The sequence below is a fragment of the Panicum virgatum genome, chromosome 6K, assembly GCF_016808335.1.
Source record: "Panicum virgatum strain AP13 chromosome 6K, P.virgatum_v5, whole genome shotgun sequence".
Lineage (NCBI taxonomy): Eukaryota > Viridiplantae > Streptophyta > Magnoliopsida > Poales > Poaceae > Panicum > Panicum virgatum.
This window is the reverse complement of record NC_053141.1, coordinates 40,413,016-40,473,963: the sequence shown is the minus strand read 5'-3', so window position 1 is coordinate 40,473,963 and position 60,948 is coordinate 40,413,016. Positions and strand designations below refer to the sequence as shown.

The 60,948-nt window shown below is 51.4% G+C and overlaps 5 protein-coding genes, 2 long non-coding RNA genes and 1 pseudogene across 10 annotated transcripts; 3 read left to right on the top strand and 5 right to left on the bottom strand.

The window, feature by feature from the left end:
* Window positions 1-591: 591 nt before the first annotated feature.
* LOC120712647 lies at window positions 592-4,966 on the bottom strand. 3 transcript variants are annotated; one of them, XR_005690970.1, is made up of 4 exons: window positions 4,375-4,966; window positions 2,380-4,284; window positions 1,674-1,774; window positions 592-823 (listed from the first exon to the last, which is right to left on the bottom strand). It is a non-coding gene; the product is annotated as an uncharacterized LOC120712647 (long non-coding RNA). The 3 variants fall into 3 exon arrangements; XR_005690971.1 differs by having other exon boundaries at window positions 592-1,774; window positions 2,380-3,909; window positions 4,156-4,284; window positions 4,375-4,965; XR_005690969.1 differs by having other exon boundaries at window positions 592-1,774.
* A 5,263-nt stretch (window positions 4,967-10,229) lies between these two features.
* On the top strand, window positions 10,230-12,413 carry LOC120712646 (patatin-like protein 2). Its single transcript, XM_039998485.1, has 4 exons — window positions 10,230-10,819; window positions 10,916-11,096; window positions 11,206-11,367; window positions 11,679-12,413. The coding sequence occupies exons 1-4, from the start codon at window positions 10,422-10,424 to the stop codon at window positions 12,222-12,224; spliced, it is 1,287 nt and encodes a 428-aa protein (XP_039854419.1). The 5' UTR covers window positions 10,230-10,421; the 3' UTR covers window positions 12,225-12,413.
* An 8,160-nt stretch (window positions 12,414-20,573) lies between these two features.
* Window positions 20,574-25,621, top strand: LOC120712644 (patatin-like protein 2). Its single transcript, XM_039998483.1, has 4 exons — window positions 20,574-21,129; window positions 21,299-21,476; window positions 24,463-24,624; window positions 24,888-25,621. The coding sequence occupies exons 1-4, from the start codon at window positions 20,717-20,719 to the stop codon at window positions 25,452-25,454; spliced, it is 1,320 nt and encodes a 439-aa protein (XP_039854417.1). The 5' UTR covers window positions 20,574-20,716; the 3' UTR covers window positions 25,455-25,621.
* Window positions 21,809-24,227, bottom strand: LOC120712645. 2 transcript variants are annotated; one of them, XR_005690967.1, is made up of 3 exons: window positions 23,890-24,227; window positions 22,818-22,990; window positions 21,809-22,133 (listed from the first exon to the last, which is right to left on the bottom strand). It is a non-coding gene; the product is annotated as an uncharacterized LOC120712645 (long non-coding RNA). The 2 variants fall into 2 exon arrangements; XR_005690968.1 differs by lacking the exon at window positions 23,890-24,227 and adding an exon at window positions 23,067-23,882.
* A 5,110-nt stretch (window positions 25,622-30,731) lies between the features above and the next one.
* On the bottom strand, window positions 30,732-32,015 carry LOC120712643 (protein MIZU-KUSSEI 1-like). The gene has a single exon (XM_039998482.1). The coding sequence runs from the start codon at window positions 31,665-31,667 to the stop codon at window positions 30,894-30,896; it is 774 nt and encodes a 257-aa protein (XP_039854416.1). The 5' UTR covers window positions 31,668-32,015; the 3' UTR covers window positions 30,732-30,893.
* A 689-nt stretch (window positions 32,016-32,704) lies between these two features.
* LOC120712640 (phosphoglycerate mutase-like protein 4) lies at window positions 32,705-36,132 on the top strand. Its single transcript, XM_039998480.1, has 6 exons — window positions 32,705-33,041; window positions 34,041-34,091; window positions 34,165-34,275; window positions 34,415-34,546; window positions 35,448-35,523; window positions 35,730-36,132. The coding sequence occupies exons 1-6, from the start codon at window positions 32,754-32,756 to the stop codon at window positions 35,960-35,962; spliced, it is 891 nt and encodes a 296-aa protein (XP_039854414.1). The 5' UTR covers window positions 32,705-32,753; the 3' UTR covers window positions 35,963-36,132.
* A 588-nt stretch (window positions 36,133-36,720) lies between these two features.
* LOC120712641 (uncharacterized oxidoreductase YoxD-like) lies at window positions 36,721-39,815 on the bottom strand. The gene is made up of 5 exons (XM_039998481.1): window positions 39,291-39,815; window positions 38,896-39,173; window positions 38,699-38,792; window positions 38,471-38,582; window positions 36,721-37,267 (listed from the first exon to the last, which is right to left on the bottom strand). The coding sequence occupies exons 1-5, from the start codon at window positions 39,427-39,429 to the stop codon at window positions 37,099-37,101; spliced, it is 792 nt and encodes a 263-aa protein (XP_039854415.1). The 5' UTR covers window positions 39,430-39,815; the 3' UTR covers window positions 36,721-37,098.
* Window positions 39,816-46,521: 6,706 nt separating this feature from the next.
* Window positions 46,522-53,134, bottom strand: LOC120713490 (annotated as a pseudogene).
* Between the last annotated feature and the right edge of the window lie 7,814 nt (window positions 53,135-60,948).

The window sequence follows — 60,948 nt, the reverse complement described above, 5'->3', positions numbered from 1 at the left end:
TCGATTCCCGGCGATGGAGGGCTGGAGCTTGGCAAGGACGAGTCGGGGAGGAAGCTACGGTGATGAAGGAGCTTTGGTTGCGGTCGATTTGAGGGAGATGGTCCGGAGGCGCAGATCGATGGAAGGGGCGGATGCTCTGTTCTTGGTTTCTGGAGGTTGAAGAAGAGCTGAGCGAGAGAGTGAGAGGAATGGGAGGAAGCGCAGGAGAGAAGGAATGGCAGGTGGCGAGGTCGGAAGGAGAGCGTGAAGGACTTGACGACGTCGCTGGCGGCCGGGCAACGCGGCAAGCTTCGCTGATGGCCAGCGCACGGTGTTAGCGGGCGGCGTTCGTGGCGAACTTGGACACGGCGACGATGCACGGGAGAGAGAGCAGGGAACACGTGGCTTGATATTTCTGACTCCATTTGAATTTTCAAATTGTGATTAGCACTCCTAATTGAGGGGTGTTACACCTTCGACTTTCAAGACATTTGTCAATGTCAGCAATCGTTACAGTGAACTACATGTTGGCATCAAAGTTCACGCACGAGAGGACTACCAGCAGAGATGGGAACGAAAAATCAAATAACAAACTGTTTTGACAGTTGGATCTCAACATAAATTAATTAAACTCTATTCTAGTTACATATATTTCTCTAGCATATAAGTAAACTCTTTTATGAAATCACAGCTCAAATTATTGTCCAAACATAGCTCAGGAAAACAAACCAAAATCGCTTTACAAAATTTCTTATATGAACTCACAAATCAGCAAACAAAAGATACCCTCTTACTACATTAGACAGCTCTCCTGCTTCACTCCTCGCGATCAATAGATCCTGAACTAGATACAAGAAATAAAACGAACAATAATCTGTCAAAGAAGAAAATAAGGAGCCAGCTGCAAATATTTACTGAAAATGATAGCATTTTATGAATAAAAGTATTTTGCACACACCATGTATTATTCATCTTTGAAATTGATTTGATCAACTCTGAAACTTAACACTATCAGACTGAACACAGATCATAAGACATCAAATGCTAGGAGAAACACAAGTAAAAAAAAGTCAACAAAAGATGTGCCTACACAACTTAAGCTGTTAATCCAATATTGCGAGCTGTACCCAATTGCGATCTGAACTCGAATATAGATATTACTACTTTGTGCAGTTGTACTTCGTATGAGCTCAATGAATTGCCTACTCTATAGATAATCATAGATATTACTACTTTACTCCAACACACGTGTTCAGAGAACTATAATCAGGAACCTCACATAAATTTTAGAATTAGAAAAAAAACAAAAGATATAGTACTCTTCATTCAGTGATTTTTTCTAAGCATCACTTTTATAAATATCAAAAGTTCAAAACAATACTCATGTTAAGATTCGGCAATGGTAATCACGGTCCCTTTAAACACTCATGTTAAGATTCAGTCATTTTCTTCTGGAAGCATTTTTTGTTCATACTTGACGTCTTGACCACACTTGGCAAATAGCAATGCAATTTAAACAGAACTTGGCCACATGATCTAAAACACTGCAACAACTACAATTTTTTCCTAGCTATTAACTACTACATATGCATTCAAAGTTAGCAAAATTATTCTTCTCACGATCCACATGTATCCACAGGTAAACTTATATGATCATATGTTAAGGTGAACTTATATGATCATGTTCAAGTAACCTTGTAGTCAAGGGCATACATCTCCAATTCGGTCATATTGCAGAAACTAAAGTTTGTGTCACTACACCCAAGTACCGCAACAGTTGGGGTGTTTGCCCAGCCTGCAAAGTAAAACAATTATACCAACATCAAACCAGTTATGCAAATAATTAGTCCTCCCAGAAGGAGAGTACATGAATATATGTGTAAACACTATGGATATGTTGTACTAATTCATCAATATGGCACCATGGCACAACCAGCAATTGGTCAAAATAAGTACTGCAACATTTCTGGGGGGCAAACAGTTCCAGGCACCGATTTTGCCATTAAAGACTTCTGTTCACTCGGTTAAAGAATTAGAATAATCTGACTCTACCAATATAGATGCATTCAATTGGTCAAGGAATTAGAACAATCTAATCTAATAAATGGTGAGATCATGCTCTAAAATTTTTTAGAGATGTCATATTACATAGGTTCTTATGAATTGACTTGAGGCATAAATTATAATTGTACTCAGGTACTCACAAATGGTATGTATATGCTAGCTCAATGCAATTAAGAAAGTCTAATTCCGAATGGTTTGGTTCTGCAGATTATACAGCACATCAATTAAACCTACAAGCTGTGAATTGTCATGGCTCTTCAAAGTGGTTCAGATAGATGAGAATCACATAGTACATGCTTTGTTTTTCAAAGGAACAGAAGCCTATACTATTATTACCTGTTGCAGAGGCGAACGGTAGAGCGACAAACCACTGCATGAGCTCTGATCTGCCAAGCACAAATATTATTTATAAGCATATACATGTAGTGGATATCTTAGGAGAAGCAATGGCTCACGGACAAAGCAGAGCACTGCACCATCGCAAATCTGTAAGTGTGCAATAACAATATCCAGTTCAGAATGATTCAGTATATCACTGATTCACGCGTTCAGTTATAAAGGTAAAAATACTCACGTTAATCCAAGAAGATAAAAAAAGGTGCATCTGAATTACACAACCGCAAACCAAAGACAGCTGAATATAGCACAAAGGCTAGATGAGTTTTCAGCTTACAGACAGTGAAATTCAAACCTTGGCAAAATTGTTCCACCAACGGTCTGTGCGTTGCATGGGTTTCAAAAATTTCAATACGATAATAGGAGAGAAAAAACATGATTATTGTTGGGGATTGGACCGTCGGGAATGTGCCCGGAGGTTAATCCCAGCCTCGAAAACATCTCCTAACCTGTCTGCAGGGCTCCGGTGTTGGGTAACAAGCGCGCACGAAGGGTGCTCGGTGCCAACAAAGACACCGGGGACCGAGAAGCTCACCTTCGGGACCGAAGGTGAGGGTCGAACACTCAGGAGCACAAGCCTGAGGTCCGCAACCTGTGAAGCTTCGAAGGAGTCACCTTCGGGAGACTGAAGGAGACAGTCGATCGCACCGTCGGCAGGCCGGAGGTGACAAGTGGCTACTCAGAAGCACAAGCTTAAAGATCAAGACCTTCGCCGCCGACAAACGAAGGATCCCATCTTCGGGCGGCCGAAGGTGACGGCTGATCGCTTGAAGACGGAGCATTCAGGGGTGCGACCTCCGAAGTACCCCGAAGGACTCGAAGCCCTTCGGCGGGTGTAGGCGTGCGTGTAAAATGTGAATATGTGAGAAGGTCGGATTTGTACACCTCTCACCTTGTAATTTTACCTCGGAACCGGCTGTATGTGAGCTGTAAATGAGTTGGAAGGGGGCAATTTGGGGAAATCTGGCCGAGGGCTAGGGGTATAAATAGCCCCCTCTCTCCACAGTGTAAATGGTTGAATTTTCTGGTTATTACTGGAGAATTGCCTACCTTCATTGTCATTTTCGTACTGTTCACGCTCTTTGTTTGGGCATCTAAAAAGCTAAGATCCCAACAATTATCATCAGTCATTTACAATCTTCATAATCTTGAAAAACATATTGTTTTAAGCTGGTTAATCAAGCAGGCACAAGAAAAGAAAAGCTGTACATGCAACTAATTATTTGTTGGTTCATCCGTACGTTAATATGTGCTAGGCATACATCTGCAATAAGAATAAGATAGCTCTACTTTACCTGTCAATTGGAGGAGGAAAAAGAGAACACCCCTAGAACCATATTGCCGGCATCACTGCACAATGTGAGCACAACTACCACTGTCACCCGGTTTTGCGCCACCACACCCTCTGAAACCATCAACTGGCCGGAACATCCCTTCGACCTCAGCCGTCATCCCTGCCCGCTTGTATGCCTTCATCATAGAGTTCCATGAGAAGACATCCCGGTAGGGGTGGTAAAGGGCCCAACATTTTGAACTAGAAAATCTAAGTATCGGGTCCTAAAAGGGCCGGGCTCTAAACATATGTATTTTTGAACTAAAAATTTTAAGGGCTTTATTGGACTGTGAAGAGGCCATTAGGGCCATGACCCATTACCACCCCTACATCCCGGTGGGGAATTCCATCGAACACCCTGCGTAGTGCAGCAAGGTGATCACCTATGTAGGAGTACATGGTGATCAGGAAGTGGACGGTGTGCCCGAACTTCTCATGGGGCGCGTGCCCCGCTGTAGCCACCCCCATGCCCCCTTGACCTTCATTTCGTTGCCGCCGGCATCAATTTTAAGCTGTCAAACAAAATTAATAGGAGGAGGACAATAACATGAGGATAAAATCAACTGTATCAAAGAAGGTTACTGAAACAAAAAAGCTCTCACATTTTATCTTGTAACTGCGTGGACCTGCTGCGGCGTCCGGGCGGCCCCTAGACCTGCGACGGCGGTGGCCTCCTGCACTCGCACCCCAGCGGCGGCCTCATGCACCTGCCGCGGCGGGTCCCTGAACCGCAGCGAGGGCGGCGTGGGCACCAGGGTCGGGTCGTGGGAGAGGGCTTAGGGATGCGGCGGGGGGGAGGATGACCTCGCGACGTGGTTGATGAAGTTGCAGGCGACCGGACGGGTTTGAGTGGAGCAGATCGGGACGGAGCAGTTCGCGGCGGTTGGAGTTGCAGGCGGCCGGGCAGGTTTGGGCGGAGCAGTTCGGGCCGGAGCAGATCATGGCGCGACAGCGGAGGAGGCAGGGCGCCGGGACGGAGGAGGCAGGCTGCGCGGGGGCGGGGACGGCGCGGCGGACGACGGTCGGGACGGCGCGGAGCTGGGGATCGGAGGAGGACAGGGATCGGGAGCGGACTGTGGCGGCGGCGGCGGCGGCGGCGTGCGGGGAGCGCGTTGGGCGGGCGAGATCGGATCGGAGGAGGACAGGGATCGGGCGCGGACTGCAGCGGCGTGCGCGAGAGCTGGCGTGCGGGAGGAGGGGCGGGCGGGCGAGATTGAATCGGAGGACAGGGATCGCATGTGAGTTCAAACAGATGAATCACAACCGTCGGAGGCTTAACCAAAGTTGGGAGGTAAGGATGTACACCAAATAAACATCACCCTTAATCCCTCTTTAGTAGTAGAGATGAAGTGAGTGGCTAATGACTGAAAAGCCCTCCCCCTCCCTCCTACGCTCAACCTGAGAATACGAGGTACTCCGGGGTAATTAGTAATTTCAGACATGTCCCTGAGTCCTTGTGAAGAGCACCCTTAGGGCTCGTTCGGTAGGGAACGGTGGCATGGAACATTTCTAGCCGGATTGCTTGTCTAATTTGTACATGGAAATGCTAAGAATAGGGCGTCCGACGGATCGGACGCCCGCTTCTGCTGTCTCCTCCCTCTACCGCTGGGCGCTCGCAGCGAGCCCCGCGCGGGCGGCATCGTGCAGTGTCGAGATGGTGTGGTGGCGCCGGAGAGGAGCGACGGTGCGTGGTAGTGCCACAACGTGAGGTCAACGGTGGCGAGCTCCATGTGGCTACAGCTGGCGGTGGCGGCCATAGCGCATGCGTGGCCATGGAGTGCAGTGGTAGAAGGCGAGGTGGAGAAGCTTGACAGCGCGCATGCTGCAAGAGTATATTTCCAGTATTTCGGATGTTTCAGAAAAATATTGCAAATATTTTATATGAATGTTGTAAAAGTAGATCTAGATGTTGCACATGTTTTACACACATATTGTAAGTGTTTTATCTAGATGTTGCATCTTTAATGAGAGATTTTCCATGCAACATGAAACAGATGTTACTGCGGATTTTTTTCCCTCATCATCAACAGATGGTTAATAACTTTTTTCAACATAATATTTTTTGATGTTGCAAAAGGTGATTGTCTATGTTGCATACGTTTATTTTATATGTTGCAGATGTTATTTTTCATGTTGTGATGCATCAATGGAGCGTCTGATGGAAAAACTCATATCGGACGTCCGGGTGGTAGCGCCGATTTATATAACCTTTGATTAGGTGGAACGATTCCTGTGTGGATTTCTAAGCAACCGAACGGGCCCTTAGGGGCGCAGTGGTTTATTTTATATGTATTGAGTATTTATTGACACATATATATGGGATAAGGCTTGAGCTGGTTCTGGTTTAGCTAGCCTACCTTGCCGGTCAAAGAACAGTACGTGCCTAAGAATTCAACATTGCTCCATCATATTTTCGGCAACCTCCACAAGTATATACATTGCTTGGAAAAGAACTGCATCCACAAACTAAGACCATTTCAGCCGGTTGAATTGAACACTCTCGATACACGCTGCAAAGAAAATGTTGCATTGTAAGTTGCTTGCTCCATATAGCAATGACACCCATCCAAACTCACTGTTATTGCATAGCTTCAACATTGTCCACAGAATGAGTCCTGTTTATCGACCTGTTACCATACTCAACTTTTTTTTGTTTAATTTATGATAGCTATCGTATTCAAAGTAAGATAGCGTAAATGGGCCGCGCGCCATCGATCAATTCGTACTAGCTGCTAAACACGCCCACGCTACTGATAAATATAGACCGGTACTGTTACATACTATGCCAAACATCGATCCTGCTGGCAGTTAATTGGGCTACAGCTAGTCGCCATGACTTTTGGAAAGCTGCTCAGGTTTTCTCCATCCTTGTTTTGAAGTGGGTGGTACACGCACGACACTTAGCTCGTGGCAAAATAAACCAAGTCCAAGACACGTGGGAAGTCAGTTTCCGCACAAGGAAATGTGTACGCATGATAGAGAGGTCAGAGAAGTTATCTGAACCCAGGAACAGCCATTAGAAATACTAAGCAAGTTCCACTGGTACGATGGTACAAGAGATGTTCTACGGGTGATGCATGCACGCATGCCTTTGTCATGTTTGGGACTACTCCCGTAGTCCCGTCCTTTTGTCTGAGGAGGAAAGCTGCGCAGAGTTTATGTGGCTACCCTGTTTACGACCAACGTTTTGCACGCAGTGCATGGATTATTCAGCTTTCTACACCCTTTCTATGTTTTCTGAATGCTGCCTTTTGAAATGTTAGTTGCTAATCCCTGCATGGTGATATAGAGCTTAGCTTAGCTTGTGATACTCTCTCATATCATGTTTTGGATCAGGGTTATCCTTACCTTTTTGATAAGAAATGCCATCTTGGTAGTAGAGGGGTGGTAATGGGTCATGGCCCTAGTGGTCACTACACAGCCCAACTTAGGCCTTAAATTTTTTAGCTTAAAATTGTATAGAATTAGGGTCTGGTCCTTTTAGAGTCCGGTCCTTTGATTATCTAGGCCAAATTTGACTACCCTTTACCACCCCCTAGAATGCTTGCTTGCAAAGATGCCAATGAATGTTCCCCGAACCGCACTAGGTAGATTAGTGTGAAAAAAAAGACAAGCTTTCCGTGCAAAACAATGTGTCGCCGGCGGCGAGCATTATTTGGGCTGCTAATCACGCATCATCATATGGTCCCTTCACCGGGGGGTTATTCTAACTAAAGATAATGTAGTTAGACGAAATTGGCATGGGAATGAGAAATGTTGTTATTGTAGTAATAATGAAACTATACAACATCTCTTTTTTGAGTGTCATATGGCTAGATTAATTTGGAGAATAATTCATACCACCTTTGGCCTTAAAAAACCTAGAAATGTTATTCATATGTTTGGGACTTGGCTACAGGGGATTAGGTGGGAGGAAAAGAGTTTAAGTGCTGTTTGTTGGGCCATGTGGCTAAGTAGAAACAATATTGTTTTTGATAAAGTGAACCCACAATCTAATTTGCAGATCCTTTTCAGGGTGACATACTGGATAAGATTTTGAGCTTTGCTTCAGAAAGAGGAGGACAAGATTACTATATTAGAGAATTGTCGAGTTTTGGAGTCCATAGCTATGGAGATCTTCGCAAGAAATGGGTGGCGGTTTAGTAATAGGTTTTGTTTATAATAACTGTTTGCTAAATTTAGCTTTTTCCCCTCCATATACTTAGTTCTCTTTTGTAATAATTGCCGGATATTTCACACTGTGTTGTAGAGGCCGGAATATTGAAATATTCCTTTATCTAAAAATCACGCATCGTCAAATATTAAAATCTGGCAGACAGCAAGCACGCACACGCGTGATGGCCAAACTAACCCCAATATAGAACAAGAGCATTGACAATGGCTGCTTTTTTGCATAAGGTCGTGCTCATGATTACTGAAGCGTAGGTAGAACCAAGATACGAGGCGAAACCTTGTAGCAAATTCCTGAAAAATAAGAAGTCAACAGAAGGGAAAATGGCTAGGGCCTGTGTGCAGAAGTCGATCAAGCAGCATGGGTGCGCGTACACGACACTTGAGTAGTGTGTATGTTCTTCTTTCTCTTGTTTGAGCTGGCCTCCAGTTACCTGCAGGAGTCCATGCATGATCTCAGAAAAAAAAAAGAAAAGAAAGTGCAAAAGCTAGCTATACATATATGACCAGAGCCAGAGCAATGAAAAATCAGCGGTCAGAGTTCATAACTCCAAACTGTACCCCAAGACCGGAGCAAAATCCGACAGACGGATACCGTCATCTGAAGCAACTAGTTCGTCGTCCCCATTCGCAGGGAGGAGCATGATGGCACCAAGAGACTTTCCAGCCGCTTTCGCGGCGTGGATTTCCTCCCTCGCCGGTCGCCGCTCTCGGCGGCGCGCCTGCCCGTACGTCCACGCGTGTATTCCGGCTCGCCGCCGGCCGGCGGCGAGGGGCGGCCACACGCGGCGGCCAAGTGGCCAACCATGCGGTAGCGTGGCGGCCGCAGCAGCCTCGGCGCCCACATCTGACTCGCATTCTCGCACGTCGCAAGCGAAACAAAAAAAGGTCTCCGGCCCATCCCGGCGAAGCGGCGGAACCGGGCCGGACTCCCAGTCCCAGGTTACGAAATTCGTGCTCGGCGCCTCGGACGGACCCGGCTGCTGCTGCTAGCCCTGGGCAAAAAAAACCGAGAACCGAGGACCGAACCGAAAAAACCGAGAACCGGAGCCGAACCGAACCGAAACCGAGAATTTCGGTTCTTCTTCGGTTCCTGATTCTCAGGAACCGAAATACTCGGCTCGTTTCGGTTCCTGGGCTCGGTTAACCGAAGAACCGGCCTCATCCACATTCAGCCCATCAATTCTATCTGGCCCAAGGCCCAACAAGCAAACAAAACCCTAATCCCCAACCCCAGCCCAGTCCCGCACGGCCGCACCCCTCACTGGCCTCCTGCCTCCCGACCCACGCCCCGTCGCCCCGTCCGCCCTCCGCCCCTCCGCCCACCCCGCAGCCGCCGCCCGCCCTGCAGCCGCCGCCCGGTGCCCGGGGCCGCTGGCCCCCGCCCTCGCCGCCGCGCGGCCGCCGTTGCCCCCCGGCAGCGCCCTCCTCCCCTCCCTGGCGCGCGCCATCGCTCCATCTTCCACCTCTACCGCTACCGGAGGTGTGGCCATGCGGGGGCAGCGGCGCGGCCGCCGGGGCGAGCGGGAGATGGGCGGATGGCGGCGCCGCTCTTCCTCCCTCCCGTCGCGCGGCGCCCCCGGCTCCTTTCCTCCCTCCCGGCGCTCCCCGCCCCCATCTCCCTCCCTCCGGACCCTCCCTCCCTCAGTCCCTCCCGGTGCGGCGGCGCCACGCCCGGCCGGCGGCCGCCATCTCCCTCCTCCCTCCCTCCCGGTGCGGCGGCGCCACGCCCGGCCGCCATTTCCATCCGTTCCTCCCGGCGGCCACGATCTGCGTGAGGGCGCGGATCGACGACGACCTCCACCGGCGAGTGCGTGCGGCGGCTGATTTTTTTTTCATTTTTCCTTCTTTTTCCTTTGCCCCGGTAAATCTCGGTTCTTTCGGTCAAAACCGGAACCGAACCAAAGGAACCGAAACCGAAATTCGTCGGTTCCTACATCTAAAAAGAACCGATCGGTTTCAGTTTTTTAGGAACCGAACTTTCAAAAGAACCGAGGAACCGAACCGATCGGTTCGGTTAAAACCGAACGCCCAGCCCTAGCTGCTGCTCTGCTTGCCTTCGCATCGACCCGTTCAACCTTTGACCCGTTGACACGCCCGCCCGTACCCTCCCATTCCCATCCCATCTCATCAGCTCCGTGCCGTTCCATCGCCGGGGCACACGGCGCCGCACGAGCGCGCGCGCGACCATTTCTTATCGGGAGGCACCGTCACGTCCACCGTGCTGATCCGTTCTCCCCCACCCCGCCGCCCCCTGCAGTATAAGTATCAGCAGCTCGAGGGCATCAACCCAAAGCACTCAGCTCCACACGGACGCAGAGACCAACACCAACTCCAGCGAGCGCAACACAGCAGCCAGGGACAAGCCGACGAACGGGGCTCTCGTGCACAACTAGTCTTTGTTTAGCCCTAGTACTACCAGCTCTCTCGAGCCTCGAGATCGCAGGTTGCCTGCCTTTGATCGATCGAGGCCGTGGCCATGGCGCCCGTGAACGCCGCGGAGCCCGGCGCCAGCGGCGGCCTGACCCTGAACCCGGCGGCGGCGCGGCGGGCGCCCACGTCCGCGCCGTGCGCGACGCCCAGGTCGCCGCCGCCGGCGTACGGGAGCATCGTCACCGTGCTCAGCATCGACGGCGGCGGCGTGCGCGGGATCATCCCGGGCACCATCCTCGCCTTCCTCGAGGCCAAGCTGCAGGAGCTGGACGGGCCGGGCGCGAGGGTCGCGGACTACTTCGACGTCGTCGCCGGGACGAGCACCGGCGGGCTCGTCACCGCCATGCTCACGGCGCCCGACAAGGAGGGCCGCCCGCTCTTCGCCGCCAAGGAGATCAACGACTTCTACCTGAAGCACAGCCCCAAGATCTTCCCGGCCAAAAGGTGACTGAGGATTACGTTAGTTTGCTTTAATTTGCAGCCATGGCGGACGTGCAAAATGATCTGATCTGACTGCTGTGTCTCGTGCGCGTCGTGCAGCGGCGGCCTTCTGGGTCTCGTCAAGAGCGTCGCTCTGGGGCCCAAGTACGACGGCAAGTACCTCCGCTCCATCGTCCGGGAGCTCCTCGGCGACACCAAGGTCAGCCAGGCGCTCCAGAACATCGTCATCCCGACCTTCGACATCAAGCTCCTCCAGCCAACCATCTTCTCCAGATACGACGTACGAGCACGCACAACTTTTTTTAAATAAATACATATAAGAGCTGCGTATCTTTGTATTAGGAAGAAAAGAAAATAGTTCACAACGTAACTGCTGTGACTGCACGCAGGCCGTGAAGGATGTCTCCAAGGACGCTCTGCTCTCCGACGTGTGCATCGGCACCTCCGCCGCGCCGACCTACCTCCCGGGGCACCAGTTCGAGACCAAGGACAAGGACGGCAAGCCCAGGGCCTTCAACCTCATCGATGGCGGCGTCGCCGCAAACAATCCGGTGAGTGGCCCGGCTGACCATGCTATGTGCTAATATAACGGCAACAACCTGCAGCAGATCAACACAAAGAACACGTAGCTACACACGAATGAACCAAGCCTAAATCAAGGCAAAATGGTCGTTGTCATTGTGCAGTGAATTGAAGCCCACCTCGTTGCACCACAAATGGATCAGCAGCCATTGAACCTAGACTGACTTATTCAATTTGCTCGTAGACAAAAAACAAAACAAAACTATGCATGCCTGCTGACTTTCTATGAAAATTGTGACGCTGATGATGTGCACAAAAACTTGACAAATTAAATCTGCAGACGCTGCTGGCGATGACCCACGTGAGCAAGCAGATCCTGCTGGGCAACCAGGACTTCTTCCCCATCAAGCCGGCGGACTACGGCAAGTTCCTGGTGCTGTCGCTGGGCACCGGCTCCGCCAAGGTGGAGGAGAAGTTCGACGCCGTGGAGTCCAGCAAGTGGGGGCTCCTGGGGTGGCTCTACAACAAGGGCACGACGCCGATCATCGACAGCTTCAGCCAGGCCAGCGCGGACCTCGTCGACATCCACGCCTCCGTGCTCTTCCAGGCGCTGCGCTCCGACGACAGGTACCTCCGGATCCAGGACGACGAGCTCAAGGGCGACACCTCCTCCGTCGACGTCTCCACCAAGGAGAACCTGAACCGCCTCGTCGACGTCGGCAACGCGCTGCTGAAGAAGCCCGTGGGCAAGATGAACGTCGAGACAGGCAGGAACGAGCCCGACGGGAGCAGGGGGACCAACGAGCAGGAGCTCACCCGTTTCGCCGAGATGCTGGTGGAGGAGCGCCGGGCCAGGCTCCAGAAGAAAGGCAACAGATCGGAGTAAACATGGATATGATAGGCCGGGGTACTTGTGTCAACTTAGTTGTGTGAGTAGGCAATATAAACATGAATAGTACATGCAGCCTAAGCATGCTCTGTAATAATTCATTCATTTATTCATGTTCTTTGTAGAGACTTTCAATAGGTGTCTGCAAATGCAATACATGTAATACGCAATAAACTTAATTATGCATTAATTAAATTATGTTATTTTCTGCCTGCAAAATTTTATTTTATTTTTCTTAGACGCCACTTATCTTCATTTTATATTTTGAAATGGGAGGTGGGGAAAAAGCCCGCGTAAGGGTTTATGTTGTTATTTTTTGTAATTACAATTTTGTGTTTCTATAAACAGTTGTGCACATATTTTTTCTATAATGTCAGCTGTGAGTAATTTAACAATACCATTAGAGGTAGTTTAATTATCTTTTACAAAAGTGGTGCATAACTTATTAATCTGGTACAGGTATTTTGGTTGATTTCTTTTCATGATAGTGGTGGGTAACTGATTATTTCTTTTTTCTTCAATTAATATGATAATTATTTCTTTATATATTTTAATGTTTCCATAGCTTCCATTATCACTATCAGAAACGCTGTGTTTACCATGTGCCCCGCTCTTTGCCGTGAGCAAATTCTCGGGCACACAACAAATGCTCCTTTTACCGAGTGTCATCCAAATAACACACAGCAAAATACAGGCACACTGCAAAAGGGGCTTTGCCATGTGCCTTTGGCACACGGCAAAGTAGCTGAATCCGGTAGTGTATAAAGAATTAGCCTAAACTCTAGTAACCAGCTATTCCGCCATTGTTGAAGGTAATAAAACCCTCTGCCTTTATTGCATGCATCTACATGCATTTTTGAGATAAAAGTTGCAACACAAATATATAATAAACTTTTATATATAGAATATAAAGAATATAATGGCAGCCGCTTAATTTGACTAAGAGATGTTACCCGTTCGATAACAATGGAGGATGGGTCGATGGAAGGATGCATGGGAGAATATTACACTAAGGTCTAAGGATATGTCACAAAACATAATAATGTTGAAGTGGGATATGAGCCACTAATATGAAAATACATATGAAGGGACGTTTCAAATACTATTTTATTTTCTTCTTTTAGATGTGGTTATCTTGAAAACATCTATTATCTATATGAAACTCTCTGCTGGGAGCAAGCCTTAGGAAGCTCAAGGTTTACTTGTTAATTAATGCATGTGCCTATTAAATGTTCAGTCCAATACTGCAGGGTCAAAGCTCCTGGAAATTCAAAAGTACACGACAGACTCAGACTAACACACCCATGGCTGTACCCTTTGCCCACAAGAAATCTCAGCCGCCAACGCACCGAGCCAATATATTTTTGTGTCGACGTGTATGAGTTTGAGTCTTTGAGATAAGGATCCGAGCTGGTTTTCATTTAGCTGGAAGCTTCTTAATTAGGTCTAGAACCGCTAATCACAACCAAATATCAAATTTTGTTCGTCAGTCATTTGTACTGTTATAATATTTCTAAAAACTTTGCATCCACAAACTATTGAAATTTGTCACTCAAATCTAGGAATAGATCGGCTATACTCCAATAGGGCAGATCCAGGGGTTGGGCCGGGTGGGCCCCGGTCCACCATAAGATTTGGCCCAAAGAGCTTTAGACTCTCCATTTTTCATATGTGATTTTATTTATTACTACCAGAAAAATAGCTATTAATTATTTTTTTATATATAGCAATTATAATTGAATCGAGAATATAAAAGGTGAGAAAATAATATCTTTATTAGATTAGATTAGATTGACTTGTTTATTAAAATATTTAAAATTTGTTCTATTCGCCACAATAACAAAAATGTTGCAGCGTAAACAGCCATTTCCCTAATGGCATTGATACACATATAAAGAAAAGGCAACTCATCACTAAGGTTGTCCGCAGTGGGTACTCCAACCCGCTATGTATAGAACATGGAGTAGCCTTTAGCGCAAAAAACTACCGCAGCGGCATACTCCAAACGGTACTGAATCCTTCAGTATGGGCCTCCGCTCGCCAAATCCAGTGTGCGTCGAGGACGAACTGGACGCGCCGATGTGGCGCGAGGCCCGCGACCCGCGCGCCATCCCAACCGAGCGGAGGGAGCTGCGAGCTCCAAGAATGCCCGCCGCGGCCGCCGGGAGAGGGGATGGAGGGACGAGGGCCGGCACGGCGATGGAGGAGGGCCGCTCCGCCCCGCCGTACGCCGCCCCTCCGCTCTGCCCCGCCGCGGCCACCGCAGGGGAGGTGGCCGCCCCTCAGCCCCGCCGCACGCCGCCCCTCCGGTCTGCCCCGCCGCGGCCGCTGGAGGCAAGCCGGTGAGCGGCGTGGCCGGAGACATGCATGGGGGCGACGGCGGGCCTCCTCCGCCCCGTGGGCCGCTCGCCGTCGCCGAGGGTGCACGGCGTGGCTGGAGATCCCCACTTGCATGCCGGCCAGCAGCTCGTCGACGGGGGAGGGAGGAGGAGGGAGGGGCGGCGCCCAGTAGGGGAGGAGGCCTGAGCGGAGCCGGCCGCCACCCCGCGCGGGCTTCCCCGGCGAGCCGCGCCGAGATCTGGCCGAGAGAGGAGGGGAGGGGATCCGGCCGCCGCCATGGGGCGTGCCGTGACGACGAGGCCCGCCAGCCGCCCCTAGCCTATGAGGATGGATGGGGCGGGCACTGGCCCTGCCGAGCTCGAGGCCGCCATGGACGGGCCGAATCAGAGGCGCCACGAGCTCGCCGCTGCGCGTCCTTGCGCCCGGGAGCTCTCCACCAGGAGGGGGCGGGGCCCTGCTCCGCCGCGAGGCCGCCGCCCTGCTCGCCATGCCACCGCGGCCGCCCCTGCTCGCCAGCGGAGGGAGCTCCATGGGGAGCCCGCCGGTGCCATGGCTACGGGCCCGAGCTTGGTCCGCACGCCGGGCCGCGCGAAGGCCACCCCGCCGCGGGCCTCCACCGCTGCCGCCCCTGCTCGAGCTCGCGCCGTCCCGCCATGAGGCCGGCGCAGGTGGCCGGGGACGAGGCGGCCCGCGGGGGCCGCGCCAAGCTCTGCCTACGGCGCCGCAGGGGACCGAGGCCGAGCTCCGCCCGCCCCGCGCCAGGGAGCTGCCGCCAGTGGTGAGGGAGGAGGGAGGTCGCCGCCGCTCCTTGGCCCAACGCAGGGGACGCCGGTGGTGAGAGAGGAGTGTGTGTGGTGGCCGGTGGGAGAGAAAGGGGTTGGGTGGATAAAAAAATCTGTCTCGTGGGTCCCATGTTGTTTAGTTGGTATAGAGAGGAGATATAGAGAATAGATGAGTGCGGAGAAACTAAATATAGAGTAGAGAATCTCGATGACCAGGATGGAATATTTCGTTTAGAGAGTGAATTTGGAGTACCACGAGTGCGGATAGTCTAAGGGCACCACCCGCCATGATTACAGAGAGCAACTCTCTACAGCATGTTCCATGCCATCTATAGGCAATACTGTAATACTATAGTAAACCATCTCAATAGTATCTATGTAGTGTCTATAGCTGCTTTTAATGCTTGCATGTTCATGTATGGCTGACACACCTCATTTTTTGCTATAGCATCTTGTAGATATAGTTCGTCTCTCTCTCATTTAATCGTTTCCACGTAGGATAGATGCTGATATAAATTCTCTTATAGAGAGCAGCTTTCGACCTGATAGACGTGCCCTAACTAGTTGTTCTAGATACCTAAAGATATTCCATATATAGTATCCCGGTCAGTTGATAAAAAAATAATTAGTATGGTTATCCTACTCTCAACGACGGCGTCATCCATCATTAATTTATACAAGCTATCACCTTCACGCTATTGATTATGGACTATGCAAACCTTGGTCTTGTTGGTGGAAAGCTACAAATCCATTTTTTTTGTTTTGAAGTGTAATATACACGACATCCTGACAAATTAACAAGTCACATCAGCATTTATTTTCCACTGATGATGCCTAGAGAAGTCAAGGATGTGCTCTCTCAACTGAGGTGCTGTTTTCCTATGGGTTTTTTAGCCCCTATCACATCAAAAGAAATCTTATCAAATAAAATTTATTTATAAATATTTGTTGATAGATGAGTGCTAATTCGTGAGACGAATTTAATGAGCCTAATTAATCCATGATTGCTACAGTAATGCTACAGTACTATCCGCTAATTATGGATTAATATACCTTATTAGATTTGTCTCGCAGTTTAGCCCAAAGATTCTGCAATTAGTTTTATAATTAGATTTCATTTAATATTTTTAAATACTAAGATTCTTTTTGATGTGATATGCTCTAAAATTTAGCTCCTCAAACCAAATTTAAGAGAGATTCTACGGATGATGTATCTTGGTCTGAAGGAAAAGCTAGCTGCATGCGTATCTGACTGATGACGATCACAATCAACGTTTAATATGGGTGATGATATATTTCAGATGCCTGATTTTTATCTTATTTTCAGGCGACGATCCATAGCCACTGGATCTACATCTGATGGCTTGGACGCAGTTACCACTTGCAAACTCTTCGATCAAGAAGATGAGACCTGCGACCACATTCTTTTCCGGTGCGCTCCTACTCATTGAAGGTTTGGTGGCCGCTCCTGAACAGCCTAGGAATCAGAGGTACATCTGCAGCTGCCGGCATGACCCTACTACAATGGAGGTCTTCGCTGCATGGACGGCTGCCAGTGCATGCCACGCCCCGGAGCGCAAAGGTTTCGACACTCTCTTCGCTTTGGTAACTCGGCACCACTGGAAGGAACGCAACGCTCGTGTGTTACGCTGAGCTACAGCCGAACGCTCTGCTAATAAGCTCCATTCGATAAGAAGGCGAATCTTGGATCACTACCGGAAACTTCGATTTTGCCGTGTGCAAATTCACGGGCACACGGCAAACTATTTGCCGAGTGTGCTCAAGAAAACACACGGCAAAGTCATGGTTTGCCGTGTGCTTTTTTTTAGCACACGGCAAAGAAATTTCGAACATCTTGTGCAGGAAACATGACCATGAACGTGTGTCCGAATGATTTTAAAATTCTAAAAAAATAAATGAAGTCTAAAAATTATGAGATTTGGCAATATCTCATGATATCATGTGTGGAGACTATGGTAAAAATTTGAGTGGATTTCAAAATTTTATCATGTACGATGCTTACAAATGGAAATATCTGCGAAGAATAATGAGAGAGTAGAGAAGGATGCAGTAAGGTTTGGAGTGAAATTTACGATCGAATTTGGATTTGACTTCAAAAATTTTTCTATTACCAATATACAATTTAAATTACATCACTTAAAATTTTGGTTATTTTTCGAAGCCGTTTAATAATTATATTTTATTTTTGCAATTAAATAATTAATTTGAATTTGAGCTTGAAACACATTAGATTATATATTTTTTCTCATAGAATCATCAAATACGAATTGTTGAGTCACTTTGGCAAGGTAAAAATTGTGACAAAGTTATGCAAACATAAAATATTAGAACAAATTGAATGGTACAAAAATTGAAGTTAAAATAAAGTGCTTCGAATGCTTTGCCGTGTGCCAGATCAAGGACACACGGCAAAGCAAGTGTTTGCCGTGTGCCAGATCAAGGCACACGGTGAACAACCAAACTTTGCTGTGTGCCCTAGATCTAGCACACGGCAAAGTTAAATTTAAATTTCGTAAATGACCTTAGATAGAAAAACTACCAAAATAAAAGTTATAGATCTCAAAAATTTATGAAACTTTGTAGTTGACAACTTTTTAATTTGAATTCGTTTAGGGCCTCAAACAAACAATGTACTCTCGGTTTAGTATAATATGTGGGGAAAAATGGAGTATAGACACAAGTGACTGTGTGGTGTAGTGGTAGAGAAGGTTACACGTGAGGGAGAGGTCGTGAGTTCGAATCTTGCCGGCTGCGTGGTGTGCGAAAAATGTTACAACTTGCAATTTAGATGGAATCGGTGTGTGGCTGGCCGGTGGGGTCCTCCCAAATTAAATCTTTTTTGTTTTCTATTTTTAAAATCGGTTTTCTGAAAACTTCTTTGCCGAGTGTTTTTTAGCACTCGGCAAACTATTTGCCGTGTGCCCGATAAATGGCACACGACAAAAAACCTCTTTACCGACGCATGTTTGTCGTGTGCCCACACGGCAAAGGCTTTGCCGTGTGAAAAAGGCCTTTGCCGTGTGTTTTTGGCACACGGCAAACAGACAACCTCCCGTAGTGGATATCGCAACTGGAGCTGCAAAACTAGGTTGTTTGTTTAGTTTGTAATAGGTCCTTTATCTCTTTCTCTCTTTTTTTTTATGAAACAGGAGGGGCAATAGCCCTACTACTGGTATCTCTTTCTTTTCTGACCCAGGCGCTTGCCTAAGCAAGATCTTGGCATGCTCGCTCGTGTTGCCTAACAAACTCTTTTTCTTCTTATTGTAAAGATACACAACTCTGCTGCGTATTCGAGAAAAAAATAGTTAACATCGTTAGCTGCATGATTGATACTTAATTTTCCCGCGGTCTATGTTAATCCATGACGAGCTTGGGGTAATTAATCTTTCGGTGTAAAACAAAAATCCTTGAGAACACAGTAATGATCGACTCGGTGAACGTAATGCCCTGTACCAGCCGTAAACCCGTTCAATACTCACGCGGTGGGTGTGGATGGAAATGTTGGTGTCACTCCATTTCAAAATACAATCCATTTGGCGGCGGTTTCAAAACTCAAGTTTGACTGCTTACAATCTATCTCACGCACGCCTCTATGTTTCTAGCAAGAAAATTACGCTCACAGGACAGAATGTTTGGCGTGGTAAAAACACGGTGGAGTGTTCTGCGAACAACGCAAGGAAAAAAGACTAGAGCAGTAGGAAAACGTCGGAGGCGTGTGGGATGGATCGTATGGTGATTGAGAAAAAAACAAAAACAGAAGATAGCCTCGACCAGTGGAAAAATTCAACTGTCAGAACTAGCTCGAAACCGTAACGTGTAACCCTCAAGAACCAGACAGTCCGACAGAGATGGAGACGGAGCTAGGGGAGCTTCCTCAGCAGGTCACCAGGTGTCCAGGTCAAGCGGCTTGGTTGGTACACACCCGGGTAACATGCGCCATCTGTAAGACTGTTACCGCCGTCTGCCGTTCACAGCGCGGGACTTCCGTCCGGCCGCTTTCCCCGGCGGCGCGGATACGTCCAAGTCCACGTCCACCCTACTACCAACCACCGCAAATGGCGGCGCCCGGCGCGCGGCTAGCTACTATACGTAGCACCCACGCCGCCGGCGACCGGCCGCGCGGCTAGCTACTATACGTAGCACCCACGCCGCCGGCGACCGGCCGCGCGGCCCCGCAAGCGACAAGCCCGCGAGCCCGGCCGGCAAGTGCCCGCGACGGCGACAGGACCCTGCAGGCTCGCTAGCTCGCGTGTTCATGCCCCGGCCCCGCGCGCGTGCTCCTGCTTGATCCAGTCAAACTCCCGTCCGTGCCTTTCCTGTTCGGCAGTTCCGTCGCTGGGTACACGACACGATCGAGTACACGGGCACGACCGCGACTCCGATGGCATGGCACCGCCGGTCGACGGAAATGCCATTTTTTTTAGCAGCTCCGTGTTGTCCCGTTCCTTAGCACTCCAACTCCAACCCCCCCCCCCCCCCCCCCCCAAGTTTACAAGTACAGGCGCTCGTGCACCAGGCCCGTATTTGGGCACGTGCAGGCCGTGCGATCGCACAGGGCCCCCGAATTCGAAGGGCCCCCAAAATATTAAGTATATATTAGATATAGTCATGTAAACACTTTAATTTAGTTGATTGTTTGACCCAATTGTGGCAAAACATGGCCCAAATTGCTCCTAAAAAATAAATCGCCGTAGGCGTATCACTTGCGACTTTTTTTACATGGGTGCTATTTGGGGTCACGTGTGTGATCTCAAATGTACCTGTCACAGCACCCCAACCTCTTCAAGATTTCGTGTTTTGGGCATAAAATCGGCATAATAAACCAGACCCCTCAATGCTTTGTTGCTAGAACAAACTTTTTTTCGGAAAAAAAATTTTTGTTGCCCAAACAATAACAATTGTTCCAGCAACAACAAAAATTCCGGAACAAAAAATAGTTATTGGGTCTTATGTGATGATTTAACTATCAGTCACACGTGTGACTTCTAACATGTGTGCTTTCACACAGCACATTACGCTCGTGTGACTTCTAACATTTATGCTTTCACACAGCATATCGCGCTTGCCGACTGGTATCGCTTGGTATTCATGATCCTTCATTAGGCCACCAGGGCCTCAGTCCATTGTTTCGCACAGGGCCCCCGAATTTACCGGTACGGCCCTGTCGTGCACGGACGAAGCGCAACAGCCAGGGACAAGCGGACAAACGGGTCCTTTTGTAAACCCTGAAGCGCGAGCGATCGAGAGCATCGATCTCCTCGACCTCGAACGAAGGAGCTGATCCCGAGTCTTTGTTTAGCTCCGTGCTTTGTGTTTGTGATTGATCGAGGCCGTGGGCGGGCACGCATGGCGCCGGTGTACGCCGCGGGGCTCGGAGGAGGGAGCGGGCCCGGCGGCCTGACGCTGAGCCCGGTGGCGGAGGAGCGGGCGCTCACCCGCCGCGCGTCCACGCTGTCCACGCCCATGTCGCCGCCGGCGGCGTTCGGGAGCATGGTCACCGTGCTCAGCATCGACGGCGGCGGCGTGCGCGGGGTCATCCCGGGCACCATCCTCGCCTTCCTCGAGGAGAAGCTGCAGGAGATGGACGGGCCGGACGCGAGGGTCGCGGACTACTTCGACATCATCGCCGGGACGAGCACCGGCGGGCTGGTCACCGCCATGCTCACGGCGCCCGACAAGGCGGGCCGCCCGCTCTTCGCCGCCAGGGACATCAACGACTTCTACCTCCAGCACTGCCCCAAGATCTTTCCAGCCTGCTGGTGAGAAGATCCATAATATCCATTCCGACGAACCCTTTAATTTGCTGCGGCCTAGCTCGAAACGGAGCAAAACTCCTGTACTAGTAGCTAGTCGTACACTTGTACTAGATAGCTAGCGTTCGTGTCATCGTCGTCTGACTCGTGAATGTATGGTGCGTGCGTCGTGCAGCGGCGGTCCTCTGGGCCTGTTCAAGAACATGGCGGGCCCCAAGTACGACGGCAAGTACCTCCGCTCCATCGTCCGGGAGCTCCTCGGCGACACCAAGGTCAGCCAGGCGCTCAAGAACGTCGTCATCCCGACCTTCGACATCAAGCTCCTCCAGCCCACCATCTTCTCCAAATACGACGTGCGTGCATCGATCCACAGACAAATTAAGCACATCTCTGTATCCATTCTGTCGTCGCTGCATGTTTGTTTGCTTCTAAATGCATAGCTCACGATGCAAGTGGGTCAGAAATGGGTCAACCAGTGCCTGACCCAAATGACCCATTAAATAATTTTTGGGTTTTGGGTTGACCCAATGCTTGACCCATAAATATAGTGGGCTAACCAATACCTAGACTGGATACGCAGGCAGGCAGCATCGTAGCAGCAGCAGCATTGTCCGGTGGCGAGCGCTTTGCGGAAAGGCCCGAATAGAAACATGTACACGCATACAGGCAACCAACACTGCCACTATTAAATAAATGTAGTAAAATAATTATTATACTTCTTCCGTGAGCACAAGTAACAATTGCAATTTGCAAATCACTGAATGCATCAAATTTCCACGAACCCAAGATATCAATCTCTAGGAATTGTAGTCTGTTGCAGCTCTCTCATCATGCCAAGATCAATACAAACCAGAAAACACTTCGGCTATAAATATCAAATGATTAGAACATCTTTTTTTACATCACAAGCATACTCAGTCCTTGAGAAGGCTCTTGAGAACCTTTCCAGCCGGCGACTTGGGGATCGACTCCACGAACACCACCTTCCGCACCTTCTTGTACGGGGACACCTGCACCATCACAAACTTGAGTAGGGAAAAAACAAAAGACAAAATTCCACAAGCTCTACTCCTACTTCATGCCAGTGATTCGATTCCAATCCCATCGGTCTAGGTATCAGGATGTATCTGACCGAGAATGTGACACGATCAACTACAGCCTACAGGTTTACGACGAATTCATTCACGGTGACCTTACTTGACAAAGTCAGTAACAAACAGATTCCCTAACGCTACCTTAGTTCTCCTATCAGTCGAACCATAAGATTCTAAGGACTAGGCAGGCACAGGACAAAATATGAAGAACACATCCGGAACTAGTAGCTATATTAAAACTCACGATGTCACAGCCACGTCAACAATTCCAGGGTGTTCGATCAAAATTGCTTCCAAGTCAGCTGGAGCTATCTGACGGTCAGGGGAAAAAAAATGGACCATGGAGCACGAGCTTCTTAAAGATAGGTGCTTGCTCACATAGATGACGGATACATAGTTAAACTGGATCAACTAAGCTAGACTGACGAAACTGACCAAACTGAATGAAACGAACAAACTATAAGTTTACTCTGAAAAATAACTCATGAAAACTATAAGCTTATCCAAGATCTGATTTGATGACTTACATTCTCATTGTCACAAGCAATAAATGAAAACTCATGAAAACTGATCAATAAATGATACTCTCACAAAGATTACCAGGAAGCAGCGGCGGATCCAGGAGGGGGGCTAGGGGGGCTCAAGCCCCCCCTAAGCTCCCCTAATTACACGTAAAATACTGTAGCAAAAACATCAAATCACCATTAAATCTTTACACAAATCAACATCTTCATTGTTTCAGCCCCCCCTCGCCTTTCATCCTGCATCCGCCACTGCCAGGAAGGACTGAACACTTTCAGAATGTAAGAGCTTTGGACTGAAATACTGAACATTGAATTGAATACGTACAGGTTAGTGAACAACGCTGCTTACTGCAACAACAAATCAAATCAGGCAGAATGCAGAACAACAGCCACATTAGGGGAAGGGATACTCTGCAAAAACTGAGAGCAAGTACCACCAGTCACTAAAACACTAAACATTAGCCTAGTGCCCTAGTTCATACATCGGACTGAATACTGAACATTACTAGCCTTAGCTTTGGAGGAAGACATGAAGAATGTGTGGGGTTGTGCTCACTGCTCAATAGAAGATATACTCTTCTTAAGAAATGCTGAATCAACAGCTCACAGATTAACAGGAACGACTGAACACAATTTCAGAAATGCAAAAGCTTTGTTGGACTGAAAACACTGAGATATATAACTGAAACTGAAACTGATAGTATGATACTGAACAAACAACCAACCAACTGAAACTGAAACTGATATAAAACTGAAACTGAAACTGATAACACACCTGGTTCTAGTTCATTAGAAAAAAGGCAACTTTAGTTATTTGCTTTATTACTTAAAAAGAAAATTCTCCTTACGTGCTCTCTTCCTAGGATTACAAAACAACGAGCAATTAACAACCAACCAACTCGTGAAACCATCTGAATTTCGCTGGTACGATGTATACACAAAAAAGGTCGTAATTAGGAGAAGAGAGCGAGAGGGCAAGGTAATGCCCTGATGCGTCTCTGTCCCCATGGATCTGTACCAGCAGGCAGGCAACAAACTAAGAATCGGCGATCGGAGGTAGCAGCACCAAACTACCGCCAGCACAGGTAAGGCAAGCCAAGAAGAGATCGGGGGAGGCGAAGGATTGATCCGGAGAGGAACAGACTCACCTCCACGTTAAGCACAGGGTCGATGGGCGTATAGGTTGGGGAGTGCGGCTGATGTAGTCCGGCGACGCCTGCCCACGGGGCACCATCATCGCCATGGCTGCCGCGCTGTGGTGGAAGGTGGCGGCCCGCGGCAGTCGGATCGGCAGCGGCGGCGGAACAGGGCACAGGTGGAGTTGACCTCATGCGGATGAGCGTCGATGGGGTGGTGACGGGCCGCCCGTGCTGCTGTGGTTGCGGCGTCGGTTGCGGGGCGGCAGCAGCGGCGGCGGCGGACGGGTGGTGCGGGAGCCGGCATCGAGTGCGGACTGCGGCATCGACTTGTGCGTAGGAGTGCGGATGACGGGAGCCGGCTCGGGTTACCCAGAGAGCCCAACACTGTTTAACACCAAACTATTGTGGGTCGGCCCAATGGGTTTAAACACCAAACTTTTGACTTTGGGTTTTGGATCATCGGGTCGACCCGTTGAAACCTGCATCGTGATGCATAGCAAATATTATAAATCTAAAAAAGTCAAAGATCTATATTTTAAAACAGAAGGAGTAACGCGACTGCTATTATTTCACACGCCGCAGGCCGTGAAGGATGTCTCCAAGGACGCTCTGCTCTCCGACGTGTGCATCGGCACCTCCGCCGCGCCGACCTACCTCCCGGGGCACCAAATCGAGACCAAGGACAAGGACGGCAAGCCCAGGACCTTCAACCTCATCGATGGCGGCGTCGCCGCAAACAATCCGGTGAGTGGCCGGCTGACCATGCTTTGTGCTAACGGCAGCAACCTGCATATAGATCAACACAAAGAACACGTAGACGAAATAAACCAAGCCGAAATCAAGGCAGATTGGTCGTTGTCATTGTGCAGTGAGGTCCACATTGTCGAACCACAAATGGAGTGTTCAATTTGCTCGTAGACAAACAAACCAAAAATATGCATGGCTGCTGACTTTCTATGAAAGTTGTGACACTGATGATGTGCTAAAAAACTTGACAAAATCGGCAGACGCTGCTGGCGATGACGCACGTGAGCAAGCAGATCCTCCTGGGCAACCAGGACTTCTTCCCCATCAAGCCGGCGGACTACGGCAAGTTCATGGTGCTGTCGCTGGGCACCGGCTCCGCCAAGGTCGAGGAGAAGTTCGACGCGGCGCAGAGCAGCCGGTGGGGCATCCTGGGGTGGCTCTATAAGAAGGGCGCCACGCCCATCATCGACAGCTTCACCCAGGCCAGCTCCGACGTCGTCGACATCCACGCCTCCGTGCTGTTCCAGGCGCTGCGCTCCGAGAAGAGCTACCTCCGGATCCAGGACGACGAGCTCACGGGCGACACCTCCTCCGTCGACGTCGCCACCAGGGAGAACCTGGACCGCCTCGTCGGCGCCGGCAGGGCGCTGCTGAAGAGGCCGGCGTGCAAGGTGAACGTCGAGACCGGCAAGAACGAGCCGGACGGCGACAGGGGCACCAACGAGAAGGAGCTCATCCATTTCGTCAAGATGCTGGTGGATGAGCGCCGGGCCAGGCTCAAGAAGAAGGGCACCCACCCTGCCGCTATGATGAACGTGGATGTATAGGCCGGCCGGGATACTACTTCTGGTAAAAACTTTTGTAGGAAGTAGAAAATATACATGATAGGCTAAGCATGCATGCCCTGTAATCCATTCGTTTAGACTTATGCTATTTATCTGTTGATAGATTATATTTCTTTAGTACCAAATCTGTCAGATTCCTATACGTTTGATTGTGCTTTAGGATTTGTGCTATAACTGTTTACTAGATTGTATGTATTAAAAATCTGACAGATAGAAGGCCAAGTAGCTTGGTGATGGTTGTAAGGCTCTATTTTGGTCAGATAGATGGCTGCATGGTAAATCTTTGATTGACCTGGCTCCTTGCCTTGTTAATGTTGTATGTGGCCGTATCAAGAAAAAGAGAACGGTGGCTGCAGAACAGGCAGTGGATCTCGGACATCACAGGGGCTCTGACTGTCCAGGTCCTTCTTGAGTATCTACAGGTTTGGGATCGGTTGCAAGGAATTCAGCTCCGGGAGAATAAGCCTGACAAGATTTGTTGGAAGTGGACTTTTGATAAAATTTTCTCCACCTCATCCGCTTACTTGGCCTTTTTCATTGGGCAGCACCCAATCGAGGGAGCAAGATTCTTCGTAAAACCCGTGCACTGGCCAAGTGTAAATTTTTTATTTGGCTTGTGCTGCGCTATACTGCACCTTGTCGGAAGAAGCGTGATCTCCAGGATGATGATACTTGTGTGATCTGCGATCAGTCTCCCGAAACAATCGACCATCTGTTGATCGCCTGCCCTTTTTCAAGAGAGGTTTGGTTCAATGTGTTGCGGAATCGGTGACACAAAACTTGCATATGGATCATCTTGCTTCTTGGTGGACTGAGGCATGGAAACATGTTCCCAAGCCCAATAGACATGGTTTTGATTCTTTGGTCGTCTTCAATGTTGGCAGCTTTGGAAGGAGCGTAATGATAGAACTTTCGACCGTCAAGTCTGCATGATAAATAAAGGAATAAGTCCAATTTACCCCCCTGAACTTGTGTAAGAAGTCTAAAATACCCCCCATGAACAACAAAACCAGACATATTGCCCCCTTCAACTCTTAAAACCGTGCAAATCACCCCCTTGCTGTTTTTTACAGTGGTTTTCGATGATGTCAGCATGTGGGTCCCACCTGTCAGCCTCTCTCCCCTCTCCTCTTTTTCCTTTTTCTTCTTTTTTCTTTTTCCCTTTCCCCCTGGCTCTCTCCTCTCCTCATCTTCTTCGCAGGGCCCAGGTGGGGCGGCGCCCCAGCCTACCAGCGGTGGAGCTCCGGCCACGCCCCCAGGCAGGGCGCAGGAGGAGGCGGCGCCCCTACCTCCCGGCGGCGGAGCTCCGGCCACGCCCGCTGGTTGGGCCCAGGGGGGCGGCGGGGCGACGCCCATGCCCCCCGGTGGCGGACCGGGCAGGCTCCGGCCAGGCCCCCTGCAGACAGGGCCGAGGTGGGGCGGCGGGGCGACGCCCCTGCATCCCGGCGGCGGAGCTCCGGCCTTCGGCCGGCCAGGCTCCGGACCCACCCCCAGGAAGGGTCCAGGCGGGGGCGGCGTCCCTGCGTCCCGGCGGCGGAGCTCCGGCCGCTGGCCAGGCAGGCTCGCGGCGCCCTCCGGCCTACGCCTCCAGATCCGGCCCACTGTCGTCGCCTATTGCCACATGGAGAGGCGCGCGGAGCTCCACCATGGCGGGGGCGGAGGCACGCGGCGGCCATGGCGGGGGCGGAGGCTCGCGGCGGCCAGGCGGTGGAGAGGTGATCGGAGAGGAGAGGGGAAAGAGGAGAGGGACTGACGTGTGGGACCCGCATGCTGACGTCAGCAAAACCACCATGAAAACCAGTCAGGGGGTGATTTACCCGGATTTATAAGTTGGGGGTAATATGTCTGGTTTTGTAGTTCAGGGGGGGTATTTTAGACTTCTTGACAAGTTCAGGGGGTAAATTGGACTTGTTCCATAAATAAAGTTGTAGACGGAGTTTTTGATGATATTTCTGCTTGGTTGCTAGCAGGATATAGACATTTATAACTTGTGTCCCTAATCTCTGAAACGGTCGCAGGTCGCGACTTAATGCCAGTGTAATCGTGTCGAGTTTCTTTTTGGGTCGGTTCCTGCTTTAGGAACTTCATTGTCCATGTTGCTTTCCTCTTAATAAAAAACGTGCTCAGGCACGGTTGTGAAAAAAAATTTGACAGATTTCAGCAGATAACTAGACGGGGCACCCTAATTTACGGGCGCCAGGGACATTCGTTCCGCACGGTCGAATTCCAACAGTTTTTTTTCCTTTTCACGTAACTATTTTGTTGTTTTGTATTAAAATTTTTTCAAAGAAAAAATTTCAGGAAAAAATTGAAGAGAAATGGAAAAAATCTGACGAGAAAATTTTGAAAGAGAAACTTGTAAAGAAACTGAAAGAAAAAAACCAAGTATAAAAATTTTGAAAAAGACAAATTTTTAAGAAAAATTTGGCAAAAAATTTTTTTGCATCCAAAACCTAAGAAGAGTTGAAAAAAAGTAAAACCTGGCCGCGCCTCCCCTCCGGCGGCGGGGTCCTGCTGTGCCACGCCTCCCAGCCGGCGCCGCACAACCCCGCCGCGCCGCTCCTCCCCGCCGACAGCACACCTCCTCGCCGCCGCCACGCCTCCTCGGGGCACCGCACCGCGCCACCTTGCCGGCCTCCTATCACCGCTCGCCGCTGGCGCTCCTCGAGCTCTCGCGCGCGACCGTCGCTGGTAACCGCCCCCTGCAGCCACCTCCGGCGTGTCGTCGGGCCCCCCCCCCCGCCTGGAACTATCCAGAGGAAAGAGAAAAATAGGGGAGGGGGAAGGAGAAAAGGAAAAGGGGGAGGAGGAGCCTCGCTGAATAACGTGCGAGTGGGATCGACCATAAGTTTGGGAACTTGCGGTCAACTGTAGATCCAGCATTGGGTAACTAGACACTCCCTTATTCAAAACCTAAAGTAATCAAACAAAATTTGTGATGTTTTCCATTTTTGCCTAATAAAATTTGTGGCAAAATTAAAGAAGAATCATTGTGTGATGTGATATCCTATCGGCCGGTCGCCGATCACCGGGGGCCCAACACACGCGAGGTCCACCTTTATCGATCGATCGAACAGCCCGACCTAAAGGTGGTGGCGACCATCCGTGTGTATAGGTTCCAGGAGGGGACCTGATGCGGCCCGGAACCCGGCCGGCCCGAGTGAGCTACAACGAAGCTAGCCTGCACCACGCTGCCCGGGTTCGTGCTGCGGCATGCATGCATGCCAGCGGCCAGCGCCGACGACTAATGTAACCTCGAGCGGGCAGCACCCAAAAATAATGCAACCCCAGGCAGCTGGGTATCCGTGGGGAGTTTGAAACGCAGCAATCTCATTAACTGCCCAAAGGGACTGATGCAAATCTTCGAGTAATAGCACCGTCCCAATTATTTGATACGCATTGCTTGGGGCAATGCAAGGGCCATGGATGAACAAGGGCAATCAGTCGTTGCGCGTACCCTCGAGCCAGCTTTTTGGTCCCCTGCGCGAGGGCGAGACTGCTTGTGTTGTACTGCGAGTGTCTTGATTATGACATACCCTAAGTACATACATGGCGCTTTCATTCCATCATTGCTGGCTCTTGCTCTTGACTGCTGGCTGTAACAATTTTTGCATATCTCTCAGCTCACTCGTATAGTAGTTAGCTCTTCATTATTAAATACATGACCCACTTGACTCTCTCATAAAGTTTCTTGATTATTGTGTGGAAGCCGGGTGCAAGTTTAAAGCCCGCCTTCTCCTCTTTCTCCTCTCCTCTCTCGCCGAGCCGCCCTCCTCCTGCCCCCTCTGCGCCGCCTCTACTCCCACGCTCCTCCTCGCGCCTCCGCCGCCCCCGACTCCCAGCCGTGGTCCGCGGGCGAGCGAGGTTAGCGGAGCGCTGCCAGCCGTGGTCCGCGGGCGAGCTTTGTGCGCGGGCAGCGCCGCCGCGCCGCTGCGGCCTTGGGCGGGCGAGGTCTGCGGGCAGGCGAGCTCCGCGCGCACCGCGCCTTGGGTGGGCCAGCTCCGCGCGCGAGCAGCGCCGCCCCGCGGGTCTGCTCTGCCCCCCGGTCTCCCACTCCGGCGGCGCCGACCTTGCCTCCTCCTCTACGGCGGTGTGGCCCGTCCCCTGCAGTGGCGCGGCGTGGCGCGCCCCTACTCCCTCTGCGGCGGCGAGGCTGGTCTGGAGCGCGTCGGGGCGAGGCTCGCCGGGGCGGAGCGTGCCGAATCGACTGTGGCGAGAGGGGAGAGGGCGGCGGCACTGCCACCGCGTCGCCCGCGAGGCGGAGGCCGGCGGTGCGGGTGCTGACCAGGGGGAAGGTGCTGTTCCCGGAGGAGGCGCTCGGCTCTGGCTCCGGCTCCGGCCTGGGCCGCGCCACGTGCTCATCGACCATGAAGGAGGCCAAGTCCCCCGACGTGCTCGACCTCGCGCCGGGCACCACCGACTCCGAGGGCCTCTCCGGAGTTTCCTCGCGTCACGCCGGTGGCTCATCAAGACGCAGCAGAGCATGAAGCTCAAGGGCGTCACGGCGTTCCGCGAGAAATCAGGGGAGAAGAGCAGCGGAGGTGGAGGCGCAAAGATCGCGCCTTTGATCGACGAGGAGGCCGTCGGCGACTTCTTCGTCGAGGTGGATGCCGGCCGCGGACATCGGCGGGAGGAGGGGAGGGGGCGGCGGCACCTCCACCGCGTCGGCCGCGGACAACGGCGGGAGGAGGGGAGGGGGCGGCGGCGCCGCCACCGCGTCGGCCGCGTACACCGGCGGGAGGAGGGGATGGGGCGGACACCGCGCGCCTCCTACGGCCCACCGCCGGCAGCAGATGGAGCAGAAGAGTAGGGGAGGGGGCGATGCCGGCGGCAGCTGCAGCAGAGGGATGGGGTGGCGACGGGATTTTACGTCCGCGCTGTTGGAGGCTGGATTTTGTGCGTGCGTGAGGCAAACACTGTGAGCAATGCAAACTCACAAATGCCTCTTGTGTTTTGCTTTACGTTATTGGAGTCAGTCTTACTGATGCATAATAGGAGTATGTCCCATCACAACTTATGGAAAGCAATCTTGCAACGTGGAAACAGTGCTGAAGTTGGCCGAGCAAAGGAGCACATGTCAACATATACAGTAACTTACGTACGAAAAATCTGTAAAGTTTAATCAGAACAGTGATCACGTACCATACTACTAGCTAGTAGCTACACGGACTATTATTCGAGCGAACAGTGATCAGTGTACACTAAACAATCTCACTCCGGTTACTTGCATTGATCGACCCAATTCATCACACCAATGCATTGCAATTTGCAAAATAATTAACTTATATATGTAGCTTGCATATATTTATATACAGCTGTCTTCACACACAGGTACGTATATGTACACGTACATGCACCCACAAAGAAGCAAGAGTATATGTATAGATACGTACTGCTGCGCATGCGAATCCATTCTGCTGATCACTTGTTCCTCACAAAGAAGATGCTTAGCTCCGGCGCGCTATCGCCGCCGTGGGTGGCATCGCCGCCGTCGTCGGGGTTGATCATGTAGAACGCCTCCGAGTCCCTGGACCCGACGACGCGCTGCACGCGGGCGCGCATGTAGGTGAGCTCGCCGTCGGGGCCGCCCGCCCTGCCGTCGGGCGGCGGCGGGAGCACCCCGGCGCCCATGGACACGCCGCGGAGCAGGCGCAGGACGTGGCGCTCGTCGTCGGACGGGTCCCTGCGGCGGATGGCGTGCCCGGCGCTGCGCCCGTTGCAGTAGACCGCCCAGACGTGCTCCTCCAGCAGCGGGCGCCGGCGCCGCGCGGCGGCGGCGACGCCGCGCGCCGTGTCGCTCTCCAGCGCCAGCCGGACGGTGCCCGTGGCCATCTCCCGGTGCAGCGCGGCGGCCAGCATGGGCAGCTCGATGAGGAACGCCGGCGGGGACCGCGTGTCCTCGTGGATGGCCAGGCTGAGCCGCCCGCGCCGGTGCCCGAACAGCGTCACCGTCGGCGCGTTGTCCGCCAGGAGGGCCCGGCCGCCGCTCTTGTGCCGCCCCAGCATGGCCGCCATCTTGCACCCCGTGGTGAGCACCGGCAGGAGCCTGAACATCTTGAAGAGCCCCAGGGCGCCGCCGCCGGCCCCGGCCCCGGCCCCCGACAGCTTCGCCCGCCGCTCATCGGTGGTGGTGGACGACGACGGCCGGAGCAGCGACCGCAGCGCCGCCGGGCTGTAGTCGATGAGAGATGGCATCGGCTTCGATTGGTCGTCGATCCCCGCGGATCTGGTGCAGCTGAGCTGATGATAGCTGCAGCTAGCTTTCCTCCGATCGATGGAGCCCCGGACCACGGGCAAGGAGGAAGTCGATCGGGCACCTCTTTATTTATGTGCTGGTGGTGATGATCGTTTGGTGGTCGATCGTTTCGATTCTGCGCTCTTTGGGCTGATCTGAAATGGACTGCGCATGTTCTGGGCTTGCTGAGGTGATGTCTGGGTTTCGCAGTACCTGCAGGCTAGTCAACTGCTGCAGTGCAAGGACGGGTGTTCATCAGCAGCCATGAAAGAGTGGTACGGCCCAATGCTTTCATACTTTCCCGGGTTGCTTTTGTTGTGACAAGTGATGGTACTAGTGGAATGCGTGGCTTTGCGCTTCAGGTCAAGGGAGGCGTTAAAAAACTTAAAACTCTGTACTGCAAAAACTTAAAACATTGCCGTGTTCGCTGGTGCATGAATGCACGCACATCGTGCAGCGAGTAGAGTTTTTTTTAAGGGAGTGCAGGGAATAGAGTTAATTGTATTTTTTTAGATTATACAGTACAACTAAGACACTTATAACACACATACTCACACCCCTATGAATACACGTATACAAATTCTATCTCTATGAACATCTTCGAAGACTGAGCCGGCAAATCCTCGAGATTGACGAAGTCACCATAGACGCCTCGCTGTCGATGGGAACGTCACCTACCACTAAATGCACAGTACCATTAAATCCCAGAATATTCACTTCTATGAAAAATCGAACCCAGACCTTAGGTACTACCGAGACTCTTATAACCACTGGACTACGTGGCTTTGGCAAGTGAATTGTAACTGTATGGACGGTACCAAGTGCGGACCAATCCCAACAGCGCGGCCCAAGGCAATCTCAGTCGGGCCGGACTTTGCCAAACATATGGCCCATCTACTGAGTCGGGCTCGGCATAAAAACCAGCCCGGCCCGGCCGCGCTGTCACCCGGCCAACCGCGCAACAAATGGGCCCATCTGAGTCCCTTCCGATCACGTGACGGCTCGGCGGAGTCGTGCGTGCCCGGCGTGCCCCGGAATCCCCGGATATGCTCTGCCGCCTCCCAACGAGCTCGCTTCTGCCGCCGCCGCCCGCGCCCTCGATCGCGTCCCTCGCCGCCTCCCGCCCCTCTCCGGCCTCCGCCGTCGCCGCGTCCCGCCCTCCAGCACCCGCGATTTTTCCGCAGACCCGCCGGGCCAGCGCCCCGGAAGCGGCTCCGGGGATGTCGGCCTCCGCTTCCAGCGCCGCGGGGTACCCCGCCGCAGGCGGCGACTTCACGGAGGTCGTGATCGTGCGGCACGGGGAGACGTCATGGAACGCCACGCGCATCATACAGGTGCCGCCTGCTTTTTCCTCCCTCGCCCATCGCATCGGCCTTGAATCCTCGCTGCTGGCTTGAACTGAAACCTAAGGCGATGGAGGAATCGTCTAGGACCTAAGTGCATTAGATTTCCATGTTTGGATTAGTGGTTCGTCCAATCGTCCTATGCTGCTGGGGTAGGGATTAGTCAGTTTTGGGGGGTCGATGTTGAGGGGACAACAAATGATTAGACTGCATATCTGTCAGACTGTTACTAGTATCGCCTTGATTAGTTGATTTTGATCTAGTCGTGTGGCCAATTAAGATATTTTGTCAACTAGCTAAAGGGATGTTGGATGATTCCCTGCTTCCACTGCATATAGTACGGTTCAAAAATCAGTAGTGCTTCTGTGCCTGTTGAGACTTGGAAGCACATTGACAACCTTTGCCTAACAGCGTTTAGTTTTTTTTTTAATTTTCAGTCTGAAACTAGTGATGTGATTATTCAGGTGGTTGTGTCTTCAGTCTCAACTCTATCTCTAAAAAACATTTCAACTCCAATATAATCAGAGCAATGTGTTTGCTTGTTATGACATAGGAGTATTAACATGCCTCATGTGATATGTCTAAGGAAATCGATAATGTTTGCCAGCGCGTGCTTTGCTACATTTATTTGCTAGGCCTTGGGGATAAGTTTTCTTATTTCTGCTCTTGGAGTACCTTGAGTTTATCTGAAAGATGATGGGCAGTACTGCAGTACATAGCATTACTAACACATTAATACAAATCAAACGAAAGACAATGGCCCTGTTTCATAACTTGAATGTTTGCATGATGGAATGGAATGCACAATTTTTTCCCCCGTACCATAACCAGCTAGTTATCATCACAAACCTCATATCTTGTCTTACATCAGGAAATTATAACTTGCTAAACCATGTATTGTTCAGTTTTCCAAAAAAAAACCTGTATTTTTTAAATAACATTCCTTTTTAGTTACTTTATACTGGTATCATATCTGAAATCCTGCACCAGGGACACATGGATGCAGAGCTGAATGATATTGGAAGGCAGCAAGCTGTCGCGGTATGGTATGACATATACTGATTTTCGCTAGACATTTGTAGTAGCAATTCTTATGTGGAATTTTATTGAAAAGGTCGCTCATCGGCTTTCTAGAGAAGCGAAAGCAGCTGCTGTATACTCATCTGATCTAAAGCGAGCAGCAGAGACTGCGCAAACAATTGCAAGAATCTGCAATCTACCAAATGTATGCGTATTCTATTCATCCCTGCTTATGTTGCGTGGATATTTCAGCATGATTCATTTTTTCTGTGTTTGGAAGTATACTGCTCGTAGATGGTTCAATTATTTGTAATAAAATTCTTAATATATGCTTAATCGTCCAGGTTGTGTTCGATCCAGCATTGAGAGAAAGACACATTGGAGATCTACAGGGCATGAAGTTTCAAGATGCTGCTACAGAGAAGCCAGAGGCTTACAAAGCTTTTGTGTCCCACAAGAGAAACCAACCAATTCCTGTAAGTGTTATAGCCTAATGACAAGTATTATGCTTACCAATGGCCTTGTTTGGTTCTCACTAGTGTTTCTAGTGCACACAAGCCGAGAAAGAAATCTCACATGCATGGAGTACTAAATGAAGTCTATTTGCAAAACCTTTTTAGGGATGGGTATAACTTTTCGCGACGAATCTAATGATGGTAATTAATCAATGATTGGCTACAGTGATGCTACAGTAATCATCCTCTAATCACGCGGTCAAAGGCCTCATTAGATTCTTCAAGGTTTCTAGCATAGGGCTTTGGAGTTGGTTTTGTAAACTGGCTTTGTTTAATACCATAATTGGCGGTCAAAGTTTCCTAGTACTCACTAGCGTAGAAAAACAAACAGGGCCAATGTTGCTCATGCTAAAATGCTGTACGTGTACCAGTGATAGTAAGGATCTTCTGAAGCATAGATGAATAAACTATGTGCATTAAATGGCTCAACAAGTCAAACTGTGGAACATTGAGTGATTTTGCACAAGCAAATTGTGTGTGCCTACTATAATATGGTCCTATCGGAATAAAATCAACATTCTGTATCCTATCACAGGCTTTATTGGTAGATCTATTGACAACTTGAACTGATGAAAAGCTCAGTATGCCAATCTAGTCTGTCCTCATTGTTTATAAATCCAGACAGTTCAATCATTACACAAGCAATAACCAATAAAGTTCAAAAAACACTTAATGGTGCAGATAAAAAAAGCACATATTGGTGGAAACTGTTTGGCTATGCTGTATGCCTGTATCTAGAAATAAAGAGCTTCAGGGATTATCACATTTGATTTCAAGTTTTTCTTTAACTTGATCTATACATAGTTCATTGCTATATATTCTATTATGGATTGTTTCCTGAGTCCTTAAGTTTGTTTCTCAGGGTGGTGGAGAGAGTCTTGATCAACTGTCAGAACGATGTGTGTCCTGCTTGTACAATATTGTTGAGAAACACAAAGGTAAATAGTGAGCTTCATTCTTTCGACTGCTCCTTGTTGTGACCAGCTCTTCATTACATATTCAGGTTACTGATATTTTCACAGACATGATTACTTGGATTGTGTTAGACATGTCACATCGATTCCATTTAAGATGATGGTTCACCTACAATTGCATGCGACATGCCGATTTACCTACGAGCTGACGATGAGTTTTCTGTTGACAGGCGAGCGAGTGATCGTGGTCTCTCACGGCGGCACCATCAGGGAACTCTACCGGCACGCCAGCCCCACGAGGCCGCTCCACGGTAAGATCCACAACACGTCGGTGAGCGTGATCCTCGTGTCCGGCACCACCGGCCGCTGCATCGTCAAGACGTGCGGCGACATCAGTCACCTTCAGGAGGCCGGCGCCGGCGTCCTGGAGAACGCCTTCGGCGGCGATAAGAACTCGGCCTGATTGCTCCGGATCCAGGACCATCGTGTACTTAAGCCGCAGCATTTATCACGTGCGGGGACGTCAGTCCTCTCAACTGTACCAATCATCCTGTTCCTATCATGTTGGCCGGGCGATTGATGGCGCCCGATTCGGGAACGCGAGGGAATAGTTTTTGGTTGCTAGACTTTTTATGCCTGTGGATCGGAGACGGTCTGCGTTCCTCGCTGCGGTGCCGCCTCCTTCGCATGTGGATCGGAGACGGTCTGCGTTCGCGCATGCTCGGCCTCATCACCCAGTTCCGGCTGCTGTTCGAGCACAGGGGGTGGCGTTCCATCGCTCGGGTCGCAGCGGCGCGGATGCATAGCGGCGAGTCCCTGTCGGATGTGGGGGCGCCCGCCGATCGAAGCCATTTCCAGCTAACCGAGCGGCGATGACAGGTCGCGCCCGTCCCTTTCGTCCAAAAGGACCCCGTGATTGCAGCCGTGTACTGGCTAACCACTCGGAGCGCGGCGGCCACAATGCTGACGGCACAATGCAAACGCGTGCCGTAACGGACGACGCTCTCTTCCAGCCTCGGAGCATTCGTGCGACCTACCTGTACAAACAACGACGACCACCGCTGCCATGTCAGCTCGAGTCTTGGGGGACATCTTGCCAGCACGTGTTGATTTACAGTAGAGATGGACGCATGTCTGTACATGTACAAGTTCAGAATCATATATGCAGGTATGTAGCTAGCAATCATACGCATAGATCAGGCGATCAGCTCACACACCGGGACAGGAGGGGGCGCGCGGCGACGACGTCGCGCGCGTCGCTTTCGGCCGCAATCTCCCTGCGCACCGAACCCGCGGCCGCCGGGGGGGCATCACACTAGGAAAGCTAGTACTAGCTAGGCGAGCGGCGCGGACGTGCGACGCGGAACGGGGACACGATTCCCGCGCCGCAGCCGCGCACGCGCAACGCGACGACGATGGGTACAGTAGGACGGGGACGGCGGGGCCGGAGTGGGTCTCTCTCTCTGACTCTGACTCTGCCTCTGCCTCTGACTCTCTCCCCTGCTCGGAAATTCCACGGGGCCACACGACAGTCGGTCACAGAGTGCGCGGCAGCTGCTGCTAGCTCGATCGGCCGTCGCTGCTACTACTAGCAGCTTGCTACATGAAGGTCGACGACGGCGATCGGATGTCCAGCTCCTGCGTCCACGCGCTCTTGTCCTGGGCGTGGACGTGCCAGTAGCTCTGCGCCACCGCATCCGGGTCCGCGCCCGCCGCCGCCGCCGACACCGGGTCGCCGGCGGCGCCGGCCCTGCTGCTCCTCGGCGACCTGACCAAATGACAAGACGAGGAAGATCAGCGTTCCTGCGGCCATCAGTATACGAGCAACGCATCTCACTGCCAGGTACTCCGTAATAAATTCGTCGTTGCTAGGCTAGGCGACCGTTTCATGGCGCGCTGGTTGGTGATCCGGCAGGCTACGCGCGCACGTGGACCGCGGCACGTCCGTGTCTCAGCGGCAGAGAGTTCAGTCGCGCGGAAAAGCTTGAGCCTTACGCCTACGCACGTCCCCCTCGCGCTGACTCATCGCTCGTCGGTCGCCGGGGACCGAAAGCTCCGACGGCCGCGCGCGCCATGTGGCGCGACGCGCGGCGACGCCTCGCGGCCTCCTCCGCCGGGAAAGCGGCGCGCACATAGAAAATCGCGGCAGCCTTTGGCTTTCCGGGGGGCGGGGGGAGTACGTGGCGAGCCCGGGGTCTCCGTCCGCGGGCCGCCGGGGGAAAAAGGGCTCGGGCGCGCGACGTGCCCGGCGGCGGCGGGCGCCATGTGCCGGGGCCACCGATGAAAGCTTTCGCCGGTGAACCGGAGGCCTACACGTACCGGCGGAATATCTAAAGATGCACTGGCCATCGGGAGAGATGTACTATCTCACAACGGCTAGAGTGCAAAACCGTTGCTAATGCCTCTTTGCACGGAATAGACATCGGCCAAATATCTCGTCAACTAGGTTGAGTTTGCTGAGGTTCAGCGGTCGTACACATCCGCGCGGGCACCGTTTGGGGAGTGGATTCTGGCACATTAAGTTTCTTTTTGTTTGTCTTTGCTGAAAATGGCCTCCGGGCGGATCAGATCTACACGCTGGGATACCGCTTGGACCACTTCCTGACTAGCGGGGAGGCAGCGATGGTAGATGGAATTCAGAGCTCTCGAAACTGTGGCGCCCCTTCCCTCTCCCTCATCATTGTCTCTCACAGCTCAGCAGGGGCAAGAACAATACATTCCCTGCCTACTTGGCATCTCCTGGGCCAGATTTTCTCAGCTCCCTAGTCGCTAGTCTGAATTCTGGGAACAGAAATGTGCATGTACTTGCAGATGGATCGGAGCAGCTGAGATGTTTTGTTTTGCTCTGTACGGGAGTTTTTGTTTTCTTTTTTTCGTTACGAGATCGAAGGACGACGCGCGAATCGGAACGGATTGACAATGATGAATGGATCGATCAATGCGAGGAAGGAGCTAGCTCTGGATCACTGACCTCCTCTCGCCGATGACGCCGTCGATGATCACGTGCGCAATGTGCACGCCGGCCGGCTGGAACTCCCTGGCCAGCGACTGGGACAGACCCCGGAGGGCAAACTTGCCGCAGCCTGCACGCGTTCGTTCGTCCCAAGAATCAGCTTTAGCGACAGAAGCAAAGCAACGAGTTGGATCGCGGTTTGCCGGCCGGCCAGCAGCAGAAGCGCCTCGCCGGCCGGCCACTTACTGAGATCGGAGTAGCCGGCGAAGCCGGTGACGGACGCCGAGGAGCCCGTGAAGATGATGGTGCCCCTGCCCCGCTCCACCATCCCCGGGATGACCTGCCGACAACCGGGGAGAGATCGAAGTTGAGGTCAACTGGTCAAGAACTCAAGATCGATCGAGTGGACGAAATGGAAGGGAAGGCGGCGTGGCGTGTCGTGCCTGCTGCGCGCAGTGGAAGGCCCCCGCGGCGGAGACGGCGAGAGAGCGGTGGAAGGCGTCGGGCGTGACGGCGAGGAAGGGCGTGGGGCGCGGCGCGGCGGCGGCGTCGGCGTCGGGCGGCTCGCAGGCGTTGTAGACGAGCACCTCGACGGAGCCGAGGGAGAGCACGCCCTCGAAGGCCTCGCGCACGGACCGGGCGTCGGCGCAGTCCACCCGGAGCGCGAACACCTGCCCCTTGACCTCCTGCGCGATCTCCTCCGCCAGCTGCGACAGCTTCTCTGCACGCGCCAACAAGAACGCCGTCACTTGCCTTGCTGCGTGTGCTCCATGGAGCCGGCAAAGAAAGAGCAGCTGAAGAGAAGCCAGGGAGGATGAAGGCAGAGGCAGGGACGTGCCGAGGTCGCGGGAGAGGATGGCGATGGTGTAGCCCTCGGAGGCGAACTTGCGCGCCACCGCCGAGCCCAGCCGGGGCCCGACGCCCACCACGGCGGCGATGCCCCTCGACGAGTTGGAGCCCGACACTGACCTCATCATATGGGGAGAGAGAGAGAGAGAGAGAGAGAGAGAGAGAGAGAGAGAGAGAGAGAGCGAGGCTCAAGCGCAACTTGGCGAGACAGCAAGCAGCTCCCCGTGTCCAGCAGCTTTGAACTGCGAGTCGTTGGGTGTGGACTTTGGACACAAGATGATGGCTTGTCCCCCTCGGTATCTCCGGCGCCTTTTAACGGCGCGCCGGAGCACCGAACCAGCAGCCCAAAACAATGGCGTCTGGTAAAGAAGAGAGGAGGAGAATCTGGCTAGCGCTGGCCTGGCCGCCTGCCCTGCCCTGCCCTGCTCGACCAGAGAGATCTCAAGCACAGTGCTGAGCTGCCCGCTCCTCCCGGCCCCCCTGCCGATTCGGGCACCGCCCTGCTGTACCCCGCGAAGTACAACTCATGCTGACGAGATGCGTCGCGGCGCCGTGCATCAGTGCATGGACCATCATATCTCCTCCGACTGGCGTTATCCGTTCCGCCATTTGTTTTCTCGACCAACAGCCAACAGCTTGGACCACAGTAAACTCTAGTATCCGCAAGGAGCAAGTGTGGTTTCCTTGTCCTCGCAAAAAAAAAGCAGGGTATGGTTATGGTTCGGCAGTTCGGCCTGTTTGGCGCAGCGCGGCTCGGCTCCGGCTCCCGTATCGGGAGAAGCTCCTCTGCAGTCGACTTTACAGTGACTTTATCACCGACATGTGGGGTTATGCGCCATCAGGCCCACATGTCAGTGGCAAAGTCACTGCCTTCGTGACCGTAGAGGATCTCGAACTTTCCGCATGCACGAATCGGACTCGGAGGAGCCACAATTTGTATAGCTCCACCGACTTCCTCCTGGGTGGTTGTAGTATAAAAACGGCTCCAGCTCCAAGTGGACTTCCGGCCTTGAAGCCATCTTGTATTTGAGCATTTGGCGGAGGTTTACCTGAAGCCGATGGTGCGGCGGTTGTGGAAGCCCCGCCAAAACAGAGCCTTCTTCCTCGTGTGGTCCTGGACACATCACATCAGCAGTTCAGCACAGCCTTTACACCCAGAAATAAAACGATTTGCTGGTGTTCAGCTGGCTGAAAACAGAAAGCTTTGTTCGGTCAAAGAAAGGCCTCACACCCTCCTCCTCTAAGCGCTAGGTAGTTAGTACTCCTACAGTCATACGTGGGTTGAATGTGAGCATGCATTTCTCAACCTGTAAACCAAACACCATTCTGCCATCACTTTTCTTCTGACTTGGATCGCCTTCAATGACATTGTTGTTGTTAGCTAGTGTTTTCTTATCTTGTACTACCTCCGTCCTAGAATATTTTTCGAATATGCAGAAGAGGTGTGCATCACTATATTATATTAAGAACAAAAAAATATTTACAAGATGATTTTTTACAAAGGCCCCTCGGCTCTTTTCAAAAAACAAAAGCCCCTCGGCATCGCCAGAATTGGAATTAAAGTTCCGAATAACAACGACCTCCGTTTTAGGATATAGCCGTTTTCTATTCAAAAGTATTTTGAAGATATTATTAGTCAAAGATAAAAATATTTTATTTTAAAAAGTCTAAAAGTTATTATATTTTGAAGGCGAAATAGCCAAATTCATCCCTGAACTATCGCGTCCGGCTCAAATTCGTCCTTGAACTTTCAAAAGGTCCAATTTAGTCCCTGAACTATCTCCATTGGTCTTGTTTCGTCCCTGTGCTGAGCTGGCGTTGACACCGTCTACTGCCTCCTTAACTTTCCGTCCCATTAGGTTTACAGCAAACGTTGAAATGTCCATTTTACCCCTGTTATTTTTCTCAGTACATCGGCCCTCCAGCAGACCCTCTGGCTCGCTCGTAGTCAGGCCGCCGCCACCTCCAGTGAGCGCGGCGCTGCACCTCCAAGCTTGCTCGCCGCCTCCTCCAAGGCAGGTTGCGAGCCCTCCAAGGCTGCTCGCCGCCTCCGTCCAAGCCGGCTCGCCGCCCCCTCCAAGGCAAGTCGATTCCCCCCCCCACTGGCCTCTCTCTGGACCTTGCACGGCGCCGCACAGGACGCCGCTCCAATCGTGGACGTTGGCTGTCGATTGAAGGTGAGTGAAAGTTCTGCTCGTGGGATCTAAATTTGATTTATGTTTTTGGTGGAATTTGACCACGAACTGGATCTGTAGGGCGGAATTAACATGGGAGATGATGAGGTATTGACTGTTCGATTTCATTTCAATGGGGATTTTGTTCTTGATGGGTCACAGATGCAATATTGCAATGGGGATTTGGGAGTATCACACATAGATAAGGACAAATTATGAATCCCAGAGCTGAATGGCCATTTGGTTAGATCACACCACCTTTCAGAGATCTGTTAGGATGTACTGGTTACCAGTTGGTGCAAAGCTAAATAGTTGAATGAGGCTGCATGTAGATGATAAGTACTGCATGGATATGCTTGATGAAATAGGATCTGCAGGTGTTGTGGACATATACACTGAACGAAATGAGTTGGACATGAGTGCCAATGAAGGCACAGAGACACAATATGGAGATGATGACGTCTTTGTCTTATTCAGAGATGAGAACATTATGGATTTAAATGAACAAGAAAGTAACCGAAGCGCTGCACTGGATGAGAACATTATGTATTTGGAGGCTCTCACCACTCGTGAGGATGATCAGAATGATGGAAAGGGTGACCAACATGCCGAAAATGAGAAAGAAGAATCAGGAAGCGAGTTTGATGCCACAGGATTTACATGTGATGAAGATGATGAAGTAAGGGAGATAAGAAATAAATACAAAGAGTTTATGTCGACTGCGAGGAAGGGAGGAGACATTGCATTGGATGCTCCAATTTATTTGGATGTCCCTGGTGGTAGTGATGTAAACAATATTGGTGAAGCCAGTGAAAGTGGTGATGGCATTGCATACTTTGATTCAGATCATGATGCATCATATGATGAGGATAGTGATGGTGTTTCTAGGAGAAGGAACTGCAGGTTTCCAATATTTGATAGTCATGCTGAGACTCCACATTTTGCAGTCGACATGTGCTTTAGAGGAAGGGATCAATTGAAAGATGCAATAGAAAGGTATGCATTGAAGATGAAGGTAAATATCAGATATCCCAAGAATGATAAGCAGAGGCTAAGGGCTGTATGCAGGTGGAAGGGATGTCCCTGGGTTCTCCATGCTTCATACAACTCAAGGACAGATTGGTTTCAGATTGTGACATATAATCCAAATCATGCATGCTGCCCAGAACTTAAAAATAAAAGGTTATCCACTTCAACTGGTCATGGAAACAGCTTAGGAAAACGCAATGTCATCAGGGAAGAGCATCATGTAGTTTGAGTGCCAGTGCATGTCACATGTATCATTTGGCATGTTCTGTCACTTTTGAAACTGGCATGTTCTGTCACTTTCGATGAACAAGTACTTTTTTATTTCAACAAGACATGGTTACAATTGTTGCAACATCATTTCATACTTGCATTTTACATTACAAAATGAGCCATAGGCCTCCAGCGATTACAATACAGAAACACAACAACAACCAAATGCAACTACGTTGTTCACTAATTGTTGATTTCAATTCAGAAATTTCCTTTCGTGCTCTCTGTATATCAGCATACATGGAATCCCATTGGTCAGAGGAATGCACATACAACTCTGTCATGCTCTGTTTCATAGACACGAGGTCTTCAATCACCCTTCTTGCTCTACCACTAAACTCCTGGTCAATCCAATATTTGAATGAACATGGCTACAACACTTGTGGGCATGCCAAGTACCTTCTTCCTGCATCTGAACCCGACCAGCTACAGCTCAAGATCGGGTACAGATCATGGTGGCATCTCAGCCCAGTCCTGACCACCATCCCCTCCCTATGCTCATCAAGTAGATGTTCAAGCTGCAAAATCAATAGGCAAAATGGGACATTCTCATCACAAATTGAACCATTGTACCCTCAATTTCAGTCAAATCACAAGCCCCCACCAAGAATCACAAACACTTACCTCCGAATCATTGCCGACGGATTCCAGATGAGCGCCCCACTGTGTCTGCGCGTCATTGAATGCGTGTGCTACTCTTCTCCTTCCTCGGGTTGAGCCTCCGCCTCGGCCTTGACCAGATCCTCGCGGCATTGTACGAGCAGTGACCTGCGCGGCGCCCTGCAAAGCAAGCGGCTAGGGAGGGGCCAGCGAGCAGGCTTGCTGCGAAGGGGCCGGCGAGCAGGCTTGCCGGGGACGGCGAGCGGGCTAGGAGGGGGGCAGCGAGCAGGCTCGGAGGGGGTGGCGAGGTGAGGCGCCGCGCTCGCTGGAAACAGCGGCGGCCAGACTGCGAGGGAGTGAGAGGGGCTGCCTGGGAGAGGGAGGGCCGATGTACTGAGAAAATAACAGGGGTAAAATGGACATTTCAGCGTTTGCTGTAAACCTAATGGGACGGAAAGTTAAGGAGGCAGTAGACGGTGTCAACGCCAGCTCGGCACAGGGACGAAACAGGACCAATGGAGATAGTTCAGGGACTAAATTGGACCTTTTGAAAGTTCAAGGACGAATTTGAGCCGGACGCGATAGTTCAGGGATGAATTTGGCTATTTCGCCTATTTTGAAATAGAGGTAGTATTTCTATTGCGACTGAAATTACTGACATAACGTCGTGTGCTCATGCATCCATCATCCTGATGCCTTGCCTGCTACCCCTACAAGCAGTGTAAGATCGAGTCACCTCCAGGGTTCAACTTTCCGGCGGAAAACCGCCGGAAAACCGGAAAATTTTTCGTTTCCGCTAGTAGCCGGGAAATGGAATTCCGGTATTTTTCGCCATTTTCCGTTTTCAAATTTAAAAATTCAAAAATATTTGTAAAAAATTGGGAAAAAATATGATAAAAAACTAGGTGTTCTTCTGAGCAAATAGGATTAGAACACACTCAAATCTAAGATCATTTGCTAGGCTAAAATTGCATTTTAGTTGAAAAACAAGGTTATTTGTAGTCTAATGAGGTAGGATTTATAGCTTTTTAATATCCGTACTATCAATGGGTTAAAAGAATATACCTTTTGAATGGAATGAGAGGTCTCCTTTATTTATCCTTACACTTTCATCATATCTTCATTAATTATTAAGTACTACGTGATATACATAAACATTGTTTATTGGATTGAACTTGGGTTTTTATATAGACTATGCAATTTATGTATTATAAACTTATATTATGGTCTATGCAATTTAAGTTATTGTGATAAATTTAGTTTTCATGCATTTTATTTGTGATTTCATGTGACAATATACTTTTGTTATGAATAATTTGTGTGTAATATATTTAATATGCATTGTACATTGCAATATACAATAGATACAAAAAAATATTCTATTAAATTATTTAATTCTTCATATGTTTGGAGCATTTGTAGTCAAAAAATGACATTTTCCACCAGAAAGTCCGGAATTCCGCCGGAAAGTAGCGGAATTTCGCTCGGAATTTCCGGAATTCCGTTTTTTAAATTTGAATTCACATTCCGTTCGGAAAATGCGGTTTTCGGCGGAATTTCATCCAGAATTCCGTTTCCGGTGATCGGCGGGATTCGTAAAAAAACGAAAAGGTGAACCCTGGTCACCTCAAGGCGTAACAGAAAATTCACAGCACAGGTAAATTAACAGAGCAGATAGCCACGAGCTCGTACGAGATCGAGCCGCACCCGTTTTACTGGAACAAACGGTGCGTGAGCAGCATCGCAGCAAACAGGTAGCATGCATCATCATGGCAGGCAGCTAGAGGATAGGAGCGGGCAGAAAGAAACAGCATGGCTCGTCGCCGATGGATCTGCCGTGCCCGCGCCCCGGCCGGGACCCAGGGAATCGGGATCGGGATGGGGATACGGATCCTCCCAAGTTGCGACGCGCTCAGGACCACGGCCCCCCCGGCAATGGCTAGCCCCGAGCTGTAGTAACCCCGAGTACGCCGGCTGCCGGATCCGGCGGGGATTTCGCTTCCGCTGTTCCGTTCTCGGTTGCCCTGGTTGCGCCGCTGGACGCGCCCGCCACCTCTGGCGCCTGTCGGCTGTCGGTACGGGCTTTCTTTTCTGGGACAGGGGGGAGCGCATATCATCCCAAATCGTGTCCGAATGCGAGTGGAAAATCTATTTATCGCTCTTCCCATCTCTGTTCATCTTCCTCCCCAAAACCACGGTTAGATTTTTATTTTTTAAGCCTCTCGTTTGGCTAAGGTGCGGTATTTCAGGTATACATGCACACTCATCCTACAAACGCACACCTCACTCACACCACACACGTACAAACAAACATACAACTATACTTAGAACTAAACTACGTTCATCTTGAGATCACCATATGGGTCCATAGACGACGGGTGCGTCGTATTCTTTTTGTGGCTCCACACGTGAGAGTGTGTAGACTTTATGTAGAAAACTATTATTCCCGCGTGAGCATCACACGCTCGAGTGGCACTCGAACGCAGGTGGGCTCGCTCGCACTCCTGGTGAGCTTGCCAATGGATCTACGGCTCGTTCTCAAACCGGAATTGGGGAACCGGGTTACTAGAACACCGGTGGACACCTGCAGTCTTAGTACTTAGAAGAGGGAGATGGGGCAGTGAAGAGTGAAGACCGACGACAGAGATGGGTTGTGAGGGTGGTGCGGCGAGGACTAGGGTGGGGGATAGACTCGGGCAAAAGGGCGTGCGGCCGCATAGGTCCCCCATTTTTTGGGGCCCAAATATTTTTTCGTAACCCATCACAATCGTCTATTAGTCCAACAATTACTGACTAATTTCTACTCCAATCCTATGAAGAGTGCAATTTCTAGTTTTTTTTCCAGACAGATGCCCTCATTTATTTGCCACATGGTTAGGCGTATGCAAATCAAATCTATTTTACTAGTCTATTAGGTTTCACTTTAAAATTTTACACAGAACCATGATTTATGAGCTCGACGTCGGACTGGAGACGAAGCGGAGCTAGATGGTCGGCGCCGGAACGATAGTCGAAGGGTGGGACGGGTACGCTCGGCGTCTGCAATTGGACAAATTCCAATTGCAGGCACCATGAACAGACACCCCCGATGCGAGAGCTTCTCTGCGTCCGATTTATTCGACTTTTCAGTGGTCAGCAACGGAGAAGATCAGAAAGAAAAACAAGGACTCGAGTGCGTGGTGGGCCACGGGCGTGCAGGCCCACTTGAGGTCGCGTGGACCAATGGGCTTTCTCGGTGGAGTTAGATCGGCAGCCCAGTTATGCAGGTGACGGGCCGCGTGCCATCGCGGCTTCCTTGGTGGCACAGCATGGCCCGTTTAACAAACAGGCCTAATGTACTGGGCCTAGTGGACCTTCCCTTTACTAGCCCAAAGCTGCTTGCTGGCGGTTGAAAGCGCGAAATCTCGGCCCATCAAACCTGTGTCACGGCGTCACGAGGCCAGCAGGTGTCTGAACCTGAGCTCCTCGGCGAAGTCCGGCAGGTGCCAGCGCAGGAGCTTCGGGATCGCCAGCCCGCCCGCCGGCGACACGCCGACGGCGGCCTGCAGGTACTCCCGCTTCGCCGCCTCCAGCTCCTCCTCCACGCCGGCCTCCGTGTAGACCCTCACCTGCACAGACATGAAAGGAAAATGAAGATGAGGGATGAGAGTGGATTATGCCGGCGGCCGACCGGCTTGTAGTACTACTCGTCAGCGATCAGCGCCACTGTGCCGCGGTTAAAAATCATTTGCGTCGCGACTGCCCGGAGGACAGACAAACCGCCCGCCGGACTTCCAGAGCACCTAAAAGTGTCGCCTGCTTTCTGCATGATTGCCTATGGCATGCCTGAATTCTTGCACTGAAACGAAGAACTAGAGGTGAACAAGGAGCTGGCAAGGGAAGAGTTACAGCAGGCGATGACAATTGGGCAGAGCAGTAATTCTTAGTACGTGCTTTGGAATAGTACCAAACTGCCATCCGTTGAAAGCCTGAAACGGCTTGGTTTCGCTGAAACCGCCAAAAAGCTTCAGAAGATTTTGCACGGCACGTTTGGGATTTTAACTCTACACACACTCAGTACATATCCCCGTAGTGGCGAACGGCAACGAACTTTCAAGCTTCAAGACCAGTAGCAGTATGGGCTGTATTGTATATTTGTGTTGTACCCTAATTAAAACGACCAGTAGCTTCAGTATGCGCAGTACTAAAATGCTGACTTGATCAACACTGGCACGTGCTTTGATCGTTAGCTATCACGTCCTGTCCCGTGAGATGATAAATACTAGAGGAAAGAGTTCGCATTGTTGCAGTTGAAAAGATGCACTGAGACTGCACCTTTCCTCCTGTCAGTCCTGTATGAGGATATAATGTTGTACAGTGCGAGCGAGCGAAAGAAAGTTCAGCGCCAATAATTGCTCAAAAAAAAAGTTCAGTGGCACGGTGCCGGTGGGGCCAAGCAAAGAACTCACCGCCGGCGAGGACCAGCTGCCGCAGGAGAGCGCCATGGTCACCAGCGGCTCCAGCCACCATGTCCATCCATGTCGGAATTCCACTGCCACAACGCGATCGTAGACGAAGACGATGATGGTTCAGAGTTTTTCAGCCCCCTTTTTTCAGACGGAGACACGGCAACGATGATCGCGGCCTTACATGATATGCGTCGTAGGGCAGCGGGCCATGTTTGGTTAGGTGTCACGTCACAATTTCAAAAAAAACGAATATCTGCGTAGAGTACTAAATGAAGTCTATTTGTAAAATTTTTTCAGGGATGAATGTAATTTTTCGAGACGAATCTAATGAGCCAAGTTTCATCATAATTGGCTACAGTGATACTACAGTGACCGCGCTCAATCATCCCCTAATCGTGCGGTCAAATGTCTCATTAGCTAGAGTAACTGCTACAGTACCATAGTTGTGGAGATAATTTTATAATTAGACTTTATTTAATACCTCTAATTAGTGGTCAAAGCATCAAAAAAAATTTCATAAAAACATTTTCACGCCAAACCAAACACGGCGGCGCTCATCACGCGGCCGCCCACGTTGATGGTCGCCTGCGGGGAAGAAATGAACACCGCCAGCGCCAGTTTCACTCGTGTCAGAGATCTCTCACGCAGTATCTCCTGCAAATGCTACGCGTGCATGTATCCAGAGAGGCCAAGGAAAGTGAACATGGGACGATGGGACCTTGGGCATCATGGCCCCCAGCAAATGGGTTTTTTTTTTGTTGAGAAACACCAGCAAATGGGGGTTGGTAGGTGCTCCGTGCTCGAGAAATGCCCGGAAATGCAGAGTAAACAGGCAAGCATCAGTGCCAGGTCAGGTCAGGACATGTCAGCAGTGGGAGCGCTATCCCACGCGCTACGCTGTCTTTCAGTTCGAAATGTCGCAAAAAATTGCCGCACCGGGCTCTGTAAACCCTGCGGTAAGTTAGTGCTACTCCTCCTGCGCGCGACTTCCAGTGCGGTACGGACGGCGCACTATCACGTCTGGCCCCAACCACCCCGCATTCGCGCGGCGACTCGGAAAGAAAGGAGCCGCCACCGTCCACTGTCGCCGCCGCCGGTCAACTCCAGACCCGTCGGAGGAGCACGGCCGCCACCCCGAGCCGGCCATGGACACGCACGGGAGGGCTACCATCCCCGCCTCGTCGCCGTCATCCGCGCGCCCCTGCTCCGAGCCTCGCCTGGGCTCGATTCGGGCCGCCTCGCCGACGCCCCAGCTCCCGCCGTGGCCGCACACCGCTCGTCCCGTCCCACCTCGTGCCGCCCGCCGGAGCCCCGCCATCGAGGACTGCCTCCGCGGGCCTCCGCCATAACCGCTGCCGCGGGCTCGAGCTCGAGGCCACCAGATCCGGCTGCCGCCACCATGGCCCGAGCTCAAGGCCGCCGGATCTGGCCTGCCCCGCCTGTCTCCCTGGCTCGGCGGAGGTCGAGCTCGCCAGTGGCTGCAGTCCCAAGCCGGGGATGGAGGCGCGTCGCCGGCCTGGGCCCGGTGCGGGCTGGCTCGGCCACGCCGCACTGCGCGGCCCCGCCACAGGGTAGAGGGTGGACAAGGAGGGCAGAGACGACAGAGGGGGCAGTGGCTGGCCGCCATGGCCCCGCGCGGGCAGCCGCCATGGCCGCTGGCTAGGGAGGGGAAGGACGAGGGGGGCCGCGGTGGAGCTCATGGCAGAGGAGGCTGGGGAGGGAAGGAGGCCGGCCGAAGAACGAGCTTGCGCGCGCCCGCCCACCGTCGCCGCCTCTGGGGTGGGAGGAGCGGCGTTCCAGTTGCCACACCGCGCACGCTCGGCGCCGGGCGGCCGTGGACGCACGCCAGCAGCCCCGCCCCGCGGTGCCGCGCGCCGGCTCCCCGCCGTGGCGCGGGCAGGCACGCGGGCAGGCGGCCGTGCCGTGCCGCGCCCCAGGCCCGCCGCCGGGAGGCCTCCGCCGTGCCGCGGCACGCCCTGCTCGCCGTCGGCTGGAGAGAGAGAATGGGAGGGAGTGGCGTCCGCGTGGGGGTGGGGGCAGAATAAAAAAATCTGACAAGTGGGCTTTGCTACTGGTTTTTGGTATAGAGTTGGGGATATAGAGAATGACGGGTGCAGAGAAACTGAGTATAGAGAAGAGAATCTCAATGATCACACAAAAATATTCTGTTTAGAGTGTGAAAATAAAGAATGACGAGTGCGGACAGCCTAAGACATCGTGTTCCAGTTGGGCTGTGAGTAGTGCCACGGAAGGGGTGCTGCGGTCAAAGGCTAATGCTGCCAGGATCGCAATTATTTAGGGCTTTGATCGTGATTAGGGAGACAGGAAGCATTTTCGGAACTGAAGTTTAGTAACTGATACTACTAACATGCAGGGCACAGACATGCTTTGTCTTTCGCTCAGTTTTCAAACAGAAATGGTTCAAAATTTGAACCTACACACATCATCAGAACCGCCTCTAATTTTACCCTATGTACAGTACAGGATGAACATGTTTGTGATTCACAAGTTGTGAATTATAAACACTCCCCTTCAAAAAAAAATTATAAACACACTTCCTGACAGAGCGAGTTGGCCAATCCAGGACAACGGCTAAGATGTGTTCTAAAGCTATGAATCATGGATGCTGAGGGGAGAAGCAAAGGGAGGCCTCAATCATGGGGGGGGGGGGGGGGGGGGGGGGGCGTTCATCATGCAGGAGTTGGGTGTTGATCCAGAACGCCAGCCTCTGCTGGTGGGAGAGGCCCACTAGGTCAACCGAGGAGAGCTTCCGGAGCAACGCCCTGATTTTTTTTTTGGCAGGTACACGACGATCATTCCATGATTCCATCAGCACGCGGAGTCAAACAGACTCCAGCTCACCACACCACTGCCAAATCTAAGCTTGCACCGAAAAGACTAGCAGTGGTAGTTACCGATCAATGGGAACTCACTTCAATCTCCGACCGAGAGCGGCGGCGGCGGCGGCGGCGTCGCCGGCAGAAACATTCGTGTCGAATGAAGCGGCGTCGACTGATCGGAACTCCTTGTACCGGCCAATGTCTCGCCATCCAAATTTATCTAGGACCCCGTAGGGATCTCCGGTGCCGGCGCAGGCGCCGTCTGAGCTGCTTCGCAGGAACCGGAGACCGACGGCGACGATGCTCGATCCTCGTCTTGGCCGCCGGAGGTGCTCATCTGCGAGAAGATGGCCAGCAGGCACGTCACTAGCTCCTCCGAGACTTTGTTCGCCGCCGTGTCTGAATCAATGCCATTGCTGCCGTCGATAGCTTTGTGATCCTCCACAGTACTGGTTGTCTGAAATGGAGGAAGATGAGCATGCAAGGACATCAGCCCGAATACTGAATTCAGATTCATTTTCTTTCTCGAACGAATTCAGTCTCAAATTCGGCTCAAAACCAAGTCTTGTACCTGAACACCAGCGCATTTCTCCGCTGGCGGTGCCCGGCATTTTGGCACACTACTCAAAGGCGCCCGGCCAAAATCTCTGCACGAGTTCGTGCCACACGATTGGTTCTCCTTGCCCGGACAATCACCTTGGCTCAGGGAACGGCCGGGCCTTCTCGGTGTCTGATTGACATTGGAGGCTCGCTTCAAAGATGACCAATCGGCGGCATCTTGATCGGAAGCCTCCTGACGCGTCGAGGTGGACACCTCTGAACTCTGCGCCTGGGCCGGAGTCTTGCGCCGTGCTGGCGTGCACCGGTCGCCGTCCGGGAAGTGGGCGCTCGTCGCCATGGACGTGATGATGGCCTCCTGGTACAGTCCCTGCCGGAAACTGACGACCTGCTCCTCGAGCCGGACGACCTCCTCCTCCAGGACCGCGACTTCGGCCAGAAGCTCCAGCGTCTGGGCACAATTCAGAAGAAGCGGCGATCAGGATGAAAATCGCTTCGAAACTGCAGAGGATTGTGAACAGATTGAAATTGCAAGCGAGCAGGGCAGCAAGCCAGTAAACCTGAGACGGCAGGTAAGGGGGTAGGCGAGGCAGAGCGCCCAGCGGCCTCGTGAACGCCCGCTCCAGAGCCCGGTGGACGTTCTCCTCGTGCCGCAGCTTCTTCCTTAGCTTGTCCACCTGCATCCATGAATGCAAAACGCTGGATTTCCTCAGCAAAAAGGCAATAGCTCAGAATCGAACACCATGGAGAACGAGAGATGGGATGCAGTACATCTTGCTGCAGCGCAATTTTCCTCTCTCGCCGCGACTGGCTCCGGTTCCTGATGCCCTGCGCCGTCGCGTTGGCGGAGGACGCCTTCATCGCCACCGGCGCCGTCCTCGAGACAGGCGGCCTCCTCTGCTCCTTCTCCATCGCCTTGAACATAAAACGAAGTTCGTGTCAGATAAAGAGTAAGGCTCAGACGCCGGCGGCGATCAAAGACGGAGTACCAAATTCGCGCTGCTCTCTACGGCGACGGATCCGACCGAGCCCATTTCAAACGGTTGCTAGAACTAGAGGGGAACAAAGCCGCCCAAATTTAGCTCAGAGAAGCATGGAAGAACAGAGCGCGGAGCACACAAGCGGCGAACTACCAGTCCTTGATGACAGCAGAGTGCAAAGCTCACATCTCGAAGACAGCAAAAGCGGGGGGGAGAAAAGACTCGAACGCGAAGAATTCGAGGACCCATCGCCATACGGGGAGGCTTGATTGAAAGCCGCCAGCTTTCCGATCCGAGGAGCACGCACGGCGCCGGGAAACCAAAAATACCGTCTCGGAGACCGCCCGGAACGGAGACGCAGAGAATATCATCATCGCCCGGGCGCTCAGCTCAACGAAAGGCGCGAACTTTCCCGACGCCGGAGCCCAAGAAAAAAATGAGGGACGGTGGCATGGCAGCAGCGCAAGGCTTACTCACTTTCTCGTTCCTCGGGGCGGCCCTGGCGCTGCCGCGCGCAGCCGCCGGCCGGCGCGCCGCCCTCCCGTTCATCGCTCCAGCGGCGCGTGCATCCGCCGCCTCCGCGACGCGGCAGGCAGCGCGGAACGCGAGTAACGGACCGGCGGGACGAGAGGCGGGCGCAGATGAGGAGAAGAGGGGGGACTAGGTGGCGGCAGGAGGCTCGATGGATGGCATTGATGGCGGGCAGGGCAGCGCGTCGTCCCTCCGGAGCTCCTGGGGAGAGCGGTTTCTATTCTAGCGCGGCGCCTGGAGCCGGACGGCCGGACGGCCGGACAGAATTTCGGCGGCGCGGGGTTGGGGTTCGGGGTCGGGAGGCGTGCCGCGGCGAGGAGGTGTGCGTGCGTGTCGGCGGTGGCGACGGCGACGGCGGCTTGGCGTCGTCTCGTCTCAAGCGTGTGGCGCGCCCTTTTGATCTGGACCGGACCGGACCGAGGCGCTCGGCGGCGGCAACGTACGTGCGGGGCTCGTTATCCTTTGCAATTTTTTTTACCGTGCCGACTTGCCCGGGGGCGGGCGATCACTCGGCGGGGTGGGGCGGCGTGGTCGGCGCGGGGCGCGCGTCCGCCTGCCGCCTGCGTGGGTGGTTCGGGCTAGAGCGGCCGCCGGAGCTTTGTTTCGCGGCGGCGACGCGTGGGGGCGGACGGGTCAGCGGTGGGCGCCCGGGCCGCGCGGCCAATGATGAGCGCGGCGTGCGCTCGTCGCGGCCGGGCGCGCGGTGGCTTTCCAACCGGCTCCCACCGTCCCTGCCTGCCCCTGGAGGCCATGAGGGATGATCAAGCCCGCCTGCCCAGCGCCCACCTCGCGGGGGTCTTTTCACCTTTTTGTTTCCATGGGTGGTGGAGTGGCAGCTCCTCCATTTGACTGTTGGCACGCTGTAAAAACACTGGGGGTGCTTTTCCTGAACAAGAAAACTGGGGTGGGGGTCTTGGAAAAGCTGACGCAAAGGATTGGTTCCTGTCGACTCTCTAAGGGCCAAACAGGGATTCCGCCGTCTCCGGCTCCGGCACTATAGCTCTACTGTAGCACTGAGCCGGTAAAGCCACCCAAATCAAGCTCTAGAGCTCCAATGAATAGTGTTGCATGTCAGTGAGAGAGGAGGGAACGGAGCCGCTCTAATAAGCAGTGTTGCTATAGTATTTTTACAGTGGAGCTGGAGCCGCTTGGAGCTCTCCCAAACAGGACCTAACAGTGTTTTAAGCTTAAGCAGCATGGCCCCCTAGTGTTAATGTCGTGTCATGTGAATTACCAGCTTATCACCCTAATATTGGGATCCAGCAAACCGAAAGCCAATCTCAAGCTGCCTAGAGATTCAGATTTGGTTGGTGAGATACTGAGATAAAATCTAATGAAGGCATTTTGGCGCACCGTGGCACCATATATGCACGCTTGATCAGCCCACAAACTCAGTTAAGTCCTTGCTCAAAAAAAAAAAACTCAGTTAAGTCCTTGTTTGGTTGCAAGGGAGAGGGTTAGGGAGGGTTGGGAGGGATTAAATCCCGAACAAGTCAAAATCCTCCTCAATTCCTCCCAATCTCCTTTGTGGAGAAGATTAACCGAACAAGGTCTTAGGAAGATATTCTAAAATTTCTTGGAGGTTCAAATTACTCTGTGATATGATAGAACGAGCATCAACCTATCGAGACAGTTGCGAAGGGGCTTGCGGTGCGTGGCAAAGGCCATTGGCCGGAGTGCTCCCGTCCAGGGTTCAAAGATGCTACACCTTTATGCTTTAGGGGTTTTTCTTGGAGTTTTCCAATAAAAAAAACCTATCGAGAAAATTTGGTTTACCATGCGCACATGTATGTATGATGAGGCAATTTTTTGTAGACTTTATGCAAAATGTAGGCAATTTTTTTGTAGACACGTGCAAAATGTAGCTCGTATGTCAACACGTCTTCGTCTTATAGTTCCAACACTTCACTAATCGCCAATCCAGTAAAAAAAATGAAGGGGAAAAAAACCCTTCAATCCCATGATTGGCAGCAGTGTCATGTACCCATATGTATTCTAGGGGACAAGGTAGCTAAAGTCTCCGAAAATCGGTTGGAGATTGGAAATATCTTCGTTCGCTCGAAACAGTTTGACCCACCATCCATGGACGCCATCACGCTTTCGACCATCGATCGGCGCATGTGAGGTAAAGACGCGTCTGTCGCCGGCCGGCCGGCCGGCCGGCCGCCGCTGCACGGCCACGTGAGAAATTAAACTTTTGGGCGTGCCCGCGGCGGTGATCGTGCAGCCGGTGAGCCGCCGGCCACCGCACCGCAGGGCCCTCTACGCCAAAGGCAGCCGTGGCGAAAGCCTGCACCACGTCTCCTACTCCGTCGCCATCTCTGCAAGAATAGAAGAAGCCGCCGGACAGGAGCAAGAGTGGCAGGTGAAAAGCGTCGGGTTTTGCATCGCAGAGGACGAAATTTTGGTCAGGGTCGACCGAGATCATCTCCTGCTGGATAAAATCTCAACAGGAAAAGATGATGAGAAAGCATGATTCCTGCCTAGATGCAGGACAAGATAAGGATCAGGATACACGCCACCGTACGTTTGGAAAACCGGTGCCTTCATGTGCTGAATTCATTTCTGGCTGCTGATCTTTGTTGCCTTTTCAGGCTTAAATTGGACTGCTAATTACATAAGTTTCTGCACCGCATGGGGGGAGCACATGACGGTCGCGGTGGTAGCAAGCAACCCCGTTTTTTTTTCTTTCTGTCGACAAAATTTCGTTACGCGCTGACAGAGCGACAGTGTCCATGTGACATGGTCCTCATGGACAGTGGCACATATCCTACTACTACCCGGGTCCAAGGCTTCAGCGCTGTACAAGGGCGTCGCGTTTGGAACTTTGGAATCAAGCGTGACCAATGTGGCACTGTTTTCACACTCTGTCATGTGAGGATTGGTTAGGATACTTTTATTCTGTAAGGATCTTCAATGTAACAGTTAGTACAAAGTTTGTTTTCTTCCAATCCATTTATACAAGTAGTGTTTTACAGCAGCTGGAGTATCAGATGTACAAGAATACTTGTTGGCCAACATATAAACAAACTCGTAGCCGTTAGGTTTAAACCAGATTCATGGAACTGAATCATGAGCCCTATCCTTCTGCTCTGTCAAGAGGCAGAGGATCCATGTCCAACTGCAACCGGATTAAACAATATCAGCACTGCCGATTAAACTGATGCACTCTGGCCGTCTTCTTCCGAGCCCTCCGCAGATGCTGCCTGTTTAAGCAGATTCAAATCGGGAGCCGTCCAAGCTTTGCAGCTGAAAGGTCGGCTGGCTGGCTTGCTTGACAGTGCATCGGAGAGATTGAGGAGCAGGAAGCCGACAATAATCCTTCTCCTAACCCCTGGAATCCAAAGCTTGACAATGCATCAGAAAGGCATTAACAAATAACAAGACCGCGTCAAAAGTATTTTACTGGTTCAGCTTGTTCAGAAAGTGCAGGGAAAGCACTGGCCGAGTGGCCGTACCTGCTAAGAATGCTGCTTGTCGTGCCTAATGACGCTTTTGCAAACGTGTGGGTCTCTGCTGATTGGACGGCTGAGGAATGTGAGTACTCTATCCTGTCTGTGATGAGTGAATTGTCAACCGTGCGGTGTGATCGTGCGCTTGGTCTTTGGTTTGCAGGTACACGGGCGTCGAGTGTCGACGGGGAGCTGCCGTGGAGGTGCTGTGCCCGATGGACCGTGCGATGGACGGCGGTGAAGGGCAGCCGGGACCGGAGCTCGGACCGGGCGGCAGCTGTGGCGTCCACTCCTGGATCGAGGGCGCAAGCGGCGACGGAAGTCGGGTTTCTTGGTTTGCATCACAAAACCAAGGAGGCGGACGGCGGTTGAAGACGCCAAGTCGTGGAGGTGACGGGCGTCGGTCTCGGGACTGACGGAGGCGACGGGCGTCGACGACGTCTAGGGCCTCGCTGCGGGCGAGGAGGTGACGGGCGTCGGGCGGCGTCTAGGGCCGTCAGAAGGCCGAGGCGGGAACGGCGTCTAGGGCCACGGCGTGGAGGCGGGAATCTTCCCGCGCGTGAGGTTTTGGCGGTTTTCTCAAAACCGGCCACCTACCCGGGTTTCGCGGACCCTCCAAAACCGCGGACCGGATCTTCATCGACGTGGCGGCATCGCAGCAAAGACTTCGAGTCGAAGAAAGAAGCTCCGCCGTCGATCGAGGCTGTACAGCAGGGTGCTGCTGACCCGACCGGTCTGACCGGTCCCCTGGACCGGTCTGGACGCAGCAGCCGGGTATAAATACCCCCCACCAGCCCGTGGCTGGTTGAGTCTCTTGAGTCTTTTGTTTTCTCTTCATTTTTCTTCTCCCAGCCTCTGCTCTAGGTTAGGGCCAAGGACTCCAACGCAATGAGAGTTTAGATTATAGCTATTCTCTTCAATCTAGTGGGTGGATGATGGGCGGATGGCACTAGCCTTTGTATAAGTGAATTCCTCTGAGATTAATGGATGAAATTTGTTTGAGATTCACTTGTGTGTGCTGAGCATCTCGTCCTCCCCTTCTCTCTTGCGTTTTGGGTTTAATTCTCCTCTTTTGGTGTGTTTCTTGTTTGGAGGAGACCAACCCTTAAATTCGTGGTTTGATGGACTCTTTGTGACGATTCTAATCCTTCTAGCCGAGTGTTAAACCTACTGGAATCGAGAGTTCTCACGAATTGGCGATTTTGTGTTCTTGAGAAAACCCCAATCCTCTTTGATCTTTCCTCGATTTCTCTCGATCCGTGAATCTTTTGGGGATATGTTCACGGGGTAGTTACGAAGCTTTCCTCCAAGTTTCGCTGGATTTGGACTTCGTTTGCTCAAGATTTGCCTTTTGAAGTTTTGGTCTCGGGCTGTCTGGAAGAGACCGGTCTGACCGGTCTCTGAAACCGGTCTGACCGGTCTGGATTTTTGAATCTCCAGCCTGACCGGTCTGTGAAACCGGTCTGACCGGTCTCTGCAGTTCAGTTCTGCGATTTGCATCGTGTTGGCTCTTTTGCTTCCGCGCAGCTACCTAGGGTTTTTCACTAGGAGATAGCTAGTCCATAGCTACTCTCTCATATCCTAGGTTTAAGGGCTTGCGGTGATTTTGAGATATAGGCCGACGGATCGATTTCGGAAGAAATTTAGATCGGCTCCCATTCACCCCCTCTGGTCTCCGGCTTCGGTCCCTCAACGGCAGACGGGCCGTGGTTTCAAATTTCCTAACCGTTCTCATGTGACCTCGCTTTGCTGCACCCAGTGAGCACTTAGTGCTTGTGTTAACTACTGCTGAATCGTCAGTAATCTGGAAGCAACTGTCGTGTGGCATTTGAACGAAAGCTGCCGATCAGTATAAACTACTAGTATTAGTTCAGAAAAAAAGGATATAATAATCATCACTCCCGGTTGTGACACCCTGGCTAAATGATGGATTACCTTTGCCGAAAAAAGCTTTGCTTAAAAAAATGCAAGAAAATGTAGTGTGTGTGTGTGTGTTTTTTTTTCTACTGTGAAACTTACAATTGCACCTGTAGTGGCTTCATTTGGGGGGAACAAAGGGACTGTTTTGTAAAGGACAGGATGTCTCATGCTCATCGAATTGAATTATCGGTGGCCTTTTTTAGGCTTGATTACAGATCACAGAATTGCGTTGTGGATTGTTGGGTTCTTTACTTGGAAACTGGAACTGTTCATGGAAAGGGAGGTGACAATGGTAGAGACAGATGGCTCACTGCTGCTAGGATTTATTGAGCAAGTATGGATGCCTTTTGTTCTCTTCCTTTGCAGATAGTACAAATGGATCCCATTCATGCTTGTAGTTTTTCGCCTGTAGAAAAAAGACGTTAGTAATGGACATCGAAAAAACCCAGATAGCAGCGGGGGGCTGTTGAATTGTGTTCTGTTGTGTTGCTAACGTTTTCTTCAGACGCTGGCAAATTCAGAATTCAGCATCTGGCAACGACTGTTTTGCGAGAAGAGAAAGCTGCTTTTAGCACAGCAGCAGCAGCCTGACCCATTTTTTGTTGGGATAACAGTAGCAAATGGACCGGACCAAAACTACAGTAACCTATGCCAAGAATTTTTCAAGAATCGCCCTCAAATCCGCCACACTGATCCATCCGGAGCGTTGAATTTTCGTCGACCCCTCGATTGTTCATCTTGCAGCTCAGCAGATGGCTGAAGCCCATCCCTTCCTAGCAGTAGCATGAGACAGTGATAGGAAGGAAGAGATATCATTAGCAATGCAGCAATCAGAGCTGCAAGGACATGGCTACTCAACCATCAGGCCATCACCTACCTCACAGCTCGCCCAACACATGCAGAAATAACCGAGCCCTCCTAAGATTATTCACGGCCCACCAGACGCCTTTTCACCTGTCTCGACGACTTGACCTGCTTCAGCAGCATAGAAGGCCCGCAGAAGGTGGGCCAATGGCGGCCACAACGCAGCTGATCAGAGAAAACACTGAAGAAATGGAAGCGGCCAGTCAGTCATGTGCCCAAAAAAGTTGTTAGCTCGCTGCGTTGCCTTTGCCTGCATGCGTCTGCCTTGCTGACACCGTCGAGAGGCGGCTGAAATCTCGCACCTAAAAAGTTTGCATTGTCTCTCCCGCTCTGTCAACCTCTGAGGCTAGTCTGATACTCTGATGCAGTGTTGCTCAGTTCGCCGTGTACTGTTTTCCTCTGTGTTTAGCATGGCTGTAGCCAGGGGCGGATGCACACCCCGGGCCACCCGGGCCATGGCCCGGGGTTCGGCCCAATTTTTTTTCATTTTGCAGTAGCTTCTACCTCTGGACTTGGATCAATTGCTGAAGAAGGACTTGGATCAATTGCTGAAGAGGAATAAATATATTACTTCGCGATGGCGTTTTTTGTATGTTATCTATCTTTCCGTTTATATTTTCATGTATCTTTTGAACTGTGAGTTTGTGGACGTCTATACTTAAAACTTGGCCCGGGGTTCGACTCAATCCTGATTCCGCCACTGCTGTAGCCCTCAAAGTTCAGGACGACAATGTTATGATCAGGATCCAAAGGTGGCTTGCTCTCTGGATTCATCCGTTTGTCTTGGTAGATTGTCAGCCATCAGCAATCAGCATGCTGGTGCGATCCAGTTTGCTGCTTAAAATGTTTCTCAAATCATGGTGTGGCCTTGTGGTACAGACTTTAAGAATGATTGGTGGCGCATCTATCTGCTCCTGTAAAGGTTAGCAATGGGCGAAAGGTCACATAATCGTTGCACAAATTCAAATGATTCTGAAAAGGCAAAAGATGGAGTAGAACTCGTCGCGGATTTCCTATAAGTTAGTTTCAACATCGATCGGTGGAAGAAACCATGCCAAATCAAATAGTACTCTATCTGGACAAATAGAGTGTGATCCTGCTAAGAGCAGAGAGAAAACACCAGTCTTTTATTTCCAGGCCCATATCAAAAGTCTCGGTCATGGGTCATGGCCCAAAAGCCCATATTCAGGTCTGGATGAATCTATGATCTACCTCACACTTGGCTGGACCCGGCCATTGCGGTCAATGGTGCCAAGAGACCCGTGGAATGGTTTGAAAATAGGAACATATATCAAATACAAACTAAATTTTTCGTGCAAAGGCCACAAAATCAACATCCAAGGGGCATACAGTGATTGAATAATTTTTATTTGTCAGCCGGCTCCTAAAGTCCTAAGCTTAAGGAACTTTTCACTTTGCCCCCCTACCTTTTATATTCCTCTTTTCTCCTATATTTGCCTTCCACAGTGCTTCAACTAAGATCCCATCAAATTTCACTATTAATAACTTTTTCAAAATATGTACTTTGGAAAGCTGAAACCAGATTTCTTTTTGTTAGATTCTTTTAACTACATTTATAAGAAATAATAGTCGAAGTCGCATCTCGAGAATAGTAAAAAGTCGATAACATCGGGTATTATTTTTTTCCGACTTGTAGGGTCTTTTCCCAATAGATATCTATGAAAAAAAGGAATTCTTCGGTTTTCTAGAGGGTACGAGGTACAACCACATAAAGTCAGTCCACTGTGGTCTCTACCACAAACTGCGAGGGTCTAGTTTTACATCGACTCTAGAGCAAAGCACAATTATATGACACTAAATAGCAAGGTTAATTCTAACATTATTTTGTCCTTTACTTCTACTGTTCTACCTCACTGCCTAGTTCCAGCTAAGAGGGCCTAAAGAAAAAAGAGAAATTTTACAATGATTGAAAAAAATAAGAGTCATCCATTTGATAAAATCCTACAGTTGAATGTATGAA

Bases quoted from the DNA above. Each gene is read 5' to 3' on its own strand.
- LOC120712644 (XM_039998483.1), top strand. From the start codon at position 20,717: ATGGCGCCGGTGTACGCCGCGGGGCTCGGAGGAGGGAGCGGGCCCGGC. The intron at 21,130-21,298 runs GTGAGAAGATCC...TGCGTCGTGCAG, and splicing joins AAGATCTTTCCAGCCTGCTG to CGGCGGTCCTCTGGGCCTGT. The intron at 24,625-24,887 runs GTGAGTGGCCGG...CAAAATCGGCAG, and splicing joins GCGTCGCCGCAAACAATCCG to ACGCTGCTGGCGATGACGCA.
- LOC120712646 (XM_039998485.1), top strand. From the start codon at position 10,422: ATGGCGCCCGTGAACGCCGCGGAGCCCGGCGCCAGCGGCGGCCTGACC. The intron at 10,820-10,915 runs GTGACTGAGGAT...CGCGTCGTGCAG, and splicing joins AAGATCTTCCCGGCCAAAAG to CGGCGGCCTTCTGGGTCTCG. The intron at 11,368-11,678 runs GTGAGTGGCCCG...TTAAATCTGCAG, and splicing joins GCGTCGCCGCAAACAATCCG to ACGCTGCTGGCGATGACCCA.
- LOC120712640 (XM_039998480.1), top strand. From the start codon at position 32,754: ATGCTCTGCCGCCTCCCAACGAGCTCGCTTCTGCCGCCGCCGCCCGCG. The intron at 34,276-34,414 runs GTATGCGTATTC...TTAATCGTCCAG, and splicing joins GAATCTGCAATCTACCAAAT to GTTGTGTTCGATCCAGCATT. The intron at 35,524-35,729 runs GTAAATAGTGAG...TTCTGTTGACAG, and splicing joins TATTGTTGAGAAACACAAAG to GCGAGCGAGTGATCGTGGTC.
- LOC120712641 (XM_039998481.1), bottom strand. From the start codon at position 39,429: ATGATGAGGTCAGTGTCGGGCTCCAACTCGTCGAGGGGCATCGCCGCC. The intron at 38,583-38,698 runs GTAAGTGGCCGG...GAACGCGTGCAG, and splicing joins CGCCGGCTACTCCGATCTCA to GCTGCGGCAAGTTTGCCCTC. The intron at 37,268-38,470 runs GTCAGTGATCCA...TCATTTGGTCAG, and splicing joins GGCGTCATCGGCGAGAGGAG to GTCGCCGAGGAGCAGCAGGG.
- LOC120712643 (XM_039998482.1), bottom strand. From the start codon at position 31,667: ATGCCATCTCTCATCGACTACAGCCCGGCGGCGCTGCGGTCGCTGCTC.